The sequence below is a fragment of the Scyliorhinus canicula genome, chromosome 5, assembly GCF_902713615.1.
Source record: "Scyliorhinus canicula chromosome 5, sScyCan1.1, whole genome shotgun sequence".
NCBI classification, from domain to species: Eukaryota; Metazoa; Chordata; class Chondrichthyes; order Carcharhiniformes; family Scyliorhinidae; genus Scyliorhinus; species Scyliorhinus canicula.
The window spans coordinates 142,200,907-142,272,995 of NC_052150.1; positions in this window are offsets into that span (position 1 = coordinate 142,200,907).

A 72,089-nucleotide genomic window follows, 5' to 3' on the forward strand; every position below is an offset into this window, starting at 1 on the left:
GCGGGCATGTTGTTTCCACTGGCGGGTGACAGCAGAACTAGGGGGCATAGCCTCAAAATAAGGGGAAGTAGATTTAGGACTGAGTTTAGGAGGAACGTCTTCACCCAAAGGGTTGTGAATCTATGGAATTCCTTGCCCAGTGAAGCAGTTGAGGCTCCTTCATTACATGTTTTTAAGGTAAAGATAGATAGTTTTTTGAAGAATAAAGGGATTAAGGGTTATGGTGTTCGGGCTGGAAAGTGGAGCTGAGTCCACAAAAGATCAGCCATGATCTAATTGAATGGCGGAGCAGGCTCGAGGGGCCAGATGGCCTACTCCTGCTCCTAGTTCTTATGTTCTTATGTTCTTATGTTCTTATGATATAAATAAGAGAAATTCAGTTGTGCTCTGCAATTTCAGAACTGTGACCTATTCCATTTTGATTGTCTGATTCAACTGAAGGGTCCCAGATAATGAGTATGACCTTATAATCTGAGTGGGTTGTATAGCTATGAGATCTAACTCCACATGGTACTTTCCTGTGTCATATGTGAACTGTGGACTTAATAAAGCTATACATCAAGCTGTAATGTGTTGGAGATTCCTTGATCATACAAGGTGAACTCACACATTCTTCCAACAGTGTAGAGCAGTGTTTTTCAAACTTTTGTCTGGGGACACATTTTTACCAACCTGCCAACCTTCAGGACCCACGCCGGCCGACCTTCGTGACCCATGCCGGCCTACCTTTGGGACCCAACGCGGCTTACCTTCGTGGCCCACCTCGGCCGACCTTCGCGACCCACACCGGCTGACCTTCGTGACCCACGCTGGCCGTCATTCGCGACCCATCATTTCCTCTCACCTTTAATGCGAGAGGTGAGCCTGCTGGGCCCTCACAATCTCACTCTAATCCGATTCACAGGAGGAGAGGGCTATGCACATATCGGGTGCAGGATTCAGCCGGTTCCTTTGTGCCGTCTTCATCTTTACGAGGACGGAAAATCCAACCTCACACATGTAGGTCATTGTGATGGGCAAATGCAACAAATGCTTGATTTACTCAGCTCTGGATATTCCTCAGAGATACTGATAGAGCCATCAATTCACCAGACACGTGCTTTCCGATATGAACAGTGGTTTTATTCTACTTACTACAGAGCCAGCCTGTTACCCGTTGATGAACTCTCGGTGAACTGCAGGCTGACTCTGGACAAGGGTATTCATACAGCAGCACAAGGGGGAGGAGTCGTGGGCGGAGCCAAGGGTGGAGCCCTGTACAGACTCCTGCGCATTCCCAGAGCTACTCCCCCTAGTGGTCGGATAACGCTACTGCGCTTACAAAGATACAGTGTGAATTACCAAGTTACATTCACCACAGACACTACTCCAGAATGCTGGTAGCATCATTAACTTGTGCCGTGTTTTTAATGTGCTGTCAAAGCTGAATTGCAGAAGTTCAGTTTTTTCATTTGGAGTCAGCTGCAAGTTAAGAACTGATTCTGGGGTCTCAAACTCAAAGGGATTTTTCACACACACCCCCCCCCCCCCCCCCCCCCCCCCACTTCTTTCAAAATCTTAAACTTCTCCTTTGAAAAAAATCAAGAGGTTTATCATTGAACTTGCCATGCTTAGTCTTTAAATGCCTTTGAAGTTTTGAGGGTTTTAAACTTTAATTTACCAGTACTTCCCTGCATATAACACACAGGACCTTGCATCCTGATTTCCATTGGCACAATTAATAAATCCATACCTTAAAAAATCATCTTTATACTGCTTTGTGTCTGATTTCAGCTTGTTAATAGCTGTTCACCAGAGGCCCTGGAGTTCACACCTGCACTGCTTTGTCCTGTTGTGGACTCTCCTGTATAGCTCACACCACCATTGCTTTGCCCAGTTGTGGATTCCCCTGAGCCACTCTCTCCAGCAGATTTAGTTGTGAGATCCTGGCCTGTTTGTGTCTCTGGCCCTCTCTTCCTTTTTGCAAAATGATCCATTTTAAATTTTACTTGTTTGATGCTGACAAAATGGAAGATTTGCAATCACACCCAAAGCATGTAAGGTCAGCGTTCAGGCCGTGTGACCTGCTCTCTGCCTCGCTTCAGGCAAGAAGATTGCATTGCATTTTTAAAAAATCTTCTCCTGGGTCAGCGCCCTGGCATCAGGAGGTGGCGGTGTTTCTCGCTGGGCTCCGCGCATCCGCACTGATGAGCGAACACGTATGTGCAGTGCATCCACATTTTTTTAGCTGGTCTTGGCCGTCATTTTCAAAGCCGCTCGCAGCCGACATTGTTAAAAGCCAGCTGCTGTGGCTGTTGCGCAAGAATTCCCGCGATCGGAAAATTTGCGATGGATTGCTCCGCGACCCTTCTGACAGCCGCCCGTGACCCACCCGCGGGTCACGACCCCCACTTTGAAAATGCCTAGTGTAGAGGAGTGAAATCTTTGTAGCCATGTCCTTGGCAGCCTATCACTGACATGTGGCAAATTCCCATAAGGTCTAAAGGTGCAGTGTTGGGGTTGACAGCTCCATTTAAAACAATGCAAGTCAATGAACTGCAGACAGATCTTCAGGGACGCGTCTTCAGTTCATGACAAATAAAGAGAACATGGCTGCATTGGAGTTCCTCCCATCAATTTGTGATTCTGTTTGTCCCAGAACCCCTTCTGGAGCTGGTAACGTTAATCTGCAAAGTCTCCAGCGTTAAATGATAAGTGGGCAGTTTAAACCACGGTCAGCCTCTGTAGTGCTGACCGGACGATTAGGCCAAATTAAATTCTATAATCAACATTTATGCAGCAAAGGTAATTCAAATAAGTTTGAAAAATCCAGTACATTTGTGATGCTACAGAGTATTTTGCAGGCTCATTAAAAATTGCAATAGCATCAAAGACCCAAGCACTTTCCTGATTCCCACTGCAAGAAATCACGCTCTCTCAGATTGCCACATTAAACCATGTTCCAGAAGGCAAAGATCATTGTCCCTGCCTCCAGCATAAATATGATGGCATTTCACAATTGTCCGACCTCAGTTTGCATACTGCCAGCTGGAAGTTAGTTTGTCACAAAGTGTCAGTGAGCACACTCGGTTAGATTGGAGGTACCAGGGGTGGGGCAGGGGAGTCGGTTGTCTTGTAATTTAGAAGACCTCCAGAATTCGGTGTAATCATCCTGAGTCTTAACCTTTTCAAGGTAATTAGACACAAAAGGAAAGAAAAGCCAGAAAAACAGAAATGAAGGCTAGAACTGTATTATTTTATTAACTCTGGCTAGAAACTAATTTAATCAGGTTATTGTCCGTGGGAGCTATTTTAGATTTTGGAATTAAATGTAAATACAGATACTTTATTCCATTGTTTTTCGAGCACTGTTCACATTTTCCCTCAGTTGCTGGGGAGAGACTATAAACATTACATTGATAAATAGGCATCAATCAAACAAACAATTAAGATTGCCATAGGTTTTGTACTCTGCCGCCTTTGCTTCAGAACCCAGAGCAGTTCGTGGAATATTTAGAAATGAATTTTTATGTCAACAGAGTATGGGAAATAATTCATTTTTAAAACAAAATAAATTATTTTGCTATGTTTAAACAAAAAGAAAATATAATTAATTTAACCTTTTGTACCTTAATCTTTAATGGTCGAATGATCTAATTTGTTCCTTTACATGGTTCCTAATTTGAGTGGCATCAACGCACAAGCTGTTAATTTTTCTGCAGCTGCGAGAAAAGATTGGAAATATGAATTGCACCATGGCAGTCCCAGAGTCTCCTCAGAGCGAAATTGGCTTAGTGTGGGAGTAAGCCATCTGCCCACCTTAGTAGTAGGGGACAGAGGGATGTGAGGACGGGAGAATAACATTTGGTATAAAATTATGTAAAAAGGCATTCTGTCCCTCACAGCGCGTGACTGGCCTCCTGATCAGTGCTACCATTTTGAGTGACATTTCTCACTTCTTTTCAGCTCTCTGGAATCATTCCCCAGTGTCTGGTACAAGGTTTTGCACAATGCGATGCAGTCACACCGAAGTCACCCCTCACAGCTCTCCAAGGGATCCATTATGAATTGTCATAATGTATTAAGGTCAATGTCAGAAGGATAAGCCATTATAGTCTCCTAGCAAGAGTATGTGTGGTGGCTCGAGGCAATACACTGGAGATTTTCAGTGAAGGGGCTTTATTAACAATAGGCAAAGATAATTAATTACAGGCATAGAGCAACGACGACTAGGTCTTCAATCTCTGGCTCCAGGGTTCACACTACCTGGGCCTCTGCTCCTAGGCCCCACACTTCCTCTCCATTTAACAGGGCTCATGCACCCCAATGCAATTGGCCCGAGTTGGTCAGATGGACCACAGTACCATCCCTTAAAGTGACCACGCTATTACATTACTCCCCCTTATGTCTCTAGATTATATTTACAAAACAAGCCATATATAAGTATGATATACATGTGAAAAGATCAAGAGACATAAGGGAAAAGGTTGAGGTTGGAAAATTTCTGTCCATCCTGTCCACACGACTGGGAAGCTTCCTCCTGACAAGGTGAAGGATGGTGACGATGAAGCTGGGGAAAAGGGTGGGGGGCACTGACGGTTCCCTGCTTGGCTCCACTTTTGACGTCAATAGTTTCTGTCTTATTTCCGTCGGTAAGGACTGTCACCGACATCTTGTCATGGAGAAGTCAGGGAATGTTTTTTTTTTATAAATTTAGATTACCCAATTATTTTTTCCAATTAAGGGGCAATTTAGCGTGGCCAATCCACCTACTCTGCACATTTTTGGGTTGTGGGGGCGAAACCCACGCAGACACGGGGAGAATGTGCAAACTCCACACGGACAGTGACCCAGAGCCGGGATCGAACCTGGGACCTCAGCGCCGTGAGGCGGATGTGCTAACCACTAGGCTACCGTGCTGCCCTGAAGTCAGGGAATGTTGACGAATTTCTCCAGACAGCCGTCCTTTGACAGAGTCTTGCATAGCACTTCCTGACTGACTAAGTCAAAAGCCTTGGTCAGATCGATGAAGGCAATGTAGAGCAGCTGATGTTGCTCCTGGCATTTCTCTTGAAGTTGAAGAGCAGTCAAGAAATACTTAATTGACGGGCAGCACAGTGGCGCAGTGGTTAGCTGCCTCACAGTGCCGAGGACCCAGGTTCGATCTGGGCCCCGGGACACTGTCCATGTGAACTTTGCACATTTTCCCCGTGTCTGCGTGGATTTCCTTCGGGTGCTCCGGTTTCCTCCCACAGTCCAAAAATGTTCATGTTAGTTGGCTTAGCCACACTGAATTGCCCCTTAGTGTCCAGGGATCTGCAGGTTAGGTTAAGGGTCATTGGGACAGAGCAGGTAAGTGGGCTTGGGTGGAGTGCTCTGTCAGAGGGTCAGTGCAGACTCGATGGGCCAAATAGCCTCCTTCTACACTGTAGGGATTCTGTAATTCTAACCAGATTTAAAGTGGGGCAGCAGCCTTCAAATGTAAATCAAACCTCTGATGCAATTTTTATAATCGAGAGTTAAAGCAATTGTGAGCAGTTTGCACAGCAACTAAGACTAAGAAATCCTAAAGGGGTGGATGTAAAATCCTGGACTGGATTCGCTGTTAAAAGTTAAGCGGATGCTTTGGACTGGATTTTGGAATGCAAATTGCTCAGAAAAAACATTATTTTGAGAAAATAATTTAAAGCTCGTTTTGGGAGTGGATTTTGGATGTCCTCATGTTACAGTCATCTGGGAGGATTCTGAGGAAAAGTCCACAGACACGAACTTGGGTTCAGAGTGGAAAGTGCATTTGATGACAAACAATCTGTGTGCTTTGATGCACGGTCAATTACACAAAGGAGGATGAAATTGAGGCTTTATTACACAAAGATGTGTGGCCTCCTACAGTAGCCGGCGAAATGGCTGCTGTACTGGGAGCACACATATTTATACTCCACATACTGGGCGGAGCTAGCAGTAGCTACTACCCCCGTACCTGTAGTGCAGCGCCTTACCACAAAACACCTACACCAACATCCTCTATATATGTACATCAGTGGTGACTACCACATTCTTAAAGGGACTTTTGTGTTAATGAGACCATTGTAGCTCAAAGTGTACTTTACAATCTGTGTCAATCTTTAAATCTGTGTTGTGATGTGACGAGGCTTTAAATCTGTGTGTAATGGTTAAGCTCAAGGGGGAGTAAAAGAGTATTGTATTATAATCCAATTTTATCATGTTTAATAAATGTTTTTTTCTTGTTGTCAAAACTATTTAATGATCCTGTGACTGTTCCTTCATGTTTTATTAAAAAAAGTAGAAGCTAAAAGTAGAGCCAAAATTTGATTCTGGGATCTTTTCGTCCAATTATACCATCAACTGGGATCGTAACACATGGAAGGCACTTTCATAATCCGGCCAACAGGTTGAACATTAACATGCCAATGGCGAAAAGTAATAGTGGGAGAGACTCCTGGTCAGTCATGATTGATGTAGAATGGCGCTCTTCAAGCTGTAAACCTCTGGTGACAGGCTAGTGACCTTTTCCAGGAAAAACCATGCTATGAAATCTGATGAAAGTCTGACTTTGTAGTAAATTTGCAGATGACACTAAAGTCAGTGGAGTTGTGGACAGTGCGGAAGGATGTTGCAGGTTACAGAGGGGCATAGATAAGCTGCAGAGCTGGGCTGAGAGGTGGCAAATGGAGTTGAATGCAGAAAAGTGTGAGATGATTCATTTTGGAAGGAATAACAGGAAAACAGAGTACTGGGCTAATGGTAAGATTCTTGGTAGTGTGGATGAGCTCTCGGTGTCCATGTACATAGATCCCTGAAAGTTGCCACCCAAGTTGATGGGGTTGTTAAGAAGGCGTACGGTGTGTTAACTTTTATTGGTTGAGGGATTGAGTTTCGGAGCCATGAGGTCATGTTGCAGCTGTACAAAACTGTGGTGCGGCCGCCTTTGGAATATTGCGGCAGTTCTGGTCGCCGCATTATAGGAAGAATATGGAAGTATTGGAAAGGGTGCAGAGGAGATTTACCAGGATGTTGCCTGGCATGGAGGGAAAGTCTTATGAGGAAAGGCTGAGGGACTTAAGGCTGTTTTCGTTAGAGAGAAGAAGGTTAAGAGGTGACTTAATTGAGGCATACAAGATGATCAGAGGATTAGATAGGGTGGACAGTGAGAACCTTTTTCCTCGGATGGTGATGGCTAGCACAAAGGGACATAGCTCTAAATTGAGGGAAGATATATATAGGACAGATGTCAGAGGTAGGTTCTTTACTCCGAGAGTAGTAAGGGCGTGGAATGCCCTGCCTGCAACAGTAGTGGACTCGCCAACATTAAGGTCATTTAAATGGTCATTAGATAAGCATATGGATGATAAGGGAATAGTGTAGATGGGCTTTAGAGTGGTTTCACAGGTCGGCGCAACATCAAGGGCCGAAGGGCCTGTACTGCACTGTAATGTTCTGTGTTCTATGACTTGTACATATCCAGGCGCGGGAAGAGAAACAGACAAGAGGGAAGGGGACCTGACTCTCCCGGAGGGTGAGATTCCAGCAGAGGAACCAGATCCCGCTGTCCCCATGGGGATTGTGCACTCTGGAGGAAGCTCCCCAATGAGGAGGAAATGAGGAGAGTGAGAGAGAGGAGGACAACTGTCCAGGAACAGGTAGGTCATCCTGTCCAGGCAGATAAGGGAGATGCTGGCACAAGGGCCAGAACAAGATAGACATCAACAACAGCCGGGTCATTGGTAGGAGAAGATACTTCCTGCACAGAGTCTGACAGGCAATGGAGTTTCAGCTCCCTAAGCACCTGTGTCTCAGCAGCCTGCATCTATTCAGGGAGACAGTGACCTGCATTGGTGAATTGCTAGATGGGGACATCTGTTCAAATTATTTAGTTTGCCACCTGATAGGGTTCGTAGTCACGATAACTGTGGCCTTGAACATTTATGCATCAGGGTCATTCCAGGCACGATCCAGAGACTTTTGCTGCAACCACATGCCTCAGCACACAATTACATAAAGGTAGTGGCAAATGGAATGTTTAGGTGAGCAAATTACTTCATTTCATTCACCACAGATAACGTTAATCAGCTGTAAAGAGTCAGAGTGTGAGGAATGTAGGAATTTCAGATATTTTCAGCGGGATTCTCCGAACCCCCACCGGGTCGGAAAATCCCCGGGTGGGCGGCACAACTCCCACCCTGCCAGCTGCTGTATTCTCCGCCGCCGTTTTTCGGGCGGGGGCGGGGTTCATGCCACGCCGGTTGGGGGCCATTGGCAGCGCCCCCAGCCCCAGCAAATCTCCGGACCCCGATGGACTGAGCGGTGGGCGGGCCTGTACCGTGGGGACACTCCTTCCTTCCACGCCGGCCCCTTTAGGGCTTCGCCATAGCCGGCGCGGTGAAGAAAAAGCCCTTCACACGCGCCAAAACACGTCGGCGGTTCCGCACATGCGTGAGATCACACCGGCCCTTTAGCACATGCATAAACACGGGCAGTCTCTTCGGCGCCGGCTGGAGCGGCGCCAACCCCTCTGACATCCACCTAGCCCCCGGAAGTGTGGAGAATTCCGCACTTTCGGGGGCTGTTGACGCCGGAGTGGTTGGCGGCGGTTTTCCCGCCGGCGGGGAGGACTTAGTCTCCGGAAAGGAGAATCCCGGCCATTGTATTATATGTATTGGGGGAAGTAAGGGTTAAAAACCTGGGTCAGTGTGTGTGTGACTACTGCAGTCATGTTTTTTTAAATCCTGGTTTGAAATACATCTCGGCTTTTTTGAGCCTAAGGTGCAGTTAAAACATCGTAAAAGTTTGGACTGATGGACTTTTATTTATATTAAAAAGGTTCCCATCCAGCTCGGCTAGCGGTCAGCAGCACCACCCAAAGCTGCAGACTCGCTGTCCGACCTCTCAGAATCTCTCCAAATGGAGAAAATCAAATTCGCCATCCGAGGGTCAGACGACGGATTCCACAGAACGTGGGAGCCATTCACCCAATTGTTCCGGGACCTGTTTGTGGCCAACGAACAAGCAGAAGAATAGCCAGGTAGCCAAGAATCAGGGGAAAGTAGCCAAGGCATGAGAGGGAGGGATAGACCTGGGGCGGGGGAGGAACAGCTAAACCTAAGAGAAAAGAAAGGTGAACCACAGGAGAAGGGGAAGTGGGGAAGGGGGCAGAAGGGGGGGAGAAGGGGGAGAAGAGGGAACAATAGAGGGAAACCAGTGAGGTGGGGGGGAGGCAGGGGAATGACAGCCGGAAGGGGGGCACGGAAAGCGATAACAAACTTGGCATCTACAGGGACAGAGAGCAAGGAAAATCCGGGCGAAAGACGGGACGAACGGCTGAAGCGGAGGTGAATGCGAGACGACAACAGCAGCGAAATCCGTCCGGGAGAAGCAAGTGACAACACAAACACCAGATCATTCACATATTGCCCCCTGTAATTGTTTCTCCGGCACCCAAACCTCCCCAGTTCCCCCCCCCCCCCCCCCTCGCCCACAAACAGATACCTACTAACGTGTTAAAAATAATATTGTTAATTGTACAGAGTTGCTGCTGTTGAGCTGGTGCATAATCCCCTACCAGTTATATTATTTAATTTTTTGGGTTTTTTTGGTATGTTTGTGCGTGCTCTTTTCTATATATATATGTATAATATATATTATTCCGTGTACATAACAGTAAATATACTTTGTTCAATACCCAATAAAAAGAATTTGTAAAAAAAAAATGTTCCCTGCAGAGTAGTTAATTGTAGACCCTGGGCTGGATTTTCATGTTGCCGACACTGAAATCACGTTTGGCGATCGGCCAGAGAATATCCGATTCCGACCAAATCGGAGACAATGCCGCTTTCGCGATGCTCCGCCCCTTTCAAAGCGGCATATTCTAGGAGTTCACCGCACGCTGTATCGACAGCCTCACGACATTGCATGAGCCCCTCCCCCCGATGCTCCGCCTCCACCCGGCCGAGTTCCCGACGGCATGGGTCTCTCATGGTCTCACCTTTCGGGAACTCAGCGTGACGGCTGCGGACTCAGTCCAGCACCGCCCACAGTCGGGGGTGGGCCAATCGGCGGGCAGGGGGGACTTTGTCAGGGGCTGGGGACACTGTTGGGGGGGGGGGGGTGATCCGGGGCAAGCGAGCCGGCACAAGGGGGATACTATTTTGCAGGCTGGGTCCGCGAGTGGTCGGCGCCATGTTGCACGGCACAGCCACTGCAGGCTGCCGCTGTGCGCATGCGCAGCCATGGACCTGGCAATTCTCCGGGCATATCGGCAGCAAGAGCCGGGTGCTCTGCGCTGCTCAGCTGAAAGCCCCCAGCCAACCGTAGGATCGGTGACTGTTTTACACCGAATTTTCGGTCGTAAAATGCCACCGCTGGCGTGGGGACATAGCCTCAGAATCGGAGAATCCAGCCCATTGCATTCAGTTTAGTAAGATGGTGTAGTTAATGGGAGAAGCTAGGAGTTGAAGCAGTCGGGTGTTGAGGTTTTCAGTTTTAGTTTTTGGCTGGAAGATGAGCTGAGAATATTTTTGAAGAACAACTGCCAGAGATTCTGCATTATTCTGACAGGGGAAGGCAATCTCAAAAGATCTTTCTTTCTCAAAGTGGAGTGTATGAGACATCGCTGTAAAGCAAGTATTCCTGAGTCTGCTAACTGTATTTACAAATGGATTGTGACTTGAGATGATTTTGTTGTTTTAGTGGAAATGAAGATAGCAGTTAAGGATTATTGTGTCGCTGTGCCAGTGTCACTGTGCCACCCTGTCAGAACGAGGCTGTTGAATATCGCGAGAGAGAGAGAGAGACCTTGCCATGGCACCGTTTAGCACTGGTGTCCCCAAATGTGGACCAATCGTAATGGCACAGGCGGGGTCTCCCAGGACATTAGAGACCCCGGGTGGTCATGGGAAGATCAGAGTGGTATCCTGGCACTCTCTCTGGCACCCGCGCCACTTGACACTGCCAGCCTGACACCATGGCAGAGTCACCCAGGCACCCTGGCAGTGCCAGGGATCGGGCCTGGGGGGGCCTTAGCAGGTGGACGGGGGGGGGGGGGGGGGGGGGTGAGGGTGTATTCCCATGGTCCTCCCTGAGGTTGGGGGGAAGGGGGATGAAAAACGCGGCGGTGAAAGGTGATGTGTTATGTACTCTGGGATAACACAGGCTGCAACTAGATGCAGCTTTAACCAAAAGATACTCCAGACCTTGAAGTTAGTTCCATCTTATTTATTGAACCAGTAGCACAGTTAGCACAGTTCTCTATGAGTTCGACTCTCTGCCAACCTAAGTGTGGTTCCTCTGTCTGACTGAACCAGACTAGTTCTTAGCCACGTGCTGGAGGTGTGATACTGTACATACACCCTGACTCACTCTGTAGATGTTCATCAGTGGAAAGAGATGGAGTGTGAGTGCCTCATGCCTTTTATAGTGAGATACCACCCGAGTGTCCTACCTGCTCATTGGTCATGTCCTGTTCTCTGTGTTCATTAGCTGCCTTTCCGTGCCTATCTGTATATCAATATCAGCATGTCTGCATATCATAACAAAAGGGTGTCAGGAAACATCAGTGCAGCCAGACAAAATGGCACCCATATATGCGAGGTGCCTTTTCTGCTTGGCTCGCCTTCATGAAAGGAAATGACTTAAGTGCGTCCTCGATGGAGCCCCTAAAACCAAAAAAAAAGCAAAGTGCTGTTGAATAATGGGGTGTTTCACGGTGCTGCAGCCACCAAGTAATATCCCGCTGAACGCATCCTAAAACCAAACGTAGATTTTTTTTCAGTTGAATCGCGCCCACTGGCAAATTGTGGTCACTGCCAGGACTGCAAGAAGAAAGCCCAGGAATCTAAGGAACAGTTAAGCCCTGTACAGGGTCTTGGGAAGGAAGGATTGTGGCTGATCAGGGAATGAGAGGGTTTTTAGGCTGAGGTTTTCGAAGAAGGGGGGTGTTCATTTTAAGGGGCTGTGGGGGCAGGGGGGGGGGGGTAGGCTGCCCCTCATCCACAAAAGCCAGCCCCCAAAGTTTGAACCCTCCCCTTCCTTCCCATCCTCTAATGAAGTTGAAACATTTGACTGCCCACTCCCACCCATCTTTCCATACCAAATATTTTATGGTGTGGGTAGTGTATATTGATTACCTATTTGAATATGACAGGCGAGCTGTCAATTCTGGCATCCGCCCGACCTGTTTTATGGGAGTGAGTTCAGGGAAGGGTAGGAAGGTGATGGGGTGGACAGCCACCCTATTATATGAGCCCCCCTGGCCGAAAGACCACCCGGCAGGAAAGCTTAAATGCAGCCCCACATGTTGGGTTTCTGGCTACAATTGCAAATTCTTAAAATCAATTCCAAGCACCACATACTTTGGAACTTTGTTCCTTAGTGCTGAGCACAGTTTGACAATGGCAAATAAATATTAATGTTCTTGCTTAAATTAATTCCATGTCAGCTTGCTGGGGTTACAACAGAGAAAAAGAACAAAAGGGCCTCAAACTTCAGATAATTTCTAGGGCCTTTCTCTCCCCAGATAATAACAATAACAAACCAAACAGATCATAAAATTTCACGATATAATTGCACCACTGCCATTAAGAGTCCTTTTAAATCCGTTGTGTCATTATAAGAAGTTTGGACTGAGACCATTGTCCATGCATTAATTATTTAACATTGTGGTGACTGCCTCAAGTACTATGATGTGACTTCACTGTACATGACCTCCTGGAGGATACTTCATCAGTTAATTGATTGAAAAAGTTTAGGTTCAAGACACTCTATAGGTAGCATTTCCCACTGGGCATGCATGATCAGTGGCGGAACCAGAAACACCCACGAATCCCGGTTGCACCCAAGTCTCATTAAACATTTTAGTTTCACTGCGGTTTGGCCTTTCACACCTTTTGTTCTTTCTGGGGACTGCCATTAGCACTCTTTCCCCTTGGTTTCTGTGGCTATTAACACTCTTTCCCCTTGGTTTCTGTGGCTATTAACACTCTTTCCCCTTGGTTTCTGTGGCTATTAACACTCTTTCCCCTTGGTTTCTGTGGCTATTAACACTCTTTTCCCTTGGTTTCTGTGGCTATGACTCATCTTTCATTCCCTCACCCTACAGTAGAAATATCTCCCACTTTTTATATCTTTTAGCTTTGACAAAGGGTCATCTGGACTCGAAACGTTAGCTCTTTTCTCTCCCTACAGATGCTGTCAGACCCGCTGAGATTTTCCAGCATTTTCTCTTTTGGTTTCAGATTCCAGCATCCACAGTAATTTGCTTTTAAACATTTGCGATATTTTGCTGGCTGTTAAACGAATCACGCTTGCATTGAATGGGCGTGGCGATGGGATGAGCGCGCAGCTGGATCTGTGTCCAATGGCAGCCTGCCATGAACTTTAAAAGAAGTAGCCACAGATGAATCCATACCTGCAGAATGGCCACTGCAGGCAGCCCCAGCAGGTGGTAGGGAAACTCCAGCAGCCAGCCGTCCGCCATTTCCTTCACCACTGTCACAGAGCTCTGGTGGAGGCTATAATGGAAAGGAGAAACATCCTGATGCCAGGCAATGGAGGGACGAGGCTACCCCATCATACGAAGAAGGCCTGGACTAAGGTGGCAAGGGAGATCAACGCACATGACCTTGCCTGGCGAACCTGGGACCAGTGCCAGAAAAGGTTCAATGGCCAGTGATGGGGCATTGTGCAGAGTGGGAGATGGAGGAGAGTGGCCATCCATTGTTGCAAACATGCGTGTGGGTGTCAGGAAGTCTCAGGACACGCGTATGGTGATGAATCAGCAGCCTTGGTCCATCAAAGGGTTAAAAAGGGGTGGTAACATTCTCAAACCTATTGGGGGTGTTGTGGGTTGGGTGGTAGCATGGTATGGCGTTGAAGGTGAAGGTTTCAGAACTCAATGGAGCCCTGCACTGACTTCCAGGAGAAATGTGAGCAATCTGCCACTGGTGGTAGATGCCAAACCTGGCAATCCTCACCAGCCAGGAATTGGGAACCCCAGAGATCGAAGATGAACGAGGAGACAGGTCATCATGCCATGGCGAGGCTGAAGTCCCTGAGGAAGGTAAGAGTCCAGTGGGCTGAAGTGTGACAGAATGAGGTTGAAAGTGATGAATGAGCATTTTGTCCATCAAAACGACCTCAGCTATGCACCAGTGACTGAGACACATCAATACAACAGAGGCCAAACGCAATTGCCAGTATGTGCTGAGAAATTAATCTGTATGTTATATATTTTACCCTTTGTTTTCATCCCTCAGACGAGCCTTCCACCAGAGCCAGCCAAAAGGCCCACGACTCTCCCTTGAACCTCAGACATCAAGGGAAGGTCCTGTGAGATACCATCTCTCAGATCCAGCACAGATACTGGCATGCTGGTGGTCGTGACCATTTTGGATGAGTTATTAGGACACAGCACTGAGAGCACATCACACTCATTGGGGCAGATGGTGTCCCAGTGCATGAGCAGTCACAGCCACCTTTTCAGCAGATAATCCAATCAACCACCTGTCGAGGCGAGCTGGAGCAGCGAGCAGCCTGGGCACCTGCGAGTGGTGAAAAATGTTTGCATCATGTGAGCTGTCAGGATACCTTGCACATACCTGCAGAATCTAGGTCTGAACTTTCATCGAGTGAAACCCTTCCATGTTTACAGAAGCACCTGATTGGCCAGCTGGCGTCTTGATGGCCACATAGGTGCAATCAATGATGCACTGGATGCAGGGGAACCTTGCAATGGCAACAAATCCTCTCACCTGCTCATCCTGGCTTATCTGGTATGTCCTGAAATGAATGAATCTGCCTAACCAGGGCGTCAGTGACCAATTTGACACAGCTGTGTGCAACTGACTGAGAGACTCCACAGAGATTACCCACAGCCCACAGGAGGCATAATGGTTTAGTGCCACAGTGACCTTCAGAGGCACAGGCATTGGCTGTCCTCCCACACACAATTGGAGTCTCTCTCCAGCCAAATCATCTCACAGATACCCATCACTGCTTCCCTTGAAAGCCGGAGCTTCCTGCGGCACTAGACCTCTGTCATGTCAAATAGTTTGTTCACTGTCTGTACACGCTGTCAGCTAGACAGTGGCATCTTCTGTGTGGGAGTGGTACTTGCCATCCCTGCTGGCTCTGATCATCCAGTGTCTGCACCTCTGTCCAGGGCCATGACTGTGACCACCTGCTGTGACTGGTGGCCCCCTCTCTTTATTCCCTCTCCTCCTCAGAGGACGATGTGGTCCCAAATAAAATCAAATTACTGCGGATGCTGGAATCTGAAACAAAAGAGAAAAAGCTGGAAAATCTCAGCAGGTCTGGCAGCATCTGTAGGGAGAGAAAAGAGCTAACTCTCCCTAACTGTAGGGAGAGAAAAGAGATGACTCTTTGTCAAAGCTAACAGACAGAGAAAGTGGGAAATATTTATACTGTGGAGTGAGAATGAAAGATGAGTCATAGCCACGGAAACCCAGGGAAACAGGGTGCTAATGGCTGCAGAAATCAAGGGGAAAGAGTGTTAATGGCAGACCCCAGAGAGAACAAAAGATGTGAAAGGCCAAACAGCAGAGAAACTAACATCAGAGGATGAACTGTAGATGTGGGGCGGGGGGGGGGGGGGGGGGGGGGGGAAGCAAAGAGGAGAAAGGATAAGGAAAGGTGGATAGGATGGGGGGCGGAGTTAAATGTATATTAAGAAAGACAAGAAAGAAAGAAATGGTAAAAGACAGTTAAAATGAAATTATCCTCATCTTCACACCTGGTCACAGGCTCAAAAAGTCAATCAAGTTTGTTAGGCATTACCTCCCTCTGACAAAACCATGCTCACTATTCCTGATCAAAGCTTGCCTCTCTAAGTGGAGATAGATTCTCTCCTTCAGAATTTTCTCCAATAGTTTCCATACCTCTGACGTGAGACTCACTGGTCTGTAGTTCCCTGGCCTATCCCTCCTACAATAGTGGGACTACATTAGCTGTTCTCCAGTGCTCTGGCACATCCCCCGTGGCCAGAGAGGAATTAAAAATTTGGGTCCGAGCCCCTGCAATCTCCTCCCTCACTTCCCATAGCATCCTGGGACACAATTAATCTGGACCTGGAGACTTGTCCACTTTTAAGTCTGCCAACACCTCCAATACTTGTCACTCTCTATGACAATTTGCTCAAGAACCTCACTATCCCCCTCCCTGAGTTCCATATCTACCTCCTCAATCTCTTGGGTGAAGACAGCTGTGAAGTATTCCTTCAATACCCTACCAATGTTCTCTGTCTCCACCCACAGATTTCCCCCTTGTTTCCCGAATGGGACCTATGTTTTCCCTGGGTACTTACAGAATATCATGGGATTTTCCTGACTTTTACCAGCCAGAACTTTCTCATATCCCCTCTTTGCTCTCCCAATTGCTTTCTGAAGCTCCATTCTGCACTTTCTGTACTCCACTAATGTCTTTGTTGATTTGCTCCCCTTGTACTTGCTTTAAGCCTCGCTTTTCCTTCTCATCAAATCCTGAATGTCTCTGGTAATCCATCATTCTCTGTTTTGTTCCTCCTTCCTATTACTCGAGGGGGAACATGTTGGGCTGTACCCTCCCCTTTACCTTTTTGAACACCTCCGTACTGGTCTTCTGTAGATTTCCCCACAAGTAACTCTTTCCAGTCTACCTTGGCCAGATCCTGCCTTATTTTATTCAAATCCGGTCTCCCCGATCCAATACATTTTTTGCAACCCTGTCTATTTCTTTGTCCATAACAAACTTAAATTGTACCATATTGTGGTCGCTATCATCAAAATGCTCACCACCAACACGTCAACCACCTGTCCAGCTTTGTGCCCCAGAATTAGGTCCAGCACTGCACCGTCCCTTGTTGGATCCTCTACATATTGAGCTAAAAAGTTCTTAGAACTCCATTCCATCTAAGCCCTTTACATGATGACTATCCCAATTAACGTTGGGAAAGTTGAAATCACGTAATACCTCTATGAATTGTGCACATATTTGCTCCTCAATTTCCCACTGACTATCTGGAGGTCTATAATAAACACCTAGCAATGTGGCTGTCCCTTTTTTTATTCCTAAACTCGACCCTAAAAGCTTCATTAGTGCTCCTTCCAAAATATCATCTCTCCTTACTGCAATAACTGACTCCTTAACTAATAGTGCAGTGCCCCCCCCCCCCCCCCTCTTTCTCTGTCTCACCTGAAGATTCTATATCCCAGGCTGTTGAGCTGCCAATCCTTCCCCTCCCTCAACCATGTCTCCATGATAGCTGCTATATCATAATTCCACGTGCCAATCCTCACCCTTTACTCATCCATTTTACCAGTAATACTCCAGGCATTAAAGTCGAGGACTTCCAGCCTTGTCTGACTCCCATGAAACTTACTACCGCAGTATTCCCTCTGACCTGATTACTTTTCCATGTTATGCTGTGTCCCTATTCTGCTAACAGTCTGTGTCCACTCCCCCTGCCGAATTAGTTTGAACTCCTCCCAACAGCACTAGAAAACCCACCAGCAAGGATATTAGTCTTGCTGTTCAGATGTAGATTGTCCCGCTTGTACAGATCGCTTAAGCCATGAATTCATCTGCACTATTCTCCTATTTCTATACTCGCTAGCGCATGCACTGGGAGTAATCCAGAGATTACAACCCGAGAGGTCCTGGTTTTTTGTCTACTGTCTAACTCCCTGAATTCTTGGTGCAAGACCTCATCCCTCTTTCTACCTATGTCATTGGTACCAATATGTACCATTAGCCTTATCACCCTCCCCCTTCAGGATTCCCTGCAGACATTCAGTGACATCTTGGATCCTGGCATCAAGGAGGCAATGCACCATCCTGGAGTCACACTGACGGCGACAGTAGAGCCTATCTGTTCCGCTGACTTTAGAATCCTCTATTACTATTGCTCTTCCTCTCTTTCTCCCCCACCTGTGCAGACAGGTTGCTTGTGGGGCCAGAAGCTTGGATATGACCACACTCCTTGGAGGAACTAGCCTCAACAGCCTCAAAATGGAATACCGATTTGTGAGTGGGACCCCAGGGGACTCCTGAACTACCTGCCTATTTCTCTTGGACTGCCTGGTGGTTACCCATTCCCTTCCTTCTTCAAGTCCCTTCAGCTGCAGTGTGACCACCTCTCTAAACATGCTAGCCACGATGCTCTGAGTCGCAGATACTCCACAGTGCCTCCAGCAGCCGCTCCAGCTCTGAAATCCGAGCTTCCAGGAGCTGCAGCTGGACGCACCTCCTGCACACATGTTGATCCCGGGGACTGGAAATGTTCCCAGATTCCCATAGAAGCAAGAGGAGCAAACCACAGCTTTGAGCTCTCCTGCCATGACTAAACCCTTTAAATTTAAAACTTTGGATGACTACTATGTGCTGTACTGTTCTATGTTCTATGTTCTAACTAAGTCCCTACTCTTCTTAAAACAATAACTTACAATTCCATCCAGTTAAAAAATATCCACCAGAACTTACCAGTCAGCTGCACTCTTTGTAAACTCTCAGCTCCTCTTTGAGGACAGTAAGGAAATGGAAGAAGCACCTCACTTCCTCCTCACCGAACTCATTCAGTTACCAAACTCCCACTTTAACACTCTATTGCAGCCCAAAGTCAGCACTCCAGTGAAACAAAGTCCGACTGTAAGATGGTTGGTGCGGCATGGTGGCGCAATGATTAACACTGCTGCCTCGTGGTGAAGAGGACCAGGATTCAACCCTGGCCCCGAGTCACTGTCCGTGTGGAATTTGCACATTCTCCCCCTGCCTGCGTGGGTCTCACCCCGACAACCCAAAGATGTTCAGGGTAGGTGTATTGGCCACGCTAAATGAAAGAAAATGAAATGGAAATCGCTTATTGTCACGAGTAGGCTTCGATTAAGTTACTGTGAAAAGCCCCTAGTCGCCACATTCCGGCGCCTGTCCGGGGAGGCTGGTACGGGAATCGAACCGTGCTGCTGGCCTGCTTGGTCTGCTTTAAAAGCCAGTGATTTAGCCCAGTGAGCTCAATTGAAATCTTTTTTTAAAAAGCACTATAAGATGTCTCACTTTTATACTGTCTGACTCTAGCCTCTGAAAGCTGGTTTAAGCCAGTTATCTAATTAACAAATTGCAGCTGCAAGCAAGCCTGTAGGAAACCCTGCTGTCACATAGCAACATGCAGATGAGACATTGTGTATAAACATCTTGGTCCTGCAGGTTTACTTTGTTATTTTTCCCGTTTTATTCATTGGTGAAAGCTTGGGTATGCCATTCCAATGCATTTACAGATCTCTTAATCAAGAGATAGTGTGACTGTCTCTGCAGATCCAAGGTAGCAGAATTGATGATCACTTCCAGTATTCTGTTGTTAAGTGTGATCACAGGCAGACATCACGCCATGTCCCACAACTACAGTTTTCTTGACACCGATGGTGATGGAGGACACAGGCATGAGCCTGTGCTTTGTAAGCCTTTGGAATTGATCTTCAGCCCATGGAACTGAGGCAAAACCATCAGCGACTAATAAACTGAGATATTACTTCACTGGTCAAATGTCATCAGATCACAAGAAGTGGTCCAGAAATTCTTAAGACCTGCACTCTCTCTCATAGCAGCGGTTAACTGACTTTTGCACTGATTGCAATCAGCAATAACACAGGTACTCTGATTTTTCTCCACAATTCAGTCAGGTTTTTAATAGTCTCCATGCATCAATTTAGTACTTAGCAGCACAAAATCTCCAACCTTTTTAACTGTCTTGTAATTACTTAAACAGGAGTTCACAAAATTGATAATGAAGCCTTAACACAGTAGTTTCAGAAATTATCAAGATGAGTAATTATTCCTTTTTTCTCTCACTGTGTTGGATAATCTATCCTGTTCCACTATCAAACGTGAGGCTTATTCAAATATTTCTTCTTGATTCCTGATACTGACAATTCAACTGCAGTGTCCGGAAAGGGGTGTGTGCTTTCTCTCACAGGCTGCTAAAGCTAAGCAAACATTGCCTGAAAGCAGCTAACCTTTCACACGATCCTAAAATCTTTTTTAGTTTCAAAGTTGCAGAGCCAATGCTTTCTAGGAATAACGATTATTTTCATTTAAGCAGCCTTCTTAATCACATAAACAAATCTGACAGGTTTCCTCTGCAGCCCTCGGCAGCCAACCCACACCCATTACAATCCCAGTGGGTAAAGACTCAGTTAGTAATAACCCATAACCAGAGACACAGATACAAACAGGAGAGAAAATTAATGATCGCAGAAGGAGAGGGTGTGATTCCTTAAGGAACTGACAAACAAAAGCATGACAATTAGGATATTTAGTTCTATGAACAGACCTTTCTAAAATTGTAATTGGTGAGCAGTTGCAGATTTGAAAGGTGCAATCTTTAGAAGCAGAAGAAATTAAATGTTCTTTCGAGTAGGCCATAGTTATCAGAACAATCGATCTGTAAAGTGCTAATTTGATATGAAATATACTATTTTGACCGAAATTGTCAGTTCAACATCAGCTAATAACAATTCAGAATCTATTAGGATTTTTGTTTCTAGATTCATCCAGTGTTGTTTATTTTAATACAATGCATTGTCAGTTAAGATGTATGTGCCTTTGGAAATGTTCAGAAGGCTGGAGCAGATACAAGAGAGGTCTCCTGGGTTGGATTGGATTGGATTTTATTTATTGTCACGTGTACCGAGGTACAGTGAAAAGTATTTTTCTGCGAGCAGCTCAACAGATCATTAAGTACATGGGAAGAAAAGGGAATAAAAGAAAATACATAATAGGGCAACACAAGGTATACAATGTAACTACATAAGCTCCGGCATCGGATGAAGTATACAGGGTGTAGTGTTAATCAGATCAGTCCATAAGAGGGTCATTTAGGATTCTGGTAACAGCGGGGAAGAAGTTGTTATTGAGTCTGTTCGTGCGTGTTCTCATACTTCTGTATCTCCTGCCCGATGGAAGAAGTTGGAAGAACATAGAACATAGAACATAGAACAGTACAGCACAGAACAGGCCCTTCGGCCCTCAATGTTGTGCCGAGCCATGATCACCCTACTCAACCCACGCATCCACCCTATACCCGTAACCCAACAACCACCCCTAACCTTATTTTTATTAGGACACTACGGGCAATTTACCATGGCCAATCCACCTAACCCGCACATCTTTGGTCAGTGGGAGGAAACCGGAGCACCCGGAGGAAACCCACACACACACAGGGGGAGGACGTGCAGACTCCACACAGACAGTGACCCAGCCGGGAATCGAACCTGGGACCCTGGAGCTGTGAAGCATTTATGCTAACCACCATGCTACCCTGCTGCCCTGGGTAAGCCGGGTGGGAGGGGTCTTTGATTATGCTGCCGGCTTTCCCCAGGCAGCGGGAGGTGTAGATGGAGTCAATGGATGGGAGGCAGGTTTGTGTGATGGACTGGGCGGTGTTCACGACTCTCTGAAGTTTCTTGCGGTCCTGGGCCTAGCAGTTGCCATTCCAGGCTGTGATGCAGCCCGATAGGATGCTTTCTATGGTGCATCTGTAAAAGCTGGTAAGGGTTAATGTGGACATGCCAAATTTCCTTAGTTTCCTGAGGAAGTATAGGCGCTGTTGTGCTTTCTTGGTGGTAGCATCGACGTGGGATTATTTCCAGAGAGATAATGCCAGCGCTGAGGTGATAACAGAGAATTTGGAAACTTTTCAGGAGGACAGAGAAGGTAAGAAGAGGTTTGAGAACGTAACGAGGGAAAATTATTTCCATTGTTCAAGAGTGAATAATCGGGGGGGGCAAAATTTGAGATCACTGTCAAAAGAACATAGAGGAAAGTTAGGATAATTGGTTGACAAAGAGTATTGTCAGGATGGGGAATGACTGACCAGAAACAGTGGTGAAAACAACAGCTATAATAGCTTTTAAAAGGAAATTTGAGAAATGTTTGAAAAAAATGATGTGGTGAAAAGGGTAGGGAATTGCAAGTAAGATGATAGCTTCTTCAGAGACTTAGCACAGAATCATTGGGTCAAATGGTATCCTTCGGTGCTGCTAAATTTCATGATGTTATATCATATCAAAAACAAATCAAATGCAGAATGTGATGCATAGGAGTCAAATACACAACCACTTGGGCTACCAGGCTAACATGAAGCTAACATTTAATTAAGACTGAAAATGCTCATGTATTAGTTTCCTAGGTAACTGATTTGTCATTTATCTGTGTATTACATTTTCAATCTAAGCTTCTTCTTCTGTTCCTGAAATTCATTCAGCCTGAACCCATGCTTGAAATCATTATTCCACAATAAAAATGTCTTCTCCTAAAGTCACGTGAACATATCATTAATATAAATGCAACTCTGAAGTGTAGACTGATAATTGCTGCCCCACCCTCATATTCAGGTCTTGAAAAATATAACACTTAGATCTGGATGACATCATAAACATTTTCTGTAATCAGAAACCATGAAGGAAACCCTGATAGTTTCAGAGTGAGGGGTCTTATAGAAACATATAAAATGATGAAGGGAATAGATAGGATAGATGCGGGCAGGTTGTTTCCACTGGCGGGTGAAAGCAGAACTAGGGGGCATAGCCTCAAAATAAGGGGAAGTAGATTTAGGACTCAGTTTAGGAGGAACTTCTTCACCCAAAGGGTTGTGAATCTATGGAATTCCTTGCCCAGTGAAGGAGTTGAGGCTCCTTCATTAAATGTTTTTAAGATAAAGATAGATGGTTTTTTTGAAGAATAAAGGGCGAGATTCTCCGGACTCACGACGGTTCGGAGAATAGCGGGCATCGGAAATTTTTACGGCGACGCTGTTCCGACGCCCTCCCGCTATTCTCCGAACCCCGCAAAATGTCGGAGTCGCCATTCCCGACAAACGCCTCCTTCCCGCCCCTGACACGACCAGAATCGCCACTGATAGCCCCCCCCGCTATTCACCGGCCCGGATGGGCCGAAGTCCCGACGTCATGGCGCCCTGTTTGCACGTCGTGAAACACACCTGCTTTTTAAATTCGTCAACCAGTCGGCCTGGCTGACGACAGCTTGGAGGAGGTCAGGGCACCACTCTGCGCACCGCTCAGCGCACCGCTCAGCGCACCGCTCGAGTCTGGCCACAACGGGGAAGGCATCCCTGAGAACGGGAGGGGGCCCAGAGCGGGGGGAGTGTGGGGCGACGGGGGAGGTAGTGGGGGAGACGGGGGAGACGGGGGAGGCAGTGGGGGAGACGGGGAGGCAGTGGGGGAGACGGGGGAGGCAGTGGGGGAGACGGGGGAGGCAGTGGGGGGAGACGGGGGAGGCAGTGGGGGAGACGGGGGAGGAGGTGGGGGAGACGTGGAGGCAGTGGGGGAGACGGGGGAGGCAGTGGGGGAGGCAGTGGGGGAGACGGGGAGGCAGTGGGGGAGACGGGGGAGGCAGTGGGGGAGACGGGGGAGGCAGTGGGGGAGACGGGGAGGCAGTGGGGGAGACGGGGGAGGCAGTGGGGGAGACAGGGGAGGCAGTGGGGGAGACGAGGGAGGCAGTGGGGGGCGACGGGGGAGGCAGTGGGGGGCGACGGAGGGGGGGGGTTAGGTAGAGAGTGAGCCGTCCAACCCCGTAACAAAATGTCTGCCAGCATGCCATGGTTTGCCGGTGACGAGGACACGGCCGCTGGTTCCCCTGTGGCTTCCGGACACAGGCCACTGACGCACCCGTGAGGAGGCCATAGTTTACTGGCCGTTGGATGCAGAAAGTGACCAGGGGTTAGGCTGACCGCGTGTCAGCAGCGCGACCAGGCCACCGGGACACACTGGTATCCCATGGCTGGCGGCTGCCGAGGTGTCGACTAACCTCCGTCTAACATGTCCCGTTTCTCTGCCTCCCACCACCCTTCTGTAGGTTAGCACGATGTATGGGAACAGAACGGCGATGTTCTGCGCAGTGGTTGGGGCCGCTCTACTGGATTTGGAGATGCAGCAGCATCCACACCCACAACCCGCAGTGGCTGCAGGGCCAGCTGCAGCAACAGAGGGAAGGGCCGAGGAGTTGCCAGTCGTCGAGCAGCATGGGGGGGGGGGGGGGGGGGGGGGGGGAGGAGGAGGAGGAAGAGGAAGAGGAGAGAGTGAGGATGCAGCCACGGCGCCAGAGGCGACGACCAAAGCCGAGGGTGTACCGTGTCCGGGTCTCTTTCCTAACAATGCCGGACATCACCTGCAGGAGAAGACTCCGGCTGAGTAGGCAGACGGTGATACATATCTGCCAACTCCTGTCGCACCTCGCCCCACGTGGAACGGGGGGAGGACACGCGATCCCGGTTGCCATCAAGGTGACGGTCGCTCTGAACTTCTATGCTACCGGCTCCTTCCAGTCTCCGAGCGGGGACGTCTCCGGGATCTCCCAGTCATCGGTTCACAGGTGCATCCGGGATGTGACCGACGCCCTCTATGCCATCGCGGACCGCTACATCACCTTTCCCGAGGACCAAGCAAGTCAAGACTCATGAGCCCGTGGATTTGCCAGTGTGGCCGGGATACCGAGGGTTCAGGGGTCAATCAACTGTGTTCATGTCCCCATGCGCCCGCCTGCTGTGGACAAGGAAGTGTTCACAAACAGCAGGGGGACATACTCCATTAATGTCCAGGTGGTATGCGACCCCCACATGAGGTTCATGAACGTCTGTGCAAGGTCCCCAGGGAGTGTGCATGACTCCTACATACTAGCGCAGTCGTTCATCCCTGCGATGTTTGAGGGACGTCCCCCCTGGCTGAGGGGCTGGTTGCTAGGCGACAGGGGTTATCCGCTGAGGTCTTGGCTGATGACGCCTATACGGAGGCCTCAGACCAATGCGGAAACACGATACAACGAGGCCCATGCAGCAACCAGAGGTGTGGTGGAGCGCTGCCTTGGCCTCCTGAAGATGAGATTCAGGTGCCTGGACCGCTCCGGAGGGGCCCTGCAGTACCAGGCCGACAGGGTCGCTCGCATTGTAGTGGTCTGCTGTGCGCTGCACAACATCGCGATGCAGAGGGGAGATGACCTGCTGCAGGAGGCGGAGGGAGAAGCTAGTGGCAGTGGTGCCAGCACAGAGGAGGAGGAGGAGGAGGAGGAGGCGAGGGAGGAGGAGGAGGAGGAGGAGGAGGCGAGGGAGGAGGAGGAGGAGGAGGAGGAGGAAGAGGAGGAGGCTGGCGGAGTGGCGGGCGCAGAATGCAGACACGACCCAGGTGCTGGTGATGTCCAGGAGGCGGCACGATGGACCCGGCAAGGACGGCGGGCACGCGACGCCCTGGTGGCAGCACGGTTCACGCATCGCATGTGACGCCCCCGATGAACACCAAACCACCACCTGCATCGCTAGTCATGCAGAGGGTCACCACACAACTGCCACCACCACAACCCCCCCCCCCCCCCCCCTCAGTGTACACTGCTCCACTTCGACATGACGCTTATCACTGGGTACAGACGGAATGGCACAACATTGATGGCTGTGTCAGCGGGTGTGATCAGTGCCATGTGGAATGATGACAGCCCGCTCTGCGAAGAGCTGTGAGCTCAGAATCGTTAGAGAGAGTCTGACCCATGGCAATAGCTGAACCATCCACCTTGGTGGCCGCTGAGTTCGTCACTGACACTCCATCACGTGCCCGCGTGGGCTAGCTGTGGGAGGGGGTAGGGGCAGGGACTGCACACCCGACCGAGGTTTCACCACCCGTCACCCCCAGCGACACTCGGTCACCATCACGATTCCTGTGGCTGTGGAACAATCACACGGTATTACAAGTAAGCAGCGCCGGCCCTAGGGTTGCTGGCGCCCCGGGCAAGCTGAACTTCGGCGCCCTTTGGGGGGGGGGGGGGGGGCGGGGCCAGGGGGGGGGGGCGGGGCCGGGGGGGGGCGGGGCCGGGGGGGGGGGGGCGGGGCCGGGGGGGGGGGGGGGGGGGCGGGGCCGGGGGGGGGGGCCGGGGGGGGGGGGGGCCGGGGGGGGGGACCCGAGGGGGGGGGCGGGACCCGGGGGGGGGCGGGACGGGACCCGGGGGGGGGGGCGGGGCGGGACCCGGGGGGGGCGGGGCGGGACCCGGGGGGGGGGGGGGCGGCGGCGGCGGCAGCGGGGGGGGGGACCCGAGGGGGGGGGCGGGACCCGAGGGGGGGGCGGGACCCGGGGGGGGGCGGGACCCGGGGGGGGGGCCGGGACCCGCGGGGGGGGCGGGGCGGGACCCGGGGGGGGCGGGGCGGGACCCGGGGGGGGCGGGAAACCTCCTCCTGCCTGCTCCAACCCACATTGTTGAATTCTCCACAATGGAAGTGAATACAACTCTCGGCACCAAGTTTAAGATTGGAGCCTCATATTCAACTGGGTCAGAAACCCGCAGCTTTTCAATGCTGAGCTGGTACAATTAACATTTAGTCATATTCCCGCCGAAATCCCGTCCACCCAGAGCCAGTTAGCCCGTCTGCTCCCACTTCAATCCCAGTTTCTGCTCCATCCCCACACACCTCCCCTCCCAGACGGTTGGACAATTTCCTAACCTCACTCCAGCTGAACGAGACAAACTCATGTGTTGGGCTTTGAGTTGTGAGGCGGGCTTTCTCCGCCCGGGTTCCTGTCTCACACACACTTCTCCCTGAATCTGTGAAAAGGAAACGAGCTGAAACTGAGAGAGCAGCCGGACATATCCCCAGTTGCAATGGGGCCCGGACATCCCTGTGTTTTATTACAGAGTGAGGGAGATGCTGGGTACAGCGCATGTCAGTGAGAAACCGGCAACCTTCCATTTCATATCAATCATTTCTATCTGAAATCTGCTCCCAGCGCCGGCACAGGGGCGGGGCCGAGGGGGGGCGGGGCGGGGCCGAGGGGGGGCGGGGCGGGCGGGGGACCCGAGGCGGGGCGGACCCGCGGGGGGGGGGACCGAGGGGGCGGAGGCGGACAGCGGGGGAGGGCGGCCACCGCGCATGCGCTGGTTGGCACCGGCCCAACTGCGCATGCGCGGGACCCGAGTCTCTGGCGCCCCCTAGCACATGGCGCCCCGGGCGACTGCCCGAGTTGCCGGTGCCTTGAGCCGGCCCTGCAAGTAAGGTGGAACAGTGCGTTTAATATTAACAATTATTTACAGGTGCCCTAGCCCCTACAACTAAACTGTGCCCTTCACCCGTGCCAACTTACTCAGTGTCTATCTTAGTTGCCTTACGGGCCCTACCACTACGTCTAAGTGACTCCCCAGATGATACAGCAGGAGTGGAGGAGGATTGCTGCAAATCGCCCCCCTCGACTCGTTTCTCCTTGGCTAAGCGTTTCCTGGGGCGACCAGGCCTTGATGGGCCAGGCTGCTCTGCGGGCGTCTCGGGTGACATTGTGCCACCCTGCTCTGCCTGCTGCCCACCCGATGCACCAGAGATGGGACGGGGGGAGGCCGAGAATTCCGGGACGTCCCGTGATGGAGTTAATGGGACGGGCCCCGAAACCTCCTCCTCCCTCGGGGAGCCCGGTGGCCCCCGGGCCTCACTTTGGGACAGAGGTGCGAGCGGGGAGGTGCCCCGTCGCACCACCGACACCTGGCGCTGCCAGTCCTGGAGGCCTGCAACGGTATCCACCAGGATCCGAAGGTTTGCAGAGACGGAGTCCAGGGAGTTAAACATTCCCACCAGGGACTGTGCGACCTCAACCTGTGTGTGCATCCAGCACATGTGTCAGGCGGTTGATGGTCTCCGCGACCGACTGCTGCGACTGTGCTATCGACTGCTGGGACTGTGCCATGGCGTGCTGCGACTGGGCCATGACCTGCTGAGACTCGGCCATGGCCCGCAGGGCGCCGGCAATGTCGTTTTGGCTCTGGCACATTGCTGCCTGTGAGAGGGCAACCCTGTCCAGGGCCGAGGATGACGCGTGCACATTAACCCCAACGTCTTGCATAACCTGACCCATTGCCTCCACCGCGGATGTCACCCGTGCGGTGTCGGACTGGGTCTCTGCCATGAGCGGCACCACTCCCTGCTCTTGAATGCGGTTCGACTCCTCTAACAGCGTCTGCAGAGCCAGGAAGGCTGCCCTCCTCCTGCCATTGTTTCCCTGGGTTTCCTGAGGCATCGGCTGTGCGGGTGGGTTGATAAACTCCAGGAACTCAGAAAACGTCTGGGAGCCAGCTGCATCCTGGGCCTGGTCTGGCCTCCGCGAGTCCGGGCCCTCTGTTGCTCCGACCTCCACCTGCTGTACCTGCTCAGCTGTGATGTGCCAACCAGACTGTGCCCCAGGAGACTCATCACTAAATAGGCCCGCCGGGGTGTGTGTCTCTGGGATGATGGATGTGGTGGGAGAAAGCAGTGCCGCAAGCCCGACGCTCTCAATGTTTAGGGCCTCCTCCAGGGTGTGGGGCTGCTCAGCGACAGGAGGGTTGTCCCTGGCCATTTCTGGTGGTGGTGGTGGACTTCGAACCCTCTGTGCGTCCTGGTCCGCAGATTGGGTTGGGGCGGATAGGGCTGCCCGCTGATCGGGCACCCTCTGTTGTGAGGCCCCGGGTGAGGTGGCGGCAGATTCCTGTCCCCGTCTGGAGGCAGACGGCCCTGGTTGTTCGGCATCACATCCTAGGGAAGAGAATGAGACGGGTTATTTTGATTTGCTCGGCAGGCCGCTGGACGGTCCCAGTGGGCAGGGTTTGTGAAGGGACAGAGGATGGGGGAGGTGTCCCAGTGGGCAGGGTGTGTGAAGGGACAGAGGATGGGGGAGGTGTCCCAGTGGGCAGGGTGTGTGAAGGGACAGAGGATGGGGGAGGTGTCCCAGTGGGCAGGGTGTGTGAAGGGACAGAGGATGGGGGAGGGGTGAGTGTTTGTCAGGGAGGGTTGTCTCACTTGCTGCAGTTCCGCCAACCTCGCATTGCGCGATATCGGGGGTGGCAGACCCCCCAACAAGGTCCAGGGCCCTCTGTTCAAAGGTGCTGAGGGGGTGCAGGTTGGGCGAACCCCCTCCAGTCTTGTGCCGCTCACGGTGGTTATGAGCGGCCTTGGCCTGTTGGGGGAGGGAACATAGGTAGATCATTACAAAACGGTAGGTATCAGCAGTCCGTTCAGATACTGGCACAGTTTGGGGGGGGCAAGTTGTCATAAGACGATTGCATCTCTCCTCGGGGCCAGAGCGCTGGGTCTGTGACAACTTTGTGAACCACCCTCAAATAACTCTGCCCCAATCCCTCCCCCCCCCCCCCTCCCGTGCCGGGGGGGGGGGGGGGGGGGGGGGTGCTTAAGTTAAGGGGGAGGGATGGTTGTGACTAGGGGGCACCCTCATGGCACTTACCCTGGCAGACCTGGTGAGGCCGTGTAGCTTCTTCCTACATTGCTCTGCTGAGCGAGGGGTCTGCCCCACAGCACTGACGGCAGCAGCCACGTCACGCCAGGCCTGGCGTACCGCGTTGGCAGGTTGGCGATGCCCTCTCCGCGGGCGGATGATGCCCCTCCTCTGCTCCACGGCATCGAGCAGCGCCTCAACGTCAGCATCTACAAAGCGAGGAGCAGCTCTCCTCGGCTCCGACATCCTGCCCGACAGATTCTGTGGTCGCCCGCGCCTTTTTACGGCGTCGGGCGGCGTCACGTGGGCGTGATCGTGTCGTCGTCGCGTTCCGTCGTCATCACGCACGTAATTGACGCGGCCGCGCTACTAGCCCATTTCCAGGAAGTGAATCCGTCGGGAAATGAAGCCTTCGCGACCGTCGTAAAACGCTCCCGATTTTTACGACGGTTTTACGACTTTCCGCGGGTGCGGAGAATTTCGCCCAAAGGGATTAAGGGTTATGGTGTTCAGGTGGGAAAGTGGAGCTGAGTCCACAAAAGATCAGCCATGATCTAATTGAATGGCGGAGCATGCTCAAGGGGCCAGATGGCCTACTCCTGCTCCTAGTTCTTATGTGAGCTGTTTTTCTTTAAGCTACATTACCGTCATGGTTAAAATCTACTTTGACTATTAAAACCTGCAATCAGATAAGAAGCATTTCTGCTCTTCATGATGTAAACAACAGTTTGCTGCAAATTCATAATGAATTCAGGAGCACAATTTCCATTTCAATAATATCTGATGTATTAATTAGCATAAAAATCTTATTATGGTAAGTCGTACATCAGCAAAACCTTCCACAAGCACGAGTGTGCAGGAGCTTAGGCAGGAACCAGCTGCAGAGAACAGCAGATTGACTTTGAGGGTTGACAGGATAGGAAAGTATTTGGAAGGAGTAATTGCATTTCATGGGACACTGGCAGGAAGGAGCTGCACTGCTGGAATAGGTTCTCCAATTGTATCCTTCAGCATAGATCCAACGTATACCTTCCATGTCTGTAGAACTCTGTAGACACAAAGCTGTGCGTGTGTGTGGGGGGGGGGGGGGGGGGGGGGAGGATGCAGAGATGCCTCAGTGTGATTTGGACAAGCCAAGTGAGTGGGCAAATGAATGGCAGATGCAGTATATGTGGATAAATGGGAGGTTATCCACTTTGGTAGCAAAAACAGGAAGGCATATTATTATCTGAATGATTATATATTGAAAGAGAGGAATGTGCAATGAGACCTGGGTGCCCTTGAACACCAGTCACTGACGGTAAGCATGCAGGTGTAGCAGGCGGCAAAGAAGGCAAATGGTATGTTGGCCTCCACAGTGAGAGGTTTCGAGTACAGGAGCAGGGATGACTTGCTGCAGTTATATAGGGCATTGTGAGTCCACACCTGGAATCTTGTGAGCAGTTTAGGTCTCCTTATCTCATAGAATCATAAAATTATAGAATTTACAGTGCAGCAGGAGGCCATTTGGCTTATCGAGTCTGCAGCAGCCCTTGGAAAGAGAACTCTACTCAAGCCCACACCTCCATCCTATCCCATAACCCAGTAACCCCACTTAACCTTTTTTGGACACAAAGGGCAATTTATCATGGCCAATCCACCTAACCCGCACATCTTTGGACTGTGGGAGGAAACCAGAGCACCCAGAGGAAGCCCACGTAGACACAGGGAGAACGTGCAGACTCCGCACAGTGACCCAAGCTGGGAATCAAACCAGTGACCCTGGAGCTGTGAAGCAACTGTGCTAACCACTGTGCTACCATATGTGCCCACATCTGAGAAAGGATGTTCTTACTATAGAAGGAGTGCAACAAAGGTTTACCAAGCTGATTCCTGGGATAATGGGACTGACATATGAGGAGAGATTGAGTCGGTTAGGATTATATTCGCTGGAGTGCAGAAGAATGGAAGGGGGGGGATCACATTGAAACCTTTAAAGTTCTATCAGGACGGGACAGGGTAGATGCAGGAAGGGTGTTCCCAATGATGAGGGAGTCCATATAGGTCTGAGATGAGGATACATTTCTTCACCCAGAGAGTGCTAAGCCTGTGGAATTTTCCACCACAGAAAGTAGTTGAAGCCAAAATATTGTATGTTTTCAAGAAGTTAGATATAGCTCTTGGGCTGAAGGCGGCAATAGACTATTGAGTTGGATGATCAGCCATGATCATAATGAATAGCAGAGCAGGCTCAAAGGGTCGAATGGCTTACTCCTATTTTCTATGTTTAACTCAAGTCCTGTGCACTGACCACTTGAACCATCCAGCGCGTTTCTTGTTGATTCCTTCTCGATAAATATCTGGGAATTATTTCACAATCTTTCTGGACAATCAACTTCCTTCATATCTCACTGACACAAACCACATATGGACAGTTAGCCAGAAAGAAAAAGCCCCAAATAGATTGTAACATTCTGTGGATTTTTTTAAAGCTTCAAATGTATGTTAGAAGCCTCCTAAACTTTACGCTCATGATTTATGATATCAGTTGAACCTAGCAAGCTATGACCTTTAAATCCTGATTCATTCTTTTTTTTCTCTTATTTTAAATTACTAATGGATTTCTTGTGGGATCAGTGGATATACTGCACTACTGATGTGACTCCATTAAATGCTAACAACAAGTTCTGCCCCCAACCAGAGATATCACCTCACCCATAAAAATGTTTATATTTCCCCACCATCACTTTCTTGTTTATTAGTGGAGCTGAATTTGGACTATAGATCAGATGCATAGTTAATCCTCATTTACAAGTACTACATAAAAATATACCCCCTCATGACATATAGTTGATTATTTTGCATTACATTATTCTGAATTCAATAACTATAGTTATCAAATCTTGTGTAGCATTGCAAAGAACATAGAACATACAGTGCAGAAGGAGGCCATTCAGCCCATCGAGGCTGCACCGACCCACTTAAACTATCACTTCCACCCTATTCCCATAACCCAATAACCCCTCCTAATATTTTTGGGCACTAAGGGCAATTTATCATGGCCAATCCACCTAACCTGCACGTCTTTGGACTGTGGGAGGAAACCGGAGCACCCGGAGGAAACCCACGCAGACACGGGGAGAAGGTGCAGACTCCGCACAGACAGTGACCCAGTGAAGTTAGATGTAATGGATTTTTAAATTTAAGCATGCTTTTCTTTTAATTATGTACATGCTAAAATATTATGCTGTAGAATTGAGCTATTATTTCCAGTATGTGGCAGACTGCACTGTGTCAACAATGTATAGTCAAAATTATTGCATTTGTCAATTTGGGTATTTTTGATACGTTTACATTTTTTGTGTAAAATTGGGGAATCAGTATCCCGATTTTGCACCTCTCCTGGTTTTGATTTTTATTTCTACCGACTTTAAAAAATGGGAAATGGCGATCAACTTACTATCATATGTTTTGCACTGTCGTGCAATTTACTATTTGAAAGAGTTCTTATTATTTCTGGAAACACTGTCATGTACTGGAAAGTCAGCAATCAATTGGGTAATCTCAGTTACAGATCCAGTGACTAGATACTTCTGCTGCCACTCTTCTGGACCACACAAATAGTCAACTAATAAAAAGTTAAAAGCACACTTTGGCACGAGATTTAGAAAGTCAAAGCATTATGCCAGTCATATTAAATGAAAACAACAATGGGATTGAATTCTCAATGCAGCCCATTTTTGAATCACAACATGTGAGATTGGGCACTTTCCCAGAGAAAAGAAGCACGTTCGTGGGAACTCTGGGTGCATGACTCCAGTGAAGATGCTGCTTTCCTGGCATTGAGGTTCAGAATATGTGAAATGCAGGAAGTGTTACTGAGGTGAACTTTGAAGTCAACATCAGACAAGATTTATCTTGGAAAAATGCCACAACTTGTTAGCCAAACATATATAAAAAGAGATTACTTTCAAAGGAGTAAACACGCGTGTCTGCTTGCTTTCAATTAGTTTGTGCAAAATCTCTCATTCTTAAATTGTTTCTTTCACTTTTTAATTTTTCACTTGACACTCATCAACATGTGGAATTTCCCAAAGTCTCTTGGGTTTTATGAGTAAACGTTTCTGGAATGAATACTTTGTGCTTTTAATTTCTGTGTGTCTGTTTTTTGTAGAGTTCAAAGCCCATTCTTAGAGTTTGGGGTGGTCTGTAGCTTTTTACACATAAAGGACTACATCATCTCATTCTGTTTTCTCAGTTACATTTTGTTAGTGTTCCTATCAAAGAGCAAGTTACAATAAAAGCAAGTGAAAGCTACGGGGCGGGATTCTCCGTTCCCGAGGCTAAGTGTTGACACCGGGGCAGAATTTGTGGACTTTCTTGACAGCCTAACTGCCGCCGAACATGGACCGATTCGGCAACTGTGGAGGGGCTAGCACCGGTGCCACGTGGAACACGATCGATTCCAATGAAAAACGGTGCAGGATTCGGCAGGTCGGTGATTGACACTCAGGAGGTTGACAGGTTGCAGCCACATATACACACTACAATCCCACACACACATCTCCCAGCCAACAAGATGGTACTGGTTGGACTGGAGTGCGCCCATGCAGCTAATGGGTCCGCTGGGGCCAGAGGGCACCTAGGAGGGTGCCCTGGGGGACACCGATACAGCCTGTAGCCCTAAGTTCACAGTGGGTTGTCAGCGGTGTGCACAGCTACATAGCTGCCTTTCCGGCTGAGGCAATGGTGCTCCATGCTAGTCCTCAACGACTCCACAGCCCACCCCCCACCCTCCATCCCTGGCAGAAGCCCCCCAGCCTGCATCATAACTGTCAGCACACTATGGCGATGCTGGGCACTTTTCGGACCTCCTCTCTCTCCCTCAGCAGTCACGACGCCGGTTTCACGATTTCCAGAAGCGCAAGTGAACCGCGCAATTGGGAACTCGGCCCATCGGAGGCGGAGCATCACTGAGGCCCCGGGGAATACCGAGTCGGGTCTGCTAATGACATGCAAATGGTGTTTGCTGTATGTGCATTCCAGATCACATTGACACCACTCTTGCGGTGATGGAGATTTGCGATTTGGCGTCAAATTTGTCCCTGCTGTGATTTGACATCGGAACCTATTCTCCGCCCGATTGCATTTCGCGATTTTGGCATCGCCCAACGGAGAATCACGCCCATGATTTGTTTGTCAGGAATAATTAATATTTTATTTATTCGCAGGGTATGTGCATCACAGACAATCCCAGCATTTTCTGCCCACCCCATTTACCCTGGAAAAAGTGATGGTGAGACAGCAAAGCCATTACAGTTCATTTCGTCAATGAGCTCCCAGCTGACTATTAGTTCCAGAATTTGGTCCCAGCAATGATGATGTAACTTGCCTCCAAGTCAGGATTATGTGCGATTCTCTCTTCTGAACACATGATAACTATCCAACACTTCCTGTGTTTCACTAGATGCATTCCCCAATTTCTCAGATAAAATCTCTATCGCCTTCAATTCCCACTCTGTTGCCATGGTAATCCTAGGATTCACTTAAGTTATATCAAAACTGCTGGATGAAACTCTCCACCTCTCCACAGTGCAAACGCGAACCGCAATCAGGTGGAAAAGCAGGCATCCGTCCAAAATCGAGGTCTGTGCCCGACGCTGATTCAGGCGCCATGCTTCCGTCCCTCGCTGGTGGTAATAACGAGGTTTGCGTCCCCATGCCAGCAGCGGCATGCAAAACCGGCATTTGCGTGCATTTAAATGTGATTAGCGGGTTGGACACAGTGTGCTCCATCCTTCCATGATGCCCCGCTCCTCTCAGGCAGAAATGCTACAGGCGTAAATTACTACACGTATTGACAAATGTGGAGTGGGCACCATGGCTGTGGACGGGGAACGAGAGGCTAAAGAAACACTGAAAAACCATTAAAAACTCTCGGGCTTGCTGGGGGGTGGCTGCTCAGGCCGTGGTCAGTAGCGGGTAGTGACTTGATGTCATGTCCGTGGACTTGGGGTGTCCCCCTGGGGATCGGGGTGGCCTGGCTAAGACCACCATTGCTGCAGTCTGTCTTTAAAATGCACCCCTTTGGTGATACTTTCGGCTCCTGGTTGCTCATACTGCTGAGTGCTGCCTGTGTCCTTTAAATGCTCAGAAGGCCTCTGGCCATCTGGGAGCCCACCCAGGCCACCCCTCTGGACACCCTCATATGACAGCTGTACCATCAAGGGCCAAGCTCAGTCACTGCTCAGAAGCTCTGCCCCTTTGCAGAGGAAGCAGGTGATCAACAGAGCTCACCCCACCCAGAGGACACCAGCACCACAGCCTTTGGAACCCTCCCTGGTTCTCTACCCTGCCTCAGGGCAGAGAACTCACCAATGACCACCCCTCCCAATCACCAGCTGTCTCCTCCTAGTGAGACTGGCAGTGCTGACTGCCTCCGCCACCACCTCCCAGGCAGTATTCCGGAGGGCAGGCTTGAGTCTGCGGCCCACCCTGGGGAAGAGGGTGTCCCTCCGTTCCTCACTGGCATGGAGCTGTGGTCCCACCTTGGACTTCCGACCTTGGGGAGCAGGTCTTCTCTGAGCCATCCTGGTGGCTGCAGTGAGTGTGTGGTAAGTGGAGCACTTTAAAACAGCTCCATCTGCCAGGCTCTTTGGCGCTAATCCTGGCCCCAGCGGTTAGAATGCCCGCTGGGCCGGGAATTGCTCAGATCCTGCGCGAGCAGAGTGATGGCCCATTATCATGTCCTGAATTCCTCCTTGAATAGCACTCTAAAGGGAACGCGAGCCGCGTGCAATTCAGTCCCGGTGTCAACAATCCCAAATGGAGAATTTTACTCCTGGTGTTCCTGAAAACAACATTGTTCAAATCCACCATCTGCTACTAGGCAAATTTTTTAAAATTGACTAAAACAGAAATAAATGGGAACATTGGGAGGAAACATCATTCACACGCAAGAACGATGCTAACAGAGATGCTCTGCAGGGAGAGCTCAAGGTGTTGATTGCTGGTGGAGAGCGAGTTGAGTGATGGCTGGAAGGCAGCCCATGTAGCTTGATTTCCATGTAGTAGCATTCCTGCTCTTCCTGGTTCCACACTCAGGTGAATAATTTAAATAAATTTATCTTTTTGGTGGCAGCCTTTTGTTACAACCCACAGGTTATGATGGCAGGAAGAGGAGTGCAGCAATTGCTGACAAAATGTATCCAACATTGAACTTTGGAGATGTTAATGTGGGGTATTTGGGTCTGTACGCCAGGCGGCTTGGTGTATTTAATGTGTCTGGGTGTGGAGTGTGTAAGTGTGTTTTACTGTTCTTGGGGCATTGCGGGTGAAGGGTGGCTGGGGGGAAAGGGGTCGGCGGCCGTTTTGAGTGCGGGCCACCATGCTAGCTGGTTGGCTAGTTAGCGGAAGTGAAGTGGTGGGCGATCTGTGAAGGGAGTGGGGGAGACAGGCAGTGGTTGGGTTTCCCTTTTCTTTGTTCATGGGGGGAGGGCGTGCTGATGTGCGTAGAGTTGGTATGGCACAGATGGTTGAGGGGAGATGGTGGCAGACATCTTGGGGAGGACTCGAGGGAGAGTGAAGCGTGGGCCTGGGGGAGCTGGTTAAGGAGGGGCAACAGCTGATCAGCGAGGGGTGGGGTTGGAGCTCCCTGACCCGGTTGAGTGCCCCTCTTAAAAGGTTTCATGTTTTTGCGCATTTAAGGGGTTTGAAGGCAGACGTGGTGTTTCTTCAGGAGACACATCTGAAGCGCGGGGACCAGGTGGGGCTGAGGAAGGGTTGGGTGGGGCTTCGGGGTTGGATATGAAGACAAGTGGGGTGGCAGTGCTTATCTATAAGTGGGTGGTTTTTGAGGTGGGAAGTATTGTAAGTGACATAAGGTGTGGTGGGGTAGGTTTGTGATGGTGAGTTGGAAGCTGGCGGGGATGCCGGTGGTGCTAGTGAATGTGTATGTGCCAAATTGGGACGATGTGGATTTTCTGAGACTGGTTTTAGCAAAGATTTCAGACCTGAACACAAACCAGCTGATATGGAGGGGTGAATTTTAATATGGTGCTGGATCCTCGGTTGAACCGGTCATGTCCCAGGTCCTGGAAGGTTTCGGCCATGGCAAAGGAGCTGCAGCGGTTTATGGAACAGATGGTGGGGGTCACCCGTAATGGTTTGGGAGTCCGAGGGCGAAGCAGTTTTCATATTTTTTTCACGTGCTCTGGATTAATTTAGTTACCTTGGATATGCCGGGGGTGACTGGATCGGAATTGGGTGGACTTGCGGGTGGTGAAGGGTGAGGCTCAGCGGCCGCAGTGGAGGTTGGATGTGGGATTGTTGACGAACACAGGGGTTTGCAAAAGGGTGAGTCAATGATGAGGGAGGAGCTCCCCCCGCACCCCTCCCATGCTGTCTCAGGCTTTGATATCACACGTTCGAAAGAAGGACAAGGGCCCGGAGCAATGTGGATCGTACTGCCCGATCTCGCTGTTGAATGTGGATGCCAAGTTGCTGGTGAAGGTGCTGGCAACACGGATAGAGGATTGTGGGCTGGGGGTGATAGGTGAGGGCCAGACGGGGTTAGTGAAGGGGCGGCAGTTGGCAGAAAACATGTGAAGATTGCCTAATGTTGTAACGATGCCCTCGGAGGGCCAGGAAGTGGAAGTGATTAAGACAATGGATGCGGAGAAGGCATTCAACCAGATCGAGTGGGCGTATTTGTTTGAAGTGTTGGGGCAGTTTGGATTTGGGCAGGGATTTGTGAATTCAGTGCGGTTGTTGTATAATGTGCCTAAGGGAGTGTTCGGAAGAACAAGGCCATAGAATCATAGAATTTACAGTGCAGAAGGAGGCCATTCAGTCCATCGGGTCTGCACTGGCCCTTACAAAAATGCCCTACTGAAGCCCGCATATCTACCCTATCCCCGTAACCCCCACTTAATATTTTTTGGACACTAAGGGCAATTTAGCATGACCAATCCAGCTAACCCGCACATCTTTGGACTGTGGGAGGAAACGTGCAGACTCCGCACAGACAGTGACCCAGACGGGAATCAAATCTGGGACCCTAGAGCTGTGAAGCAACTGTGCTAACCACTATGCTACCGTGCTGCCCTCAGTTTGGATTATTTTGCCTTACAAGAAAAGGCAGGGGTGTCCGCTCTCTCCGCTGCTCTTTGTCCTGACAATTCAGGCGCTGGCAATGGCGCTTAGGGGCTCAAGGGAGTGGAGGGTTATGGAGTATGGGGGTTGGAGCTCCGAGTTTATTGTACACAAGTGATCTCCTGTTGTATATTTCGGAGCTGGTCGGCAGCTTTGATAAGATTTTGGAGGAGTTTGGTCATTTTCCGGGGTACAAGCTTATATATTCCCAATTAATGCACAAGGACAGGAGAGGAGGTTGGGAGAATTCCCGTTTCAGTTGGTGGGGGTGAGCTTTCACTATCTTGGGATACAGATGGCGCGGAGTTGGACCCAGTTGCATAAGGTGAACTTGGCGCAGCTGGTGGAGAGAGTGAAGGCAGACTTTAAGAGGTGGGAAGTGTCACTCTTGTTGTAGGCTGGTCCGGGCCAGACGCTAAAGGTGACGATATTGCCAAAGTATTTGTTTGTGTTTCAAAACTTTCTGATTTTTGTGACCAAGTCCTTTATTAGGAAGGTTAATGGGATAATCTTGAGGTATGTGTGGGAGGGGAAGGCTTTGTGGGTTAGAAGGGCGTTTTTGAAGAGGGATCGACGGGGAAGGTGGGGGGGGGGGGGGGAGTGGGATTGGTTAGCGTCGTCGACCTTGTTGAACTACTACTGGGCAGTAAATATGCAATGGTTCGGAAATGGGCTGTGGAGGGGTGGCCGGTTTAGTACGAATGGAGGTGGCCTTTAAAAAGCAGTTATACAGTTCCATGGGCAGGGTGGGTATAGAGGGGTATGGGTCGAATGCAGGCAAGTGGGACTAGCTTAGTGATAGAAACTGAGCGGCATGGACAAGCAGGGCCGAAGGGCCTGTTTCCATGCTGTAAATATCCATGATTCTATGATCCAGATTGGCCACAACTGGGCAAGGATCCACAAGTGGAACCTGGCCAGTCTGGCGGAGGAAGTAGAAAAGGACCAACAGAGATGGGATACATTCTCGCTGGAAGGGGGGGCATAGTTGAGCAAGATGAACGTACTACCCAGGTTCCGCTGCCTGTTCAGGTCCATACCAAGCTACATCCCCAAGACCTTTTTCAACTCAATAGACAAGATGATTATGGCGTTTGTGCTTGTGTATGTGTATGTGTGCGTGTGTCTGTGTGTGTGTGTGTGTGTGTGTGTGGGGGGGGGGGGGGTGGTGATAAATCAAGTATCCCAAAGAAAAGTCCTACAGAGAAGAAACAACAGGGGGGCCTGTTCCTCCTGAACCTACAATACTACCACTGGGCAGCCACGGCAGAAAGAGTAAGGGTGGGTGAAGGAGCCAAACATGGAATGGGTGAGGATGGGGGAGACTTCCTGTACAGGAATGACCCTCTGGGCCCTGGCCACGGCAGCGCTCCCACCCCCGCCAACAACGCGCTCAACAGCCTGCTGATGGTCGCTACTCTGCGAATTTGGAACCAGTTGAGGCAACACTTCGGTCTGACCGAAATATCCATGATGGCTCCCATCTGCGGCAACCATAGTTTCGTACCAGCCATGCTTGCCGCCACCTTCAAGAGGTGCAGACACGACGGGGAGTAACTAACAGAGACTTTTACACTGAGGACAGGCTAGCGACCCTAGAGGAACTGACAAAGAGACTGGAACTATCAAATGGAAATGAACTCCAACATCTATGGGTGAAAAACGTTCTCCGCAAGGAGATGACAGATTACCCATAGATCCTGAAAAGCAGCATGCTAGAAGAGATGCTGGACACGGACAATCTGGGGAATGGAAACTGTGGGGATCGATACAGACGACTATTAGATAGGATCCACTTCCCACTGGATGAGACAAGGGAAAAATGGGAAGAAGAGCTTGGGACAGAATAGGATGGGGATTCTGGAGTGAAGTACTCAGTATGGCCAACTCCACCTCCTCATGCAGCTGAAAGTGATGCACAGAGTGCACCGACAAGAACTGAAATGAACGGGTTCTTCCCGAAGGTGGAAGACAAGTGTGAACGATGCAAGGGAGGCCCGGCCAACAACGCCCACATGTTCTGTTCATGCCCCAGACTTGTCGGGTTTTGCTCTTCGATGCAATGTCCAAGGTGGCAGTGGTAAGGGTGGAGCCGTGCCCAAGAGTGGCAGTTTTTGGGTCTCCGACTAGTCAGAACTATTCATGGGAAAGAGGGCCGATGCCCTTGCCTTTGTTTCTCTAATCATCCGCCGGAGAATTCTGCTAGGCTGGCGATCACCTGCACCACACACATCTGCAGACTGGCTGGCAGACCTGTTGGAATTTCTCCACCTGGCGAAGATTAAGTTCACCACCCAAGGGTCAGAGGTTGGCTTCAACTAAGCATGGAGGCCATTCACCAACACATTTCAGAACGTGCTGAACTCAACAGCCAATAGAATGGGGGGAGGGGGTATGCACGGGAGCCAACAGGACCACAGCAATCAGATGGGAAAGGGAGGGGAGTAGGGGTTGGGGTGGTGGGGGGGGGGGGGGGGGGGAGAAGGGGGGGGGGGGGTGAGACCAGAGAAAAGGGAGAGGGAGGCTGGAAAATGGCTGAATCATTGATCAGGAGGCCTAGAATAAGGCCACATGAAATGGAACCCTCAGAGAAATGCCAAAAACAGGAAGGGAGGGGGAGAGAAGAAGGAGGTGAGGCCAATCGGCAAAAGGGAGGGGAGGGAAGGGGAAGATACCACACATATAAGTAGCAGATAACTGGCCATTGGACAGTAAATGACCCAGAAAATGACCCCAAGCCAACAAATGATGGGGGCAGGGGTGGGGGACCAAGGTGGGGAGGAAGAGGGATTTGGTACAGAGGAAAATGACTTGTAGATTGTAACCGGCGCATATATCCTTACCAAATGTACAGTGTATAAAATGTAAAAACTTCAATACATACATTCAAAAAAAGCAGTCTTCAGATTCGATGGACCCAAGGCTGGCTTGTTTCCTATTTTGCTACAGGACCAGCCCACACGCAGTGACCAGGGAGGCCCCGGTTGAATGCTGATGTGGTGCACCCATACCAAATACTGATCCTGCCCACAATGGGTGGGATTCAGATCGCAACATCTCGCAAGATTGCATTAGATCTCGCGAGGCATGGTGAGCCTGGTAATTGCTGGGAGAGGGATCTCCCTGCATCTACCGACCATGCTGCGCCGCCGTTCTGGCGCAACGTGGCGGTAGATAGCACCCTCATTTTCTTTGAACTACTTGGTGTGGACTCCTTTGTGGCCTTATAAAACCTTTAAACCTCCTGCGGTAGGCCTCATGTAGGCCTGGTTTTCCTGAATGTTGCTGGTGACATTGTTGGTTACCTCAGGGCGAACCATTGGTGCAGCCAGTGGGAGGGCTCAAACAGGCATTGGGCCTCTTATTTGGATCTGCAAAGGGGCCTGTTTCAGATCTGGATCCTTTTGTGCAGATACAAAATGTCTTTTTGTGCAGATACAAAATGGCAATAGCATATTCACAACTTGTAATGAGCAGTCACTTCCTGCCTGCCACGGAAAATGCTAATTTAGTGTTCAAAAATGGGCTCAATACCATTGAACTTCTCAACCGTCGTAACATTATAGCCGGAATTTTCCAACCCCCTTCCCTCCACAGCGGGTTTCCTGCAGGTCATCGGTAGCAGCTGGCAGAATCCAGACAAAGGTCCAGACAAAGCCAATGGCAATATTGATGGCTTGCTCTTCCCGCTGCCAGCGAACCCACAGGTTCGGCATGACTGGAAGATTCCGCCGGTGGGAAGGTCCGGAAAATCCCACACGTAGTATGTTTTTAACTGGAAAATGGAACCTTTTCTTCTCTATTACTTCCATTTAAAGAAATCTTCAACCAGTAATATGAAAATATAATGATCCTTAATTAAGTTGCAATAAAAAGTGCATTTTAAACAGTCAATTATACGCAGAGAATTGTTATTGAGGAATATAATTACAGTTGTAGGATTTTTGGTTGGCGGCATTGGTAAATACAAATGATTATTTTAATTGGTCTGTTTCTCTTCTAATGCCAGTTTTCTGTTTGAACCCATATGTTTAGCAGGCTTCATTTAAGACGCAATTTTTGACCACAAATCACATGTTCATGCTGTCAAATACAAAGTGTGACTTGTACTGTGTTCAATCTATTTATAGGTCCTTGACCCTGTGACTGCTCTGTGCTGTCAGACTGTCTGTCCTACATTAGGATAGATTCACTAATCCCACGCTCTCAGCTGTGCTTAAAGGGAGCATGGGTCAGAATTCTGATTCTTTAGTCTGAGTTCCCGAGGAGTGTGGCTCCTACTGGGAACACAGAAATAATGAACTTGCCTGACCAACATACCCCTGAACCAAATATTGTCTGAATGAATATCAGGAAGTTCACAATTACTGTTGTGGCAAAATCCAGTATGTTGTTTCTCTCAACCATTCTTCTATATCCAGTGACAATACAACAACATGCAATTATACAGCACCTTTAACATTGTAAAACATGCAAGGGTGCTTCACAATAGTGTAATCAAGCAGAGAATGCCATCAAATCAAAGAAGGAGATATTGAGCAGAGCCTGCTTGAGTTACAGGGGTCTGGCCTGCTGACTAGAGAGCCAGCAAGAGACTCGTGCTGTCACGCAAACCATACATCAAACAGGCAATGGCAAGGCCACCGGTGGATCTTCCACTGGAATCAAGACCGCAGGGCAGAAGTCTTGTCTGTGAGAGCTGCTGGTTAATCCGAGGCCGGCAGCTCTTGGGCTCAGCAGAGCACTGGGAAGGCCGTGGCTATTGCTCAAAGGGCAGGTACCGGAGACCCAGGATCATGGAGTGACCCAGGCTACAAGTTAGGTGGGAGGTTCACATGGTGGTGTTATGAGGAGAGGAGTGCAAAGGAGGCTCAGCAGCAAGTACAAGAGGTGGCTCTCACTAACCATCACTACCCCTATCCCTCGACCCCCGGTTTTCCTGTCGCTTAATCAGGCACTGAGTGCCGTTGATCGAGAGATCACCTGTCCTCCCAGAGATAGCAAACTGGATGCAGTTTAACCTGTCAGGCACGTTGCCTGGCAACAGGCCTACCTGCAGCTTGGTTAATATCAATAGATGTGGGATGAGACCTTTGAGTGGACATTCATTAGTCACTTAAGAATCTCAATTGGCAGTGAATGAGGTCAACCATGAGCCTTCCTACCCAGAACTTAATTCTGGTGGAGGTGGGATATAGTCTGTGAGTGAGAATTTGGTGTAGACCTGTTTTTGGTTGTTGGGTTGTGATACCCGACTTGCTGTTACCGATTTCTTTGGAGGCAGGCAGCATCAAAATTTGTACTGACTCATTAGAATGATTTCAGTGTGACGTCCAGTGAGCCTTGTGCTGCTGGTTGTTTATATACAGAATAGGAGACCTAATAGATCTAGGATAGCACATGTTACAGTTTTTATCCACAGTCTGGCCCCCTTAAATTGAATCACAGAAGGATGCAACTGAATTATATTGCTATAATTCTGAACCAGGGAACTTGAACAGCAAGTTAATTCAGAACTGGAGGCATTAGTGACAGAGACGGACTTTTGGAGAGGGGTCATGTTTCCACAGCCCTCAAGGGCCACCGTTCAAAGGGAGCAGGAGAAAGTGGCAAGGGAGATCAATGCCCGCAGTTGGGCACCAAGGGCCTGGCAGGAGTGCCAGAAGAACGTCACTGACCTTATGGGTATGGGGTTGGCCGCATCATGGGGCTGGCTGCAACAGAGCATGTAGCAAACAGCATCACCATAATCATTCCCAATGACAGCCTTATGTCTCTTCTCAATGCTCTCACCACCCTCATCCTAGTACCTGTCATGAAGTGAAAGCTACAAGTCTATCAATCATGTGCATTTTGCCTTAACCCTGCTACACCCAACACCCAACTTCCTTCACCCTAACCTGCCCCTTATCCATTTGTGCTTTCAGATACCCACAAACTGCTACCTTACCAGCCACTGAACACCCAGGAGGAAGAGAAAGGACAACCACACATCAGTGATGAGGAAGCACCACCACTTAACCTGACACTCAACCACCAGCTCAGAAACTGGCAGTGTATCTTATAGAGTGTAGTTTAGAGTCAGTGTCTGCACATGGTGAGTCACTTGCATGTGTGGGAAAGGGAAAAAGGCAACTTCATATGTCATCTCACAAGAATGCTAGGCCACAGATGAGTTCTGCTACAGGGAATCAGCTAAGGATTTTAATGGGCAACATTTAGGAGAAGGCTGATGAACATACAGACAGAGATGCTTGATGAACCAGCAGGCCTGACAGTCTGTTCACATTGTTAAAAAGAATGGAGGAGTCCAGCTCCAACATGGCACAGGGTATCACACAGATGCTTGACAGTGGCGAGTGGTCATCTTCTGGGATTCTATAGATTCTGGAACAGTCCCTGCAGATTGGAAGGTAGCTAATGTCACTCCAATATTCAACAAGGGAGGTAGAGAGAAAACAGGGAATTATAGACCAATCAGCCTATCATCGGTAGTGGGGAAATTTCTTGAATCAAGGATTTTATAGAGGAACATTTAGAAAGTAGTGGCAGGATCAGTCAGAGTCAGCATGGATTGATGAAGAGGAAATCATGCTTGACAAATCTGTTGGAATTCTTTGAAGATGTAAGCAGTACAGTTGACAAGGGGTAGCCAATCGATGTGGTACATTTGGACTTTCAGAGGATGTTTGACAATATCCGGTTTAAGAGATTATTGTGCTAGATTATAGCTCATGGGATTGGGAGAAGTGTATTGAGGTGGATAGAAAATGGGTTGGCAGAGAGGAAACAAAGAGTAGGAATTAATGGGTCATTTTCAAATTGGCAGGCAGTAACTAGTGAGGTGCCACAGGGATCGGTGCCGGGAGCCCAGCTATTCATAATATGTATTAATGATTTGGATGAGGGAACAAAATATAGCATCTCAAAGTTTGCAGATGATACCAGGTTGGGTGGGAGGGTGAACTGTGACGAGGATGCAGAGATCCTACATCATGATCTGGACAGGTTGGGTAAGTGGGCAAATCAATGGCAGATGCAGTATAATTTGGATACGTGTGAGGTTATTCACTTTGGAAACAAAAACAGGAAGGCAGATTACTACCTGAATGGTTGTAAATTGGGAGAGTGGAGTGTGCAGCGGGACCTGGTTGTCCTTGTACACCAGTCGCTGAAGGTAAGCATGCAGATGCAGCAGGCTGTAAAGAAGGCTAATGGTATGTTGGCCTTCATTGTGAGAGGTTGCGAATATAGGAGCAGGGATGTGTTGCTGCAATTATACAGGGCCTTGGTGAGGCTACACCTAGAGTATTGTGTGCAGTTTTGGTCTCCTTTTCTGAGGAAGGATGTTCTTGCTCTCGAGGGAGTGCAGCGAAGGTTTACCAGACTGATTCCAGGGATGGCGGGACTGTCATATGAGGAGAGATTGACTAGGTTAGGATTGTTCTCACTGGAGTTCAGAAGAATGAGGGAGGATCTCATCGAGACTTATAACATTCTAACAGGACTAGACAGGGTAGATGCAGGGAAGATGTTCCTGATGGTGGGTGGGTCCAGAACCAGGGGTCACAGTCTGAGGATTCAGGTTAAACCATGTCGGACAGAGATGAGGAGACATTTCTTACCCAAAGAGTGGTGAGCCTGTGGAATTCATTACCACAGGAAGTAGTTGATGCTAAAACATTGAATATATTCAAGGGGCAGCTAGACATAGCACTTGGGACGAATGGGATCAAAGGTTATGGGGAGAAAGCAGGATTAGGCTATTGAGTTGGATGATCAGCCATGATTGTGATAAATGGCAGAGTAGCCCGAAGGGCCAAAAGGCCTCCTCCTGCTCCTATCTTCTATTTATCTATGTATTGGCGCTGTACTTGTAATCCAAAGACTCAGAGTCATCCTCTGGGGGTTCGGGTTCGAACCCTGCCGTGGCCGATGTCTAAAGATGACCATGAAACCATTGTCGATTGTCGTAAAAACCCATCTGGTCACTAATGTCCTTTAGGGAAGGAAATCAGTCGTCCTTCCCTGGTCTGGCCTATGTATGACTCCAGATCCACAATAAGGTGGTTGACTCTTAAGTGCCTTCAGGAATGGGCAATAAATGCTGCCGCAGCCAACGACGCCCACATCCCATGGTAAAGAAAAATAGCAGAACCGGCTGTGATACAGTATCCAGTAGCCACTGTCTTCACTTCCACTGCAGCACCGGAGAAAGCCACCCAGTGCTGCAGTCGTAGCTAAAACTGAGGTCATGTGATCAATGCTTACTCCCACGCAGTCTGTTGCCACCACAACTGCCGATCTCAGTGCACAAAGTAGCCCAGTCATATGTCCTCCCCCTTGCCATGATTTCTGCGGTGCTACCCGGTGACAGCGACTGTGCCTTTGTGGGGACCAAACCTGCTGCTTCTCTCAAGATTACAACATTGGTGTATCTACCACTGAAAGTCCCATCGTGCTCTTGCTGTTGCCTGTCAGCCAGCCTGGCAGCCCAGACTGCTGCCATCCAAGCTGAAGTGGTGTAGTCTGAAGCCATGCCCTCAAGGCCCCAAGCTAATCGTGGGCATCCTTCAAGGCCATCTCAGCCTCCCCTGTTGATAATCAGCAGCCTTTCACCAGCCACGCTGCAGCCAAGGCAGCAGTAAGAGAATGCATAAGGCTGAATAGTTTTTGATCTGTTATTGGATTAAGATGTTAGCGAGGTGGTTTGTGTGGGTGGCCTTTATTGTTGGATGATGCCCAAGGGGATGCAATGATGGATTGTCTCAGATGAATGTGAAAATAAGGAATGATGGGTCCATGGGAATCAGGGAAAGAAATGTCTTGAAAATTGAGTCTGAGAATACAAGAGAAAAATGCAACAGCTGCTGAAAATCTGAACAGAAAGCCAAAAATGCTGGAAATACTGAGCAGGTCTCACAGAGTCTGTGGAGAGAGAAACTGAGTGTTAGGTCAATGGCTTTTCATCAGAAATGAATCCAGAAGAACGCACACTCAGACAGCCTGTCTGGTGCAAAGAGATCCAGAATGTACCATCCCTTCTCCTCCTCATCCTCCATGGGTGGCTTCCAGGCTCCAGGATTTAATGGCTGCATCCTCATGATGGTAATATTATGGAAGAAGCAATCGACTACCAGAACCTACGAAACGTACACCAGTGTGCATTGGATGGTGTTATGTTTCAGTTGTTCTGCTCTTTCTTCACACTAGAAACAAGGGATGAAAAGGTTGACGCACTGGTGGTTACTTAACCAGATAGTCAGACTTTATTAGAGAGATGCTGCTTGCTCACAATCTTAAGTGCGGCAATCCTGAATGGACTGCACAATGCAGCAAACAGGCCACACACAGCAAAGGTGGGGAAGTGGTCCCTGTGAGCAGTCAGGACTGGGGAACCTTGCTTGAGCCGCCTGTAGGTTAATGTCTGCCCAGTGATGCTTCCTCTGTTCTATGGTTCTCATTGTCAGCTGTCCTTGTGAAGTTGCTTCCTCTGTGCTTCTTGACAATGACAACAGGCACTGTGTCATAGCTGCCAATGCAAAAAGTATCTCTGTGTTCAGGCTCATCAGTGCTCTCCTGTACCCCATTAAAGTCCTCAACTGTGTCCCATGCAACAGAAATAATCTGCGATCTCACCGTCCGGTGATCTGGCACACCAGCTAGCCTTTCCCCCATCACACCTCCAGCACATTCGTGCTCAGTGATTCATCACATGCTCATCTTGTCTCTGTTCTACCCATTAAAGTACATGCAATTCCATTATCGGAACTGGTGTCTGTCAGTGTCAGACCATGTGATGATGCAACTACATCAGACATCTGCTGTTCTTGCCTTTCATTACTGGCAAGTCAGATATCAAAACCACGCTCTAGGTAAATACATTTCTCCTGCATTCTGAATTGGATTTATTAGTTACTATCTTATAACTATAGCCTCTAGTTTTGGACTCCCCCTAAAGTAGAAATATCACTACATCAACCCATCAATGGTGTATGGCGGCATCAGTGGTATTCGACGACATCCAGAGACCCAGGGTAATGCTCTGGGGACCCTGGTTCACATCCTACCATGGCAGAGGGTGAAATTTGAATTCAATTTTTAAAAATCTGGAATTAAAAGTCTGATGATGACCATGAAACTGTTGTCGTTAAAGCCCACCTGGTTCACTAATGTCCTTTAGGGAAGGAAATCTGTCGGCCTTACCTGGTCTGGTCTACATGTGACTCCACACCTGCAGCAATGTGGTTGACTCTTGAGTACGTTCAGGGATGGTTCAATAAATACTGGCCCGGGCCGTGAGGCCCACATCCAATGAATGAATTTTTAAAAACCAATGAGCCCCATCAAAATTTTAAAGACCTCCATTCAGTCACCATGTGCAGCAAGACATGGTCAGCATTCAGACTTGGGCTGATAAGTGGCAAATAATATTCATGCCACACAAGTGCCAGGCAATGACAATTGGCACGACCCCCTGGGCTCGATCGAGGTCAATTCCAGCCACACTTTACTCAAAGTCACAACGCAAGTGAAATTAGATGCTATTTAAAATATCTGATGACCTTGGCTGAGTCCAATAAACTGCAAGGTTTATTGCAAGTTTAACACAACTGTAATTAAACTGATAAAATGTAACTGACAACCCAATGTTCCTTTTCAAGACTCCCCTATCCAACTCACTCCACTCTATACACACACACAGACAACACTGAGAGAAAAGGTGGTGGGGAGGAAAGAAAATAAAAGGTTACAAGATCTCTGATGCGGGGCAGCACGGTGGCGCAGTGGTTCGCACTGCTGCCTCACGACGCTGAGGTCCCAGGTTCGATCCCGGCTCTGAGTCACTGTCCGTGTGGAGTTTGCACATTCTCCCCGTGTTTGCGTAGGTTTGGCCCCCACAACCGAAAGGTGTACAGTGTAGGTGGATTGGCCATGCTAAATTGCCCCTCAATTGGAAAAATGAATTGGGTACTCTAAAAAAAATTTTTAAATCTCTGATGCACTAGGATTGCTTCTAGTTAAAATAGTTCAGGAGTGCAATCTTTTGTTTCAATACTTCCTCCTTCTCGGCTCGAGGTGGTTTTCTCTGGCAAGGCTGCCTAGTTTCTCTGTAGATTCAAGATCATTTCAAATTTACAGTAACAATGTGCCAGGAACCCGTTGGTTTTAGAACAATAAAGCAGGGGTGGGATTCTCCGTTTCTGAGACTAAGTGTTGACGCCAATGCAGAATTCATGGACTTTCACGAAAGAAAACTGGCGCCACACCTGGACTGATTCCGCTATTATTAAGGGGCTAGCATCAGTGCCACATGGAACACATTGATTCCAATGAAAAAATGGTGTGGGATTCGCTGGATCCGTGATTGACACTCGGGAGGCTGACAAGCTGCAGCCGCACAGACACATTACACTCTACACACACACTTATGCTAGCCAAAAAGATGACACTGGTTGTGCTAGAGCGCGCCCATACAGCTGATGGGTCAGCTGGGCCAGAGGACACCCAGGGGAGTGCCCTGGGATGGACACCTATACGACCCGTGGCACTAAGTTCACAGTGGGCTGTTAGCGGTGTGCGCAGCTGCATGACTGCCTTGCCGGCAGCAGCAATGGTGTCCTGTGCCCGTCCACCCCGACCCTACAGCCCACCTCCTGGCCACACCCTGCTATTCCCCCGGCCCTAGCAGAAGCCTCCCGGCCAGCGGCACAACTGTCAGCAAACTATGGCGATGTTGGACACTTTCCGTAACCCCCTCTCTCTCCCTCAGCAGCCACTACGCCGGTTTCATGATTTTTAAAAGATCAAATGAACCGCGCCATCGGGAACTCGGCCCATAGGAGGCGGAGAATCGCGGAGGCCCTGGAGAATACCGGATCGGGCCCGCTAATGATATGCGAACAATGTTGCGATGAACGGTATTAATAACTGCCGTAAACGGTACCTGACCTTTAATACCTTGCCCCTTTAAGAGGCTTGGAACCCTGGGGAACTCCGCCTCTGGCTACGCCCCCAGGAAACAGTATATAGGATAAGGCTCCATGTGGCGAGCACACTTCTCTCGAATGCTGTCCTGTTCTCTGTATATTAAAGCCTTTGATTACCGACCTCGCTCTTGCGTCGTAATTGAGAGTGCCTCAATTTAATCTACAGACACATCAAGATGGACAGCGCTCTAAAACCGGAGAAGCTCAACCTGGACGCCAGGTCGCCGGATGCCCCGGAAATTTTTAAATATTGGCTCCGGTGTTTCGAGGACTATCTGGACTCCTCAACGACTGATGTCGACAGCACTCGCAAGCTGTGTTTACTACATGGCCGGGTGGGCCACCGACACTCCGCCGTGATCGAAACCGCTACGACCTATGATGCGGCGGTAGAAATATTGAAGAAACGCTTCATAAAACCTACTAACGAGGTACACGCCAGACATTTGCTCTCAAACTGCAGCCAGCATTCCGGGGAAACGCTGGACGAGTTCGTGGAAAGACTCAATGCGCTCCCGAGGAACTGCGACCACAAAGCAGTGACGGCTGAAGACCACAGGAACTTACATATTCGCGACACCCTTGTGTCTGGTATCAGGTCCTCGTACATCCGGCAGCGGCTCCTAGAAGACGGGGCAAAGGATCTCCAGGGCACGGTAACACTCGCCTCTTCTCTCGAAACGGCCCACCGTAACCTCCGTACGTACTCCGCGGACCTTGCGAACCCCTCTCGATCCCCTCCAGACTCGGCCACGCTACAGGCCTGTGCCACGCGGCGATCCACTCACTCCGGGGGTTCCCCATGCTATTTCTGTGGGCAAGGCCAACTCCACGTCAGCGTTGCCCGGCCCGATCCGCGATCTGCAATGACTGCGGGAAGAAAGGGCACTTCGCGAAAGTCTGCCTGGCTGGGCCCTGAGGCCACAAACAAAACCCTCACCAGGCCAAGAAATCAAGCTCCCGGTCTCACAGACCCCGCAACGCGGCCACGCTGCGGCCGGGCACGCCCACTTCCGACGCGTCATCGACCTCGTGCGAGTCATGGGAGTGGCCATCTTGGCGGAGGCCATCTTCGAAACCCGACACGTTCGACTGGCGGCGGCAGCCATCCTGTTACTCCGGGCGGCCATTTTGTGAGTTCGACTCTGACGGCCCGCAACTAGGAGCGATCACACTCGATCAATCGCGGCCGAAACACCTGCGAAACTCGATGACGCGGGTGCAAATCAACAGCAACGGCACTCCCTGCCTATTCAACTCCGGGAGCACGGAGAGCTTTATCCATCCAGACACGGTAAGGCGCTGCTCCCTGCGCACCCACCCCACCTCCCAAACTACCGCCCTCGCCTCAGGGTCTCATTTGGTTCAAATCACGGGGTATTGTGTCGCTGACCTCGCAATTCAAGGCGCTAAATACTCCCGTTTTAAACTTTACATCTTTCCTCAACTCTGCACCCCCCTGCTGCTCGGCCTCGACTTTCAGTGCAGCCACCGGAGCCTGACACTGAAGTTCAGCAGACCCCTGCCCCCACTCACGGTATGCAGCCTGGCGACACTCAAAGTTGCGCCACCCCGTCTCTTCGCGAACCTCACTCCCGACTGTAAGCCCATCGCCACCAAGAGTCGCCGGTACAGTACCCAAGACATGACTTTTATCAAGTCAGAGGTTCAGCAGCTACTAAAAGAGTGGGTCGTAGAGGCCAGCAATAGCCCTTGGAGGGCTCAAGTATTGGTAGTCCACTCCGGGGAAAAGCAACGAATGGTAGTGGATTATAGCCAGACCATAAACCGCTTTACACAACTCGATGCTTACCCACTTCCCCGCATAGCTGAAATGGTCACTCACATCGCCCAGTATCGGGTATTCTCCATGGTTGACCTAAAATCGGCCTATCATCAACTCCCTATCCGCTCAGAGGACCGCCCCTACATGGCTGTTTCATTACCTCAGGGTCCCCTTTGGTGTTACAAACGGAGTCTCCGTTTTCTAGAGGGCGATGGATCAAATGGTGGACCAGTACGGCTTACGGGTTACCTTCCCGTACTTGGACAACGTCACCGTCTGCGGCCATGACCAGCAGGACCACGACGCAAACCTGAGGAAGTTCCTCCAGACTGCCCGGGCCCTCAACCTCACGTACAACAAAGAGAAATGCGTGTTCCACACAACCCGGCTAGCCATCCTCGGCTACGTCGTGGAAAATGGGGTCCTAGGCCTGGACACCGACCGCATGCGTCCGCTTAAGGAACTCCCCCTCCCCCGTAGCCTCAAGGCACTCAAACGGTGCTTGGGGCTTTTCTCCTATTACGCCCAGTGGGTCCCCAGATATGGGGACAAAGCCTGGCCACTCATTAAGACCACGGTTTTTCCCCTGACGGCTGAGGCCCAGTCGGCTTTCAGCTGTATCAAGGCCGGAATCATCAAGGCCGCCATGCACGCGGTGGACAAAGCCAGTCCCTTCCAAGTAGAAAGCGACGCATCAGACGTCGCCCTGGCTGCTACCCTCAACCAGGCGACCAGACCAGTAGCATTCTTCTCCCGAACCCTCAACGCCTCGGAAATTCGAAACTCTGCAGTCGAGAAGGAGGCACAAGCCATAGTGGAGGCCGTGCGACACTGGAGGCACTACCTAGCCGGTAAGAGGTTCACCCTCGTCACCGACCAATGGTCGGTCACCTTTATGTTCAATAACGCGCAACGGGGCAAAATAAAGAACGACAAAATTCTGAGGTGGAGAATAGAGGTCTCCACCTATACGTACGATATTAAATATCGCCCCGGAAAGCTCAACGAGTCCCTAGATGCCCTGTCTCGCGGCACGTGCGCCAACGCGCAATTGGACCACCTGAGATCCATCCACGGTGACCTCTGCCACCCGGGGGTCACCCGGCTTGCCCACTTCATCAAGTCCCGCAACCTACCCTACTCCACAGGGGAGGTCAAGGCCATGACTAAGGCATGCCAGATATGTGCGGAATGCAAACCGCAATTCTATCGACCAGACAGGGCCCGCCTGATAAAGGCCTCTGGGTCCTTTGAGTGACTAAGCGTGGACTTCAAAGGGCCCCTCCCGTCCACCAACCGCAACATCTATTTCCTCACCGTCATCGACGAATTCTCCCGCTTCCCTTTTGCTGTCCCCTGCCCCGATACGACCTCGGCCTCCGTGATCAAGGCACTGCGCAGCATCTTCACACTGTTTGGTTTCCCCGCTTGTATCCACATCGTTCATGAGCGATGAGCTGCGTCGGTACCTGCTCAGCAAGGGCATCGCCTCGAGCAGAACGACGAGCTATAACCCGCGGGGAAAAGGGCAAGTGGAGAGGGAGAACACGACAGTTTGGAAGGCTGTCCTCCTAGCTCTACGGTCAAGGAGTCTCCCAATCGCCCGCTGGCAGGAGGTCCTACCCGATGCCCTGCACTCCATTAGGTCGCTCCTCTGTACGGCCACAAACGAGACCCCCCACAATCGTTTGTTTGTCTTCCCCAGGAAGTCCACCTCTGGGGTCTCGCTTCCATTCTGGCTGATGTCTCCGGGTCCAGTCCTACTCCGGAGGCACGTGAGGCGCCATAAAATGGATCCAATAGTCGAGAGGGTCCACCTGCTGCACGCAAACCCTCAATATGCCTACGTCGAGCACCCCGACGACAGGCAGGATACTGTCTCCCTGCGAGACCTGGCACCCACTGGCTCTCCCACCGACCCCACCGACTCTCCCACCGACCACGACGTTTTCCCCACTGACCCCCCCCCTTCTACCGACGCTCCCCGCCCCGCACCGACCGCCGACTCCGACAGCGTCCCCCCCCCCCATAGCGCCCCCTGCCACCCAGCCGGCACCGGCACCGACCGCCCTAATCACCCCTGATCCCCCCCTCAAGGCGGGCAAAGGCTGAGTCAACCATGCTCCCAGATAGACCACTATCGGAACCAACCGCATCCACGGCGCCACCACCGGAGCAGCGAAAGTCAGCACGGACAATCAGACCGCCACAAAGACTGAACTTATAATTTAAAACACTTCACCCCCGACGGACTATGTGTTTTTGTTTGAACAGGTGGTGAATGTGATGAACGGTATTAATAACTGCCGTAAACGGTACCTGACCTTTAATACCTTGCCCCTTTAAGAGGCTTGGAACACTGTGGGACTCCGCCTCTGGCTATGCCCCCAGGAAACAGTATATAGGATAAGGCTCCAGGTGGTGAGCACACTTCTCTCGAATGCTGTCCTGTTCTCTGTATATTAAAGCCTTTGATTACCGACCTCGCTCTTGCGTCGTAATTGAGAGTGCCTCAAATGTCTACTGTATGTGCGTTCCGTTTCTCATTGGAATCGATTGTGTTCCACATGGCGCCGGTGCCAGCCCCACAATGGTCGCTGAATCGGCCCAGGTGCAGCGCGGGTTTTGCTGTCGTGGAATTCCAGCGCCGATGTCAACACTTCGTCTCATTAACGGAGAATTCAACCTTCTATTTAAAAAGCCTGATGATTTACTGAAAATCACCCGATGAAGATGAGTTTCATGTTCGAACTTGTTTTATTTTAACTCAGTTGGAAATGACCTGAGAAGGGGGGAAATCTGTCCAGCTCACGCTCTCCTTGCCTGAAACACAGTGTGGTTATCAGTAGCCAACTAGGAATCCTCACCTCAGTGGAGAGGCTGAGATGAGAAGAATTGATTTGGCTCCATTGTCCTCCACACTAAAGCTCCGTTGGTGAGAACTTTTAGAAATCTATTGGGACTAGAGATTCATCTTCACATGAGAAAGCACCAGATCAATGGCATCAAAAGCTTGCAAACTTTATCCTTTTCATAAAGCTTCAACTGCTAATCTCTGCCGAGGTCCTATTTGTTTGTTGTGTGAGTGTGTGTGGGTATGTGTGTGTGTACGCATGGGCATTCTGGGATATTTTTAAAAGGGATAGATGGGTATACTTCCAGATTACAAATGATGTGTAAACCACTAATTGCAACTTGTTTTCTAAAATAAATTTCATTTTAGAATAATCAATCATTCTGAGCTTATTTAAATAAACCTGGTTCAATGCCCTTTTATTCTGGGTCCAATCATAGTAAAGGATTGGGGGCTGGTTAGCTCAGTTGGATAGAAGGCTGGTTCATTATGTGGAGCGATATCAACAGCCTGGGTTCACTTCCTTTACTGGCTGAGGTCCTGCATGAAGGCCCCACCTTCTCAACGTTGCCCCCCCCCCCCCCCCCCCCCCCCCGCCACCGCCGCCCCCCCTCCTGAGGTGTGGTGACCCTCAGGCTAAATGAAAAAATGAAAATGAAATGAAAATCGCTTATTGTCACAAGTAGGCTTCAATTAAGTTACTGTGAAAAGCCCCTAGTCGCCACATTCCGGCCCCTGTCCGGGGAGGTTGGTACAGGAATCGAACCGTGCTGCTGGCCTGCTTTAAAAGCCAGCGATTTAGCCAAGCGAGCTAAACCAGCCCCAGTCACCAGTTAGCTATCAAAGGGGTGAACAGCTAATGGTACTCTGGAACTGTGGTGACTTTTACATTTAAACAATTCCAGTAATGGTGTGGATTAGTGGGGGTTAGATAAATAGCGCACTCCTTCCATCCCAGTTGTAACAGTAGAAAAAACATCTGTTGGCTAGTGACAGGGGTCCATTGACACAGAGACACAGAGAAAGATAGAAAAGAGGTTCAGCGTGTGTATGCCAAAGAGCGAAGACAGGAGTTCTAATCTCTGTGATACAAAATATGCAAGGGTGCTGGGGACTGAGTTTAGATTTAGATTTATTGTCACGTGTACTGAGGTTCAGTGAAAAGTATTGTGGTGCATGCAGTCCAGTCAGATCGCTCCATACATGAAAAACATAGGATATACAATAGATACACAATGTAAATACATAGACAAAGACATCGAGAGAAGCATACAGAGTGTAGTGCTACAACTGTACAGAATATGCGTAGAAACATCGGATGGGATTCTCTGACCCCGGGCCGGGTCGGAGAATTGCCGGAGGGGGGCTGTGATTCATGCGACGCTGCTCCGATGCCGGTCTGCCGATTCAGCGCCATTGGCACCAGCGTGGTCGGCACAGCGCCGGTCGGGAGCCCGGCAATTCTCCGCGCGCGTTGGGATAAGTGACCGCCGAGATAGGCCGAGTCCTGCTTGCGCCGTTCACATGTGGTCCTACCCAGCAGGACCTCGGCGTCCATTCTGCTGGGGGCGGCCTGGTGGGGGGGGGAGGGTGGATCTGACCCCGGGAGTGGCCTCTACCGTGGCCTGGCCCGCAATCGGGGCCTACCAATTGGCGGGTCAGCTTCTCCTAGTGTGGGCCTATTTTACTCCACGCCGGGCCCCTGTAACTGTCCGCCATGTTGCATTGGGGCCGGCGCGGAGAAGGAAACTAGCCCGCATGCGCGGGTTCGCGCCGGCCGTAGCGTGCATGCGCAGACCCGTTTGACGCATTTACGAAGGCGTCAGCACTTAGCCTCAGGATCAGAGAATCCCACCCATCAGTTCAGTCCATAAAAGGGTCATTCAGGAGTTTGGTCATAACGGGGAAGAAGCTGTTTTTGAATCTGTTAGTGCATGTTCTCAGACTTTTGTATTTTCTGCCCGATGGTAGAGGTTGAAAGAGAGAATAACCCAGGTCGGAGGGGTCTTTCAATATGCTTCTCGCTTTCATACATAGATACATACGTAGAAAATAGAAGCAGAAGGAGGCCATTTGAGCCTGCTCCGCCATCCATTATGATCATGGCCGATCATCAACTTCAATACCCTGATCCTGTCTGCCTCCCATATAACCTGATCCCTTTAGCCCCTCGAGCAATATCTAATTCCTTCTTGATATTACACGTTTTGGCCTCAACTACTTTCTGTGGTAGCGGATTTCACAGATTCACCACTCTGGCTGAAGAAATGTCTCCTCATCTCAGTTCTAAAAGGTTTGCCCCTCATCCTCAAATATGACCTCATCGTGAACATTCTTTCTGAATCTACCCTGTCCAATCCTGTTAGAATTTAATAAGTTTCTGTGAGATCCCCTCTCACTCTTCTAAACTCAAATGAATATAATCCTACCTGACTTAGTCTCTCCTCATATGACTGTCCCGCCAGCCCAGGAATCAGCCTGGTAAACCTTTGCTGCACTCTCTCCATAGCAAGAACATCCTTCCTCAGATAAGGACACCAACACTTCACTCCTAGTGTGGCCTCACAAATGCCCTATACAATTGCAGTAAAACATTTCTATTCCTATACTCAAATCCTCTCACTATGAAGGCCAACACACCATCTATCTCCCTTACTGCCTGCTGTACCTGCGCACTTACTTTCAGTGACTGATGCTCAAGGACACCAAGGTCTCTCTGAGTATTCACTTCTCTCATTTTACACCCATTCAAATAATAATAATAATAAAAATAATAATATTTTTGCTACCAAAGTGGATAACCTCACATTTCTCCACATTATATTGCATGTGCCACGCATATTCCCACTCATTTAGCCTGTCCAAATCCCATTGAAGCATCTATGCATCCTCTTCATAGAATTTACAGTGCAGAAGGAGGCCATTCGGCCCATCAAGTCTGCACCGGCTCTTGGAAAGAGCACCCTACCCAAGCCCACACCTCCACCCTATCCCCATAACCCAGTACCCCCCCTCCCCAACACTAAGGGAAATTTTGGACACTAAGGGCAATTTATCATGGCCAATCCATTTAATCTGCACATTTTTGGACTGTGGGAGGAAACCGGAGCACCCGGAGGAAACCCACGCACACATGGGGAGAACGTGCAGACTCCGCACAGACAGTGACCCAAGCCGGGAATCGATCCTGGGACCCTGGAGCTGTGAAGCAATTGTGCTAACCACAATGCTACCGTGCTGCCCACAAATCTTCACAATGCTACCGTGCTGCCCACAAAGAGGACAATCTTCACAACTCATCCTGCCACCCAACCTGTATCATCTGCAAATTTGGAGATAATACATTTAATCCCCTTGTCCAAATCATTAATATCTAATGTGAACAGTTGGGGTCCTAGCCCAGGTCCCTGCAGAGGGAGGTGTAGACAGAGACAATGGATGGGAGGCAGGTTCGGGAGGTGGACTGAGCTGTGTTCACCGCTCTCTGTAGTTTCTTTAAATCTTGGGTTGAGCATTTGCCATACTAGGCTGTGGTGCAGCCAGATAGGCTTTCTATGGTGCATCTGTAAACATTGGTAAGAGTCATTGCAGACATGCCGAATTTCATTTAGTTCCTGAGGAAGTATAGGTGATGTTGTGCTTTCTTGGTTGTGGCATTGGCATGGGTGGACTAGAACAGATTGTTGGTGATGGTTACACCTAGGAATTTGAAGTTGTCAACCATCTACACCTCAGCTCTGTTGATGCAGACAGGGGTGTGTATGATATTTTGCTTCCTGAAGGTGATGACGAGCTCCTTAGTTTTGCTGTCATTGAGGGAGAGATCGTTGTCATTACACCACTCCACTAGTTTCTCTATCCCCCTCCTGTACTCTGACTCATCATTGTTTGAGATCCGACCCACTACAGTCGTGTCATCAGCAAACTTGTAGATGGAATTGGAGCCAAATTTTGCCACACACGGGAGTAAAGAAGGGGGCTAAGTATGCAGCCTTGCGGGTCCCCAGTATTGAGGACAATCGTGGAAGAGGTGCTGTTGTCTATCCTTCTGTGACCCACTGTCTGTGGTCTGTGGGTCAGGAATTCGAGGATCCAGTTACAGAGGGAGGAGCCAAGTCCTAGGTTTAGGAGTTTGGATATGAGATTGGCTAGGATTATAGTGTTGACGACGGAGCTGTAGTCAATGAACAGGAGTCTGACACAGAAGTCCTTGTTACCGAGATGTTCCAGGAATGAGCCAGGGAGATAGCATCTGCTATGGACAGGTTGTGGCTATTGGTGAATTGCAGTGGATCAAGGCAATCTGGAAGTATGGAGTTGATGCATCTCATGACTAACCTCTCGAAGCATATAGATGTCAGCCGTCAGTAGTCTTGATGCACGTTGCCTGGTTCTTTTTTGGCACTGACTTGATAGTGGTCTGGTCTTCTTGAAGCTGGTGGGAACTTAGGAAAGGAGTAGGAAGAGGTTGAAGGTGTCCATGAACACACCCACCAGTTGATCCGTGCAGGATCTGAGTGCATGACCAGGGACTCAGTCAGGACCCATTGCTTTCCGTAGATTCAATTTCGAGAAGGCCAATCTAACGTCTGAGGCTGTGACGGGAGGTATGGGTATGTCTGAGGCTGCTGGGGTAGTTGACAACAGTTTGTTAGCTTCCTGCTCGAAACGAGCATAGAATGCATTGAGTTCATTGGGTAGGGGTGCAGTGTTGCCAGAGATTCTACTCGGCTTTGCTTTGCAACCCAATAAATTGTAAAAGCCTTTCCACAACCGATGAGAGTTTGTGTCGTTAGTCTGTGACTCTAGCTTAGTCTAGTATTGTCTCTTACCATCCCTGTTGGCTTTGCAGAGGTCATACCTAGATTTCTTACGTAGATCAGAGTCACCCGTCTTGAACGCCTCAGACCTGATCTTCAATAGGGTGTGGATATCCCGGTTAAACCATGGTTTCCGGCTGGGGAACACACATACTACCTTCTTTGGCACGCAGTCTTTGACACACTTACTGATGAAGTCTGTGACAGTAGTGGCATACTTTTCCAGGTTGGCCGCTGAGTTCTTGAATATGGACCAGTCCACTGACTCCAAGCAATCGTGCAGGAGCTCTTCCGATGCCTCAGACCAGCATTGCACGACCTTCTTAACCTGATCCTCTCGTTTAAGTTTCTGCTTGTATGCCGGGAGCAGGAGCGCCACCCTGTGGTCTAATTTTATGAAATGTGGTTGGAGGAGGGAACAGTAGGCGCCCCTGGTGGGTCAGGAGTTGGTTGAATTTTGGCCATTTGCTCTTGAGGTTGGCCTAGTTGACGTCGCCAGCCACGATGAACAAGGCCTCCGGGTATTCCGTTTTATGTTTGTTTATTGGGGTGCAGTTTATCAAGCGCCTTCTTCACTTCTGCTTGGGGTGAGATGTAGACCGCTGTGATGATGGCTGAATTGAACTCCCAATGGAAGATAGTATGGGCAGCACTTCACAGTCAGGTATTCCAGGTCGAGGGAGCAGTAATTCACCAGGGTTGCCACGTCTAAGCACCAGGAGGAGTTGATGAGGAAGCAAACCCCTCTACCCTTAGCCTTTCCCGTGTAGTCAATCGGGTGAATTGAGAAGGCGTCAGGTTGTATAGCACTGTCCTGTGAGGCAGGAATGAGCCATGTCTCTGTGAAACAGAGGACACAGCAGTCTCTCACTTCCCTCTGAGAGGTAAGTCTAGCTTTAAGCTCGTCCAGATTGTTTTCGATTGCTTGGACTTTTGCCAGGAGTATGCAGGGAGAGGAGACTTGAAACCAGACTTACTTGCAGACCAGCGCATTTCCCTTGTTTCTTAAGTTAGGAGCTGGTTCTGGATCGTCCCAGGATCCGATGAGAGCAGTCTGACCTTGTGGAATCTATGTGGTTGCTTCTGGAGGGGTCCTGGGCTCGAGTTGCAAATTCGGGGTTACTGGCGAGGCATGTTCATGATCCGGTCAGGCCCCGGGGTTTTGTGAGGATGAGTCATCCTTTCGGCATGTCTGGGTCCTCACATGGGGTCTTCGCTGTTTTAGGGGTGTTTAGGCCATGTTTGGGTCGCTGGCAGGGTCTTCCTGGGTCGGGTCAAGCCAGGTCACATGGTCGGATCCAGCGCTGGTGGTCGAGTTAGGCCCTCCTGAGATCGGGCCTTGGAGTAGGCCTGGTCAGGCCTCCACCTCCAAATCGATCCTCTTCTTTTCCTTCCTCAGGTGATTCGGGACGCTGGCGGGTCTCTCTAGGTCGGGCCAGGTTGCGTGGCTGGAGAATGGGTCGGGTTTCAGATGCCGGGTCTGGTGCTCCAGGGTTCAGGCAAAGTGTCCAGGATTCTGAATAGGATTCTCAGCACTAACACCCACCTGCGACATGGTCCGTCTATCCACGGGAATCCCCATTCTAACATTGCCAATTTCCTATTAGCGATGGCCTTCAGCTATGCAGCCAGAGGCAGCCCGGTTCGTGGAGTTAAGGCGATCTTCACCGTATTACCACGGATGTTGCTCTGTCCTGGTGTGTTCGGTGGGACGGACAGGCAGAAGCTGAAGTTGACCCTGGTATGGGTACAATCCAGGGGGTGGCATGTCAGACCCACGGGTGCTGAGCCTGATCTCCTTGCCCTCCCCAGCCCAGGAGTGACCCCTCACCAATGGTGGCCGGCGCCCTGATGAGGTCCCCCCTCCCCCGGAGCTCCCCCATTCTCCCTAAGCACTGGGGCAGCAGGGCCCTGGGCTGACTGTCCATTTTCCAAGATGACTACTCACCATCTCTGATTCCCACAGCAGCCATTTTGCGAGCTTCACGTTTTTAAACAAGTGTGCTGAAAGGCACTCGCATGACCGCCTGCTGAGGATTCGGTTAGATTGCAGGAGGCCGTTAGATAAGGGGTTCTTCCTGTTAATGCGATGGAAATTGGCCTTATTTGGTGATTATTGGTTTCTGGTCACGTCGCAGCGGCATCCGGTTCTCGCTATCGGGAGCAGGCTGGTTAGATTGGAAATTGATTGACACCTGCCATTTTTCCCGCTTTCGGACTCTCCCACGATCTAACCGGCTCAATCCGATTCGCGCCTGGCGCATTCGTTATATCACACCCTTGATAGGTTTTTTAATGTTTTTATCATTATATATTCAATGGCTTGTAAGCAAACATGGCCTCGAAAAGGAGCTGAAAAATAATGTAAATTTGATCTACAGTGCGGTGATCGTAGATCTGAGTAGATGCAATACAACTGAGCAAGCACTAGAGGGAGCACAGGAGAGCTATATATACACAAGGACAGGAAGTGACGGCACACTTCACGGAAGGCAGAACTCGTAGCAGGACACAGACACACAGGCAGGCAGCATTTGAGTTAGCCGTATGTTAAGCTCTGAAGAGAGAACAAATTCCCAATAAAGCATCTTCTCCAACTTTGAGACTACGAGCTTTATTAAGACACGAGGAACAACACATGGTACCAGGATTGGCTTCAGGCACTTACTACAGGACAACTCAGCTGCAGACACAGAAAGAACAAAATGGCATGGAAATCTCCTACAGGACATTCGACTTGGGAAGACATCGCTTATTCGAGGATGTGGCTTGGAACCCCACCTCAGCTGGACACAACCGGCAATGTAAGAAATGTCTGGAAAATGTTTAAACAAATGTTCGATTTATATATCATAGCTAATGATGTAGCAGCAGCCTCAGACGAAATTAAAATAGCAATGCTCATCGCAGGACATGAAGCTAGGAAAGTATACAATGGATTTAAATGCTCAAAAGATGAAGACAGCAACAACTTACAAATAATACTAAAAAAATTTGAAGAGCACTGTATGAAATTTGAACAGCACGGTATGCTCAGAGGCCATACTGCACAGAGACTGAGTGATGCAAAACTCTACAAAAAGAAAGGGTTCAGTCAAGAAATCGCGAGTGAAAAGTACAGATCAAAAAGAAGAAATAACTTGAATTTTTCACAAAGCCAAAATGCTGAAATCCAGTCCAGATCGAAAGGAAAGGGTAACTTACAACTTTCAGAAAGAAAAAACGCTGAAATCCACGATAAAATGGCGTTGGAGCACATTTTACAGTCTCGGGCAGACAAAGAACTACAAACTGCGTCTACGCATGTGCAGGAAACGGAAGCCGTGCATGCGCAGTTACAATCACCCGTTTTGTGTTCTGCACATGCGCAAGCCGTGCATGCGCAGTTTAAAAAAGTTTGTGTTGCTGATCGTTATGCGCATGCGCAAGCCGCGTATGCGCAGTCTCATAACATTTTGGTCGTGGATCGTTATGCGCATGCGCAAGCCGCGCATGCGCAGTGGACACAAAACCGTACAGTAAAGGAAGGCCAATTTGCACATGCGCAATTGATTCCTACGCATGATGTCACGAGCGTCATGACGTCTGACCACGTCTAATTAAAAGGGAAATGCCCGAAAATTGAAAACAAAATACTTAAAGCGGTAAAACCAATTTTTCTTGCCTCAGAACACAGAAAAACGCCTGAACTTAAACCAGCAGTTGAAAACAACTCGCACAACACCCTGGAAAAAGCAATCTGCACCACCCAAAGTGAAGAGAACAAAAAGAAATCAAAAACAAAAAAAGATTATTTGTTTTTCAAAGATTACTACTCAGACATGGCTGAGTTATTCGGATATGCTGATCACAGCATCAACGACACGGTCGCAAAGCTCAACACGAATCTACTCGTGGTAGATGAATCCAACCAAGATGATTTGGTTTTCGAAGAATACTATTCAGACATGGCTGAGTTATTCGTTTATGCTGATCACAGCATCAGCGACACGGTCGCAAAGCTCAACACGAATCTACTCGTGGTAGATGAATCCAACACCATGGTGCCATGGCAGATCGTTGATACATTGGATGACAGCAATACCCAAGAAGAAGACGACTCCACACAGAGAGCACAGAAAGACTCCACAGAGAGAGCGATGACAGGCTCCACAGTGAGAGTGATGAAAGACTCCAAAAGGGAAGCAAGCAAAAACTCCCTGGCGAACACCATGCATGAACAAGACCATGAAGATCAACGCGCCGTATCTGAGCAACCGCAAGCAGACTATGAAAGTCTACCAAGCTCACTTAATCAAAACGAAGACAATGTACATCTACCCACTGCATGCGAAAACAGTGACAAGGTGATCACACTCGACATACAGAGGTACAGGATCACAGCGAGACTGACAGTTCTCAGCTTGTCCGTACAGAAGCACAGAGTAGGGCCACCCAAGAGTCCAGTGAGACCACGCCAATAGAAACCATGCAGATTTTGACTCTGGAAGAGGAGCACCAAGAGTCCAGAGAGACCACGCCAATAGAAACCATGCAGATTTTGACTCTGGAAGAGGAGCACCAAGAGTCCAGAGAGACCACGCCAATAGAAACCATGCAGATTTTGACTCTGGAAGAGGAGCACCAAGAGTCCAGAGAGACCACGCCAATAGAAACCATGCAGATTTTGACTCTGGAAGAGGAGCACCAAGAGTCCAGAGAGACCACGCCAATAGAAACCATGCAGATTTTGACTCTGGAAGAGGAGCGCCAAGAGTCCAGAGAGACCACGTCAATTGAAATCATGAAGATTTTGACTCCAGAAGAGGAGCACCAAGAAAGCAAAGATGACAAATCAAATCCACCACAAATGACTGATGTCACCAGCATCAATGCAACATCAGATCATTCTCACCATTCTCGAGACGAAACGTTCAATGACTCAAATTATCCACACGGGACACTCATCGAGCATAACAAGAGAAACAAAAGCCAAAAGAAGCACAGCAGAAACTAAAACAACAACAGCAAGAACATAAGCAACATGAAGCGTGACAAGAACAAAAATCGCAAGAAGCACTGCAGAAACAAGAACAACAACAGCACCAACAAAAACTACAAGCACAACAACAAAAACTACAAGAAGAAAAACAAAACCAACAAGAAGCATAACAAAGATAGCGACAACAACAAAGACAGAAACGACAAAAACAGCAACAAGAACGGCAACGAAAACAACAAAGACAGGAACAACAGAAACAACAGCAATGAAACAACGACTTGTACAAAATGATACAACTCTGCACATGAAGGACAATGCCACAGCACACTGCAAAACAATGACAAGACTACAAACATGCCATGGGATGACAACGAATCACACAAACTCACATCTGCTCCAGAACAAGCAAGCACACCAGCTTTCAAGGCAGATGACATAATAAATCGATACCACAAGCACAGAAAAAAGTCCATGTCAGTCAACATCAGTGGTTTGACCATGCAAACACCTCGGGATGACACATTGGGTACTTAAAATAACAAGGACACCGACAACATTCACCACGTCAACAACAACAAAAGAAAAAACTCAGTGAACAAATTCACTGTTCATCAAGTATGGACTCATAAATGTTTTTATTGAGTGGACTCATAAATATAAATTGGCTTTGTAAAATATGCAATAGCACCATCACTTGTATAGATACACATATCATAAGTAACTGTTTTGTACAATTTTCTTTAACGATGTACAGAAAATATGTAAAGAAAAAAGGGGTGATCGTAGATCTGAGTAGATGCAATACAACTGAGTAAGCACTAGAGGGAGCACGGGAGAGCTATATATACACGGACAGGAAGTGACGGCACACTTCACGGAAGGCAGAACTCGTAGCAGGACACAGACACACAGGCAGGCAGCATTTGAGGTAGCCGTATGTTAAGCTCTGAAGAGAGAACAAATTCCCAATAAAGCATCTTCTCCAACTTTGAGACTATGAGCTTTATTAAGACACGAGGAACAACACATACAGGATGTGTTTCATTGCTAGCTGACCAATTAATATAGTTATAGTTATACACTTAAAAGCCATTTGTTACTTTGATTATCAGTATTACATTTAATTGAGCCAATCAGAATTTCAAGTGCAATGGGCATTTCGCAAGCATGATGCTTTGAACTATGAAGCTCACTTTCTCATTCCCCAGAGACATGCAACATTCACAAGGTGTATTGTATATTGTATAGATCATTGTAAAGAGGCTATCTATAAATAAAAGAGATGAGTTTTGCTCTGATCCAAATAATGCCTTTTCTCTTTACTGTTTTCTCTTTTGCTGCATTTAGTAGAGCTGGCTCCACAGTCAAATGTCCTTAGCTGTGAATATTATCCATGCGGAGAATATTGCCGAAAATTTAATGGCACAAATCATGAGCTGTGCATTCAGGGTTTTCTGCATAGCTATTCTCGCAAATGCATCTGCATACTGGAAACACACGCTCACAGAGTCGACCTTACTACGTTATTGTTTGTTTTATGCTATTTATTAACTTATTTAATTTTAGCTCACTTATTTTGAGCTTAGGTAAAATGCCAACTTGATTTTACACACCATCCCTTCTTTGAGATTGACCTTGGATGCACATATGTTTAAAATAATCCCTTTCTAAAATTCAATTTCTAAATGGTTACCCGAGCAAAATTCTGCAGATGCTGGAAATCTGAACTAAAAACAGAAAATGTAAGAAATGCTCAGCATCTATGGAGGGAGAAGCAAACAGTAAATGGGCTGAATTTTCCTCTTCAAGTTGCAAGTCCCAGCTCGTGCCGCTTTCTGGGTTCACAAACCTGGACATGTGCACAGTAGGACATCAGCCTCGATGACAACCAAACAATTGCAAGCATTTGCCTGCAGATGTCCTGAGGATTGCCAATATAGTCCTTTAAAGTAACCACAGCATAAGCACCTCATGGCTCTCTGAGTGCGTGCTTTGCTCTCAGCTCCTGTGAGTCAATGAGCTGCAGGTACAATGGAGATCCCTTACACCAATGGCAAAATACCATTGCTTTCCAAAAATGCCCGCTACTTGCCTCCATAATTACATTTAATTGGCTTCCCACTGCTGACATTAGAGGGCCTGTACATTTGGATGGTGACATCTACTGCCAATCTTCAAAGGGTCAGATGTCTTAAATATACTCTGTGCAGAAGAGAAGGGTCCTCATTCGTCTACCTACTAAATGATCACCTGAGGAAGGAGCTGCGCTCCGAAAGCTGGTGTTTGAAACAAACCTGTTGGACTTTAACCTGGTGTTGTAAGACTTCTTACTGTACTAAATGATCAGTCAGTATGCTACATTTCCTTAGGTCTGATTAAATTGTTTTCCACATTCAACTTATGTACACCAAAGCAATTCTTCCACCTCTCGAGATGTTTCTTTAATCAAAATAAATGTTGTTGCAGTCATAACATTTATCTTCACAGTAAAGAAGCAAAGAGATTTTGCATTGAAAAGCAAACAAAATCAAAACAGTTTCATAAAGACACATTTCAAGTTGAAGCATCGAACAAGAAGAAATATATAACAAGTCCACCCAAAGATTTATGTGAGACCTGAAATGTAACAAAAGGAAATTGCACTGAGTGAAAATACAACCTGGTCAATCAATATAAGAGTTATAGGAATTTCAAAAGCTGGCAATCTGCAATTATTGGGAACTTGTTATTTATTATTTGTGTACTTTTCTCCCTTCTTCTGCTGGTGTATTTAATTTATTTCATGACAGGACTATCGTTTTTTTAACAATACTCAGAGCCTGGCTGTATCTCTGTCAGGCAGAAGGCAGGAAGCACCTCATTGGCCTTTTGAAAGATGTGCTCCCACGTCTACTTGACCATTATTTTAAAGTATTGATAGGGGAATTCTACTTTCTAGTTTCAGTTGATTTAATTCCCAGAGTTCTGGGGCGGGATTCTCCGTTGCCCAACGCTGAAATCATGTTCGGTGATCAGGTGGAGAATGGGCTCCGAAATCGGAGCCAGCGCCAGTTTGACGCGGTCAACCATGCTCCGCCCTGTGGTGAATGTGATTCACACTATATATAGTTGCCAATATTACTCCATGTATATATGTTCGTTATCTACCCATTGTAAGTGCAGTTGCACTATCTGACCACCAGGGGGAGTCGCTCTGGGAGTACGCAAGAGTTTGTACTGGGCTCCTCCCTTGGCTCTGCCCAGGACTCCTCCCCCTGGGACCGATGTATAAAGATCTTAGAGATCGTGAAGAATTTGACTCCAGAAGAGGAGCACCAAGAAAGCAAAGACGACAAATCAAATCCACCACAAATGACTGATGTCACCAGCATCAATGCAACATCAGATCATTTTCACCATTCTCGAGACGAAACGTTCAATGACTCAAATTATCCACACGGGACACTCATTGAGCATAACAAGAGAAACAAAAGCCAAAAGATGCACAGCAGAAACGAGAACAACAGCAAGAACAAAAGCAACATGAGCCAGCCGGCCATTTCACCTGAAGTTCAACGATGAATAGGCTGGCTCTATTGTAAGTGTATTATAGCCTCTGTTCAGATCCAACTACACGTGTTCGCTGAATTGATGGTTCCATCAATTTAATACACTTAAGAAGCTGCCGAAGTAAAGCATGGAATCCACTCTAAAACCAGGACGTCTAGAACTCGATCCGCAGGATGCAAAGGCGACAGAAACCTTCTGCCACTGGCTGAAATGTTTTAAGGCCTACCTGGCCGAAATCAGCACCGCTGAAACTACGGAGGAACAAAAGCTCAGCCTACTGCACGCGAGGGTAAGCCACAGAATTTCTACACAACTAAATCTAGCCGGTTCCTACGCCGCTGCGCTGGCGATTTTGGACAAAATGTATATTAGGCCCCTGAACAAGGTCTTTGCCCGCCATGTGCTCACAACTCGCCGACAAAGGGCTACTGAAACTTTAGCTGAATTTGCATGCGAGTTGAACAATCTCTCAAATGACTGCAATTACCAGGCCGTAACCGCGGCCGAACATAGGGAGCTTGCTGTGCGGGATGTTTTTGTAGCGGGCCTTCGATCTAGCTATGTACGCCAGAGACTATTAGAAAATGGGGCCCAGGGCTTAGAGTCTACCGTAGAGGCTGCTATCACGATGGAAGTTTCCTTCCACAGCCTCAACTCGTTTCCCGCGGACCCCGCTAACCCCGCATGGGCCCCCGACCTGAGGACCCCCCAAGCCTGTGCCGCAAGGCCCCCCAGCTATCGCGCTGCCACAGCCAGTCCTACTGTCCCAGTCAACTACTCAAACTATCCAGCTGCTCCAGCTAATTACTCAGCTCCCCCAGCCAGCTACTCAGTTCGTCAAACCAGTTATTCAACTGCTCCAGCCTGCCACTATTCAGCTCCCCAAACCAGTTATTCAACTGCTCCAGCCTGCCACTATTCAGCTCCCCAAACCAGTTATTCAACTGCTCCAGCCTGCCACTTCTGTGGACAAAGCCAGCACCCGCGGCAGCACTGCTCAGCCCGATCCGCGACCTGCAGCAGCTGCGGGAAGAAAGGCCACTATGCTAAAGTGTGCCTCGGCAGAAGGGCCCCAGCCCTCAACACCACAACAGTCCAAAAACATCGCCCCCAGCACCAGCAGGCCCGCAAGGCCCGAAACGCTGCGGCCTATGCCCAGGCTCCGCCCCCTCCCACCACGTACGATCCATGGGGGCCGCCATCTTGGCAAACCTCCACCATGCGGCCGGCCACGTGCGATTCATGGGGGCCGCCATTTTAGACGCCATCTTCATCACCACCCTCCACGTGCGATCCACAGGCCCTAGCTGCATCCCCAGACTCAAACAGCTCATCGGAGGAGTACGACCTCCCCGGGCAGTCACCACATGGCCCGCCACTCACGCAGTGTTCCTGCATCAAGCTCGCCAGGACGCAGCGGCATCTACTCGACAGGACGCCCGATCGGAAGAATTCGACTCCCCCGGGCACCCACCATGCGGCCCGAAACTCAACGCGGTCACCCTCGACCAATCTCGCCACAAGCATCTGAGAAATTCAATGACGGAGGTCCAGATCAACGGGTACAAAACGTCGTGCCTCTTCGACTCCGGGAGCACAGAGAGCTTCATACACCCAGAGCTGGTAAGACGCTGTTCCCTCCCTATTTATCCCATCAACCAAACTATCGCCCTCGCTTCGGGCTCCCATTCAATCCAAATCCAAGGCCGCACTACACCAACGCTAACGATTCGAGGCGCTAGTTATTCCAAATTTAAACTGTATGTCTTGCCCGACCTCTGCGCGCCACTCCTCTTAGGCTTGGATTTCCAATGTAATCTCAAGAGTCTCACCCTCAGCTTCGGCGGGCCCCTGCCCCCACTCACTATCTGCAGCCTCGCCACGCTGTGCATCGCCCCCCCTCCTCTCTTTGCCAACCTCACCCCGGATTGCAAACCGGTAGCCACCCGCAGCAGGCGGTACAGCCTGCAGGATAGGGTATTTATCAGAACGGAGGTCCGAAGGCTGCTCAGTGAGGGGATCATAGAGGTCAGTAATAGTCCCTGGAGAGCTCAGGTGGTGGTCATCAAGACCAGGGAAAAATTCCGCATGGTCGTCAATTATAGCCAGACCATCAATCGCTTTACGCTCCTAGACGCGTATCCCCTCCCCAGAATCGCAGACATGGTAAACCAGATCGCCCAATATCGGGTATTTTCCACGGTGGATCTGAAGTCTGCATACCACCAGCTCCCAATCCACCTGGAGGACCGCCACTACACGGCGTTCGAGGCCGATGGCCGCCTCTTCCATTTCCTCCGAGTTCCCTTCGGCGTCACTAACGGGGTTTCCTCCACCGTTTTCTCCAGATGGCCCAAAAATTAAATCTTACATATAACAAGGAGAAATGCGTGTTCCGCACAAACTGACTAGCCATCCTCGGCTACGTCGTGGAGAACGGAGTCCTGGGCCCAGACCCGGACCGCATGCTTAGAACTCTTAGAACTCCCCCTCCCCCATGGCCCTCAAACGGTGCTTGGGGCTCTTTTCGTACTACGCCCAGTGGGTCCCCCAATATGCGGACAAAGCCCGCCCACTCTTCAAGGCCACACTATTTCCCCTGTCTGCTGAGGCGCGCCAAGCCTTCAGCTGCATCAGGGATGACATCGCCAAAGCAGCCATGCGGGCGGTGGATGAATCCACTCCCTTTCAGGTTGAGAGCGACGCCTCAGAGGTAGCGCTAGCAGCCACTTTAAACCAAGCAGGGCGGCCCGTTGCATTTTTCTCCCGTACCCTATCCGCTTCAGAACTCCGACACTCCTCAGTCGAGAAGGAAGCACAAGCCATCGTGGAGGCTGTCCGACACTGGAGGCACTACCTCGCAGGTAGGAGGTAGCCTTCATGTTTGACAACTCGCAAAGGGGCAAAATTAAAAATGACAATATTCTTTGGTGGAGGATTGAACTCTCAACCTACAATTACGATATCAAATATCGACCGGGAAAGCTCAACGAGCCCTTGGATGCCCTATCCCCGGACATGCGCCAGCGCGCAAATCAGCCGCCTAAAAGCCATCCACGATGACCTCTGGCACCCAGGGGTCACCCGGCTCGCCCACTACATCAGAGACCGAAACCTGCCTTTCTCCAACGAGGAGGTAAAAGCGGTCACCAGGGACTGCCCGATCTGTGCGGAGTGCAAACCGCACTTCTATAGACCAGACAGGGCCCACTTGGTCAAGGCTTCTAGGCCCTTTGAACACCTTGCGATCGATTTCAAAGGGCCTCCCCTCCACTAACAAAAACATTTACTTCCTTAACATTATTGACGAGTTCTCCCGATTCCCCTTCGCCATCCCATGCCCCAATATGACCTCCCACACAGTCATTAGGGCTCTGCATAGTGTCTTCACCCTGTTCGGTATCCCCAGCTACGTGCACAGCGACCGGGGTGCGTCCTTTATGAGTGACGAGCTGCGTCAATACCTGCTCGACAAGGGCATCGCCTCGAGCAGGACTACCAGTTACAACCCCCAGGAGGAATGGACAGGTGGAGAGGGAGAACGCGACGGTCTGGAAGACCGTCCTACTGACCCTCAGGTCCAGGAAGCTCCAAGTTTCCCAATGGCAGGAAGTCCTCCCTGACGCGCTCCACGCAATTAGATCCCTCCTATGTACAGCTACCAACCAAACCCCCCACGAGCGCTGGATCCAGCCCCCCATCTACCCCCACCGAGGAATTCCTTTCCCCGTTCCCTATGCGGCCGCCCGGTT